Source organism: Pyrus communis, chromosome 3, assembly GCF_041283825.1.
Source record: "Pyrus communis isolate YQ-2024b chromosome 3, ASM4128382v1, whole genome shotgun sequence".
Taxonomy (NCBI): domain Eukaryota; kingdom Viridiplantae; phylum Streptophyta; class Magnoliopsida; order Rosales; family Rosaceae; genus Pyrus; species Pyrus communis.
In genome coordinates, this window is record NC_142567.1 from 25,603,141 (window position 1) to 25,672,315 (window position 69,175).

At 37.0% G+C, this 69,175-nt stretch overlaps 9 protein-coding genes and 2 pseudogenes across 17 annotated transcripts in view; 4 read left to right on the top strand and 7 right to left on the bottom strand.

Annotated features, from left to right (window-relative positions):
- Positions 1 to 693: 693 nt before the first annotated feature.
- LOC137716106 (uncharacterized) lies at positions 694 to 5,923 on the bottom strand. Of its 3 annotated transcripts, none has more exons than XM_088691475.1 (3): positions 5,637 to 5,923; positions 2,592 to 2,732; positions 694 to 1,002 (listed from the first exon to the last, which is right to left on the bottom strand). In XM_088691475.1, the coding sequence occupies exons 1-3, from the start codon at positions 5,823 to 5,825 to the stop codon at positions 829 to 831; spliced, it is 504 nt and encodes a 167-aa protein (XP_088547601.1). In that variant the 5' UTR covers positions 5,826 to 5,923; the 3' UTR covers positions 694 to 828. The 3 variants fall into 3 exon arrangements, with proteins under 3 accessions (XP_088547601.1, XP_068311602.1, XP_068311601.1); XM_068455501.2 differs by lacking the exon at positions 694 to 1,002 and adding an exon at positions 1,387 to 1,857 and having other exon boundaries at positions 5,655 to 5,922; XM_068455500.2 differs by lacking the exon at positions 694 to 1,002 and adding an exon at positions 1,387 to 1,857 and having other exon boundaries at positions 5,637 to 5,921.
- A 1,636-nt stretch (positions 5,924 to 7,559) lies between these two features.
- On the bottom strand, positions 7,560 to 8,977 carry LOC148698215 (uncharacterized). The gene is made up of 3 exons (XM_088691479.1): positions 8,759 to 8,977; positions 8,353 to 8,490; positions 7,560 to 7,919 (listed from the first exon to the last, which is right to left on the bottom strand). The coding sequence occupies exons 1-3, from the start codon at positions 8,942 to 8,944 to the stop codon at positions 7,776 to 7,778; spliced, it is 468 nt and encodes a 155-aa protein (XP_088547605.1). The 5' UTR covers positions 8,945 to 8,977; the 3' UTR covers positions 7,560 to 7,775.
- A 2,068-nt stretch (positions 8,978 to 11,045) lies between these two features.
- Positions 11,046 to 12,823, bottom strand: LOC137715131 (uncharacterized). Of its 5 annotated transcripts, none has more exons than XM_068454365.2 (4): positions 12,631 to 12,815; positions 12,161 to 12,354; positions 11,827 to 11,964; positions 11,046 to 11,374 (listed from the first exon to the last, which is right to left on the bottom strand). In XM_068454365.2, the coding sequence occupies exons 1-4, from the start codon at positions 12,788 to 12,790 to the stop codon at positions 11,231 to 11,233; spliced, it is 636 nt and encodes a 211-aa protein (XP_068310466.1). In that variant the 5' UTR covers positions 12,791 to 12,815; the 3' UTR covers positions 11,046 to 11,230. The 5 variants fall into 5 exon arrangements, with proteins under 5 accessions (XP_068310466.1, XP_088547604.1, XP_088547603.1 ...); XM_088691478.1 differs by having other exon boundaries at positions 12,648 to 12,785; XM_088691477.1 differs by having other exon boundaries at positions 12,161 to 12,361; positions 12,648 to 12,784.
- Positions 12,824 to 17,183: 4,360 nt separating this feature from the next.
- LOC137716414 (protein OCTOPUS-like) lies at positions 17,184 to 19,067 on the top strand. Its single transcript, XM_068455865.2, has one exon. The coding sequence runs from the start codon at positions 17,357 to 17,359 to the stop codon at positions 18,881 to 18,883; it is 1,527 nt and encodes a 508-aa protein (XP_068311966.1). The 5' UTR covers positions 17,184 to 17,356; the 3' UTR covers positions 18,884 to 19,067.
- Positions 19,068 to 19,250: 183 nt separating this feature from the next.
- LOC137715340 (uncharacterized) lies at positions 19,251 to 20,179 on the bottom strand (annotated as a pseudogene). Its single transcript, XR_015960973.1, has 2 exons — positions 19,998 to 20,179; positions 19,251 to 19,864 (listed from the first exon to the last, which is right to left on the bottom strand). The product of XR_015960973.1 is annotated as an uncharacterized LOC137715340 (transcript).
- Positions 20,180 to 20,560: 381 nt separating this feature from the next.
- Positions 20,561 to 23,819, bottom strand: LOC137715338 (protein NRT1/ PTR FAMILY 8.2). The gene is made up of 5 exons (XM_068454630.2): positions 23,564 to 23,819; positions 23,275 to 23,480; positions 22,910 to 23,127; positions 21,815 to 22,368; positions 20,561 to 21,620 (listed from the first exon to the last, which is right to left on the bottom strand). The coding sequence occupies exons 2-5, from the start codon at positions 23,414 to 23,416 to the stop codon at positions 20,786 to 20,788; spliced, it is 1,749 nt and encodes a 582-aa protein (XP_068310731.1). The 5' UTR covers positions 23,417 to 23,480; positions 23,564 to 23,819; the 3' UTR covers positions 20,561 to 20,785.
- A 4,546-nt stretch (positions 23,820 to 28,365) lies between these two features.
- On the top strand, positions 28,366 to 29,499 carry LOC137714246 (uncharacterized). The gene is made up of 2 exons (XM_068453503.2): positions 28,366 to 28,919; positions 29,060 to 29,499. Exons 1-2 carry the CDS (start codon positions 28,489 to 28,491, stop codon positions 29,220 to 29,222), a joined length of 594 nt encoding a protein of 197 aa, XP_068309604.1. The 5' UTR covers positions 28,366 to 28,488; the 3' UTR covers positions 29,223 to 29,499.
- A 4,776-nt stretch (positions 29,500 to 34,275) lies between these two features.
- LOC137716221 (laccase-4) lies at positions 34,276 to 38,928 on the top strand. The gene is made up of 6 exons (XM_068455647.2): positions 34,276 to 34,481; positions 36,251 to 36,402; positions 36,509 to 36,753; positions 36,886 to 37,014; positions 37,110 to 38,033; positions 38,402 to 38,928. Exons 1-6 carry the CDS (start codon positions 34,386 to 34,388, stop codon positions 38,530 to 38,532), a joined length of 1,677 nt encoding a protein of 558 aa, XP_068311748.1. The 5' UTR covers positions 34,276 to 34,385; the 3' UTR covers positions 38,533 to 38,928.
- Positions 38,929 to 55,683: 16,755 nt separating this feature from the next.
- LOC137715685 (transcription factor DIVARICATA) lies at positions 55,684 to 57,950 on the top strand. The gene is made up of 2 exons (XM_068455017.2): positions 55,684 to 57,003; positions 57,231 to 57,950. Exons 1-2 carry the CDS (start codon positions 56,573 to 56,575, stop codon positions 57,718 to 57,720), a joined length of 921 nt encoding a protein of 306 aa, XP_068311118.1. The 5' UTR covers positions 55,684 to 56,572; the 3' UTR covers positions 57,721 to 57,950.
- Positions 57,951 to 61,873: 3,923 nt separating this feature from the next.
- On the bottom strand, positions 61,874 to 64,887 carry LOC137714245 (uncharacterized; annotated as a pseudogene). The gene is made up of 7 exons (XR_015960395.1): positions 64,865 to 64,887; positions 64,024 to 64,124; positions 63,306 to 63,394; positions 63,059 to 63,204; positions 62,750 to 63,003; positions 62,533 to 62,634; positions 61,874 to 62,451 (listed from the first exon to the last, which is right to left on the bottom strand). The product of XR_015960395.1 is annotated as an uncharacterized LOC137714245 (transcript).
- LOC137714722 (uncharacterized) overlaps positions 64,207 to 69,175 on the bottom strand; it is a 6,949-nt gene continuing 1,980 nt past the window's right edge. The window contains exons 2-5 of the mRNA XM_068453865.2: positions 68,486 to 69,175; positions 67,549 to 68,262; positions 64,865 to 67,397; positions 64,207 to 64,638 (exon numbers count right to left, since the gene is read on the bottom strand). The exon at positions 68,486 to 69,175 is cut by the window's right edge and continues 353 nt beyond it. Coding sequence (XP_068309966.2) covers positions 64,914 to 67,397; positions 67,549 to 68,262; positions 68,486 to 69,175 — 3,888 coding nt within the window. The 3' untranslated portion in view covers positions 64,207 to 64,638; positions 64,865 to 64,913. The remainder of the gene's footprint in view (positions 64,639 to 64,864; positions 67,398 to 67,548; positions 68,263 to 68,485) is intronic.

The following is a 69,175-nucleotide window of genomic DNA, read 5'->3' on the forward strand; positions in this document are numbered from 1 at the left end:
TAATTTTATGAATTTAAATTTTATGAAAATATTATAAATTTTAATTCTCATTATAGTAGGCATCTTATGTAAGAAAATATTTTCGTAGAGATTTTTCGGTACACTTATGTTTTTGCATATTTTCTTATCTGCCACTAATTCATAAAAATATATTTAGGTACGAACATTTCAATACAATGGGTTAGTATAATATATTTAGGTACAGACATTTCGGTATACTAGTTTAGTATAATATATTTAGGTACCGACGTTTCGATACACTAATTTAGTATCATATAGTTAGGTACGGAATTTTGGTACACTTATGTTTTTACATATTTTCTTATGTGTCACTAATTCACGATAATATATTTAGGTACATACATTTCGGTACACTAATTTAGTAAAATATATTATGATATGGATGTTTAGGTACACTAATTGGAGAAAGTTAAATAAAACTGTATAATAATAAATTTAAAATTTAATGTAATAACATTAAATAAGTTATCTATTAAACATAAAAACTTTGACAAAAAAAATTCTATTAAATATAAAAATAAAAATATAATATGAATTTGAATCAAGTAGACATTAAGGGTCTAGAATCAATAATCAATTCAACACCAGGTTTTTTTTTTTTTTTTTTTTAATTTTAATCTTCTTGAAGGATTAAAATTCAAAAACCCAAAAAAAATATTCAGGTGCTCGGGAGAAAAGCACCAATTTGGGTATTGGTCTACGTCCTTTTAAGATTATGATCTTTACTACATAAAAAGGAAAAGAATAATTACAAGGGAAAACAACCATACATGGAGATTTCCCTCCATGTACAGCTCTGGGAATGACTCAGAGTTTGCTAGCAGCAGAACGAAACAATGAATGTCGACCTTCAGCAATCATCTCCCGATTTGCTTTGTTTTTCATAAGTACTGATACTCCAGAATAACGACCCCGTTGTCCTAAACTTTTTGAGGTGATCTCTAACGCATCCTGCAATTTGAGACCAAGAGCAATCAGCTGCTACATGTCCCTTCAAGAAATGCGATGAAACCAGAACGAAACAGGAATAAGATGTTACAGCCAAATATACACAAACGCGAATCATATATCACGCGCATTTACATGGCGAGCGAGGAAAATCTCGCCACTAGGAACCCAAGAAACTAGCCAAAAAAGAGCAATCAGATTGTTTCGAACTGGTAACCATTCCCCTTTGACAAGCAATACTCAACAAGGGACAACGAACCGATATCAAACTCACATTCATTCTTTAAATTATGGTTCAGAGCGGTGAGTGTTATCTTGAATGTTCAGAGCATCAATGGAATCCACCAGGATTTGTACCTATTTGTTTGCTGCCGCACCTCAAGACCATCACCATACAAAGATTCAAGGGGCGGGAAGTTGAGATGGAACTTGCAAAGTATTTGCTAAAGAACGGTAGAGTTTTAGACAAGATGATAACTGATACAAGTTTGCAGACGAAAGAAGAGTTATGCAAGAAATTTGCAATGTTTCAAAGGGGTTCCATGACCTGTGAAGTTGAATGTATCAAGATGTAATTTCAGGTTTTACAATGATCCTGTTATCACAACTACAAAACGATCCTTTTCGTTGGCTAGAAGCACGCGAACGGAACAACAAAAGTCGACCTTCGGCAATAATCTCCCCTCCTGTTGTTTTGTTTCTCAAAACTACATATATGAATGTGTAAAGGACTCCTCAGAGTTTGGGAACGGGACCAGCATTTGAACGAAACAATGAATGTCGACCTTCAGCTATTATCTCTCCCGTTGATTTATTTCTGAATGTTACTATTGTTCCACAGTAACCTCCTGTTCGTCCTAAAACCCTCGAAGTTATCTCTAGTTCGTCCTGCAATTTGACATCAAAATGTTAGAGGTATCTTCGGGACATCCGATGATTAAGATTGAAACAATATAACGATCATTTGCATTTGTGCATGTTAACCAACTAGCTCTTAATCTCATGCTACTTCGAACGCTTTTTAATGTTGGAACTCGGAAGAGGTTCAAGTTTGAATCTCATCCCTTGTTAATAAAAAAAAAGAACAAAATATTGACACGATCATATGCTATATCTATGCATGGGAAAGGATACCAAAATTAAAGAAAGTTGGGGTTCAACCATAAAATCAATTGACAATATGAGGAGTGGCCCAATCTCTTATAAGCCCCTGCAAGTAAGGTTTCTCCTTTCACCGATTTGTGCGACTCTTTTTCCTTCATATCCTCACACGACCCCTCACATGTGACGAATTCAAGCCAAATACGTGAACAACACGAATTGGGTGACGTGGAGCACTTGTGGCCGTTAGGCTTCACAGGTGGGTCAACCTATTCTGATACTATGAAGAAAGTTTGGTTTCACCATAAAACAAATTGACAATATGGGTAAGGGCCAACCTCTTATAAACCCTACAAAGTTTATCCTTTTACCGATATGAGACTCTTTCACCTCTGGATCCTCACAAAAAGAACAAACTTTTGAAATAAAATGAAAGTTAGAAAGATTTGAAGTGACTTTTGGACTACTTATATATAAAGATCAAGAAGAAATGAGGATTGGAGTGGGAAAGATTTGCTTACATGAACCTTGGCAGTTGAGACATAAGAGACGGATATGTCGACAGAAACATTCATAGGGAGGCCCGGAATAAAAGCTAAGGAACCACCAACTATATCAACGAGGTTTGCAATTGCACCATTTGCCAAATTTCCATCTCTATCCTGCAAACAAAATAATTAAGAAAAACATTCAAAATCTCTCACATGAAACTAAATCTTTTTAATTTCTTGCTAAAAACTAAAAAAGTGAACTAATTTTTCCAATAAATATTCCCAGTCCCACAAATTGTGTCGAAATCTCCAACAAAAATTAAAGTTGCTTGAGTAGAGAGGTTATACTAATTAAGTGCTTTCAAATAAGCTCACAATAGTTATTCTAGAATGGCTAAAAGCACTTATGAGCATATGTGTTTTCAGGAAACATTTTCAAACAAGCGCATAAGCGATCAGCAAGACGGAAAGTACCACCCCCATCCAAAGCACAGAGTCCTTCCAAATTCCTTTTAGGATCATGGCTCGTTCATTCACTTGCTCATGAACTTGCAGCTTGACCGACAAAGGAGGGAAGCTATCTACGAAGTGATAGGTGCATTATTTATCATATTTTCATATTAATTATCCCTAAGTTTTGTTAAGGAATTGATTATAAAAGAGCCTTATTACTTTCCTTTTCTTAGTTTCAGCCAATCTGTGCACTTAGGACGTTTTTGGTGTGATAATTCGACTTTCTGGTGGAGTTTTGATGCAAGGCTAATTGGAGAAGGAAGCTAAGAGGCTGAAGATCGTTGTATCCGAATTTCATAATTTTCCATGGAGCCATTCATTCCAGTTTCACAAATGAATCCCGCAGAAGTTGTATTCCCGTCAGAATTGCGCAGCTGTAAGAGAATGAAGATTTGAAGGCTTTCCCGATTTTTCCTAGTGACTTGCGATATATGCCTGGAAAGATAAAAGATAAAGCTACATTTCCCATATTTTTACAGAATTTTCCAGAAGATAAAGCGACCCAAAAACTGGCGTGCAAGACAGATGACGTGTTTCCCAAGTCAAGAATGATTCTTTCCTAGTTTGTGTCATTAATTGTTTAGGAGTTTGTTTTATTTTAGGAGAGTTTCTCCCAAACCTTTTAGGATTTTTCAAGTATAAATAAATGCCCTAAGCTCTCTCTAAGATATCCATCCATCCATCCATCCCCAACCCCCGCATCCCTCATATCACCCACATCATACTACCATTCACCGTCTCTGCAATTTGTGAAGAAGAGCTTAGGGACATGTTTTGCTATGGATTCCGAGTTCTGTCTTTCTTTTATTTTTATTTTTATGTGTAACTAAGTTATTTTCTAAGGTTTATGATGAAACCATGACATGAATATTTCCGAAATACTTTGTTAATTATTATCCGATTATATGCCATGATATATTCTTAATCTTTGTGGGTAATTTATTCTAGATTCGGGTTTTTAATAACTGATCACCTTTAGGAATTTTTCATCTAGATAGTTAGATAAATCTATGAGGATGACCAATATAAATTAAGTTTATTGGAACTAAGATTAAGAAGAGTAGACAAACTAGTGAGGATGACCAATATCAAGCTAGTCCTACTTGGTTGACATGATTCTTCTACACTTAATGGGTTTTTATGTGTTTAATTGTACGCATAACTAATAGGATATAATTATTATGTAGAGATACAAGAGTTGATGCCTGACCACGGATTAATTCATACCTTAGAAAGAATAACCTTTAACATTGGCATGGTAATTGGATAGTAATCGGCTCTCGGAAAAGTAAATAGGATTGTTATTGGTGGATTCATAACCTTAGGCTTTCTTGTGTCGTGTGTTTATTTTAATTAATTGTCTTTTCTTTTTCTTGTTAATTATAGTTTTAATCAATTATTCAATTCAATATATCCTTTGTTTGTTTAATTAAGTCTAGCGTGATTAATCGCTTAAATTGGTGTTAAAGCAATCCCAGTGGGATCGACCTCGTATTTGTATATATTACTATAATTGATTCGTGCGCTTGCGAGTTTAATTTGGTTTAAATTAATCTATCATTTATGTTAGTTTAAATATACATCACAAAGCTTTGCCCCTTGCTTTACAGAGACTGTTATGAACTGACTAAATGACTAGATTGTCCCGGAACGCAAGCTAAGCTAATAAATAGTATTAGCTTTTCCCCTTCTTTGGGAAGTATTATTAGCACTCCAAAAATCTCATTCTACACTCCTCACAAGTGCATTTTTCTTTCTAAATATAGAAATTTTGGAGTGTAGAATGAGAAATTTGGAGTGTCAATAACAATTCCATTTCTTTTTGTATTTAATTTCAAAAGAATTGGGTTAAAAAGACTATTTCATGGATACAGTTTCACACTGGCAACACTTTCGGGTAGCCGGGCCCTCTCGGCTGTATTAATAAAGATGGGCTGCCCAGGAAGTGTTTGTTTTATTTGTTTTTGGGCACCAATTTTAGTCGACCCGGAAAAAAGTAGCAAAGGGAGTTTCCACAACATCTAGTGGATCAACATCAAAGCGGATTGAATCATATCCAATTGCCCCAGTGCAAATGCGAAACCAGGATCTTTCAGAAAATGAATTCCTATTCGAAGAGTGCATAACCGCATATTAGAGACCCCTTTTATTTGGGAAAATGGCATTTGTTTAGGTGATGAGGTTATCTCTAAATGTGCATAATTATCACTAATATCCAAAGCGAAAGTTTAATTAAGGTTTTCAATGTACTCAGACTAAAAAAACAAAATGTTAAAATGTTTCGTGAAACAAGCCACATATGAAATTTCCTAAATTACTAAAAAACCTTAAAGAATCTACTTGTTTAATCGACAAAATATTGAAACGTTCTCTTAGTCGCCTAATGATCAAGAAATGTGCGGTCACTTACCGTTACATTCTTTAAAGAGTGTTATATGAAAATTATGAAATGAATGTGTTTTTTTTTTCTAAACTAAATAAAAGAAGATCCAGTTAATTAATTTCAACAATTTAAGCATTAAATAACAAAAGCTAAACATACAGATTAATTAGATGACTCACGATAAGGCGGGGAGGGACCTTGAAAGAACAGATGACGACACCGGGTTCGACTCGCTCGACTCGGATACCTCTCAGAGCGAAGGCATCGTAGAAGCTGGACTTTCCGATTTGGAGAGCTGGGATGGCGACTCGCGACACGGTCTCTGACTCGTCCGAGTTCAGCTCCAGACGCTTCTTCGCCTTCTCCATCTTGACCTCCCTTTCCCCAAATCTATAACCTTCATTCCATTGGATCGGAAACCAACTCAGTGCGACTTGACCGTTGACACGTAAAGAGCAACTGGGTGAATTAAAAACTGTCAAACTTGCTTTGTTGTATTAGTGGGCTTTTTCTAAGGCCACAAAACTACTTGTAATGGCCCATGGGCTCTCGTTTACGATTACGCAGACACATAATATTATTAATCCAGACCTGATAATTTGTATGAAACACAATGAAATGATTAATATTTAACGGATGTATGGTATAGTATTAATAATTGAATACATCCAAGCTCAATGGTGGAGCCAGGAATTTACAACAATGGGGTCAAAAAATAGCTTTAAAAAATTGATCATACTTTCATTTAAAAATAGATTTCAAACTCAAATCCCAAATCCCATATACACCCATAACTCTCACTCAAACAAATAACAAGTAGATATGAAAATACATAACAAAAATTCTCTAGCACTAATACGAGTGATTGTTCAAAGGAGAGCAAAAAATGAAGCAATATGTTGTTGCCTTCTCTAAATAGTGCCCCATGTTTTTCTCACTCTCTGCATCTGCTTCTCTCTCAAAATGGTAGACCCGTGCACTCTTTTTCAAATGGAATAGCCGAATGCTCATCCTGGTGTGGCTCTCATCTCTCTCCTCTGCTCACAAATTGGAGCTGTCAATAGACAGCTCTTCTCTCTTCTGCTGCTGCTCAAAACCAAAGGGCATTACAAATGCCTTAAATATATATTGGATGCTGCCAAAACAAAAGGCTCTGCCTCCTCTCCCATTATAAAACCAAAGTCACCAGCCTTTCTTTTTCTCTATTCTTCAAAAAACCAAAGCAATGCCTCCTCCCATTTTTTCTCTTCTTTGCACCAAAAGAAAATTAGTGGCCCAACAAACTTATTGGGGTCAATGAATCCCATTGCACCCACCTTGGCTCGGCTAGTGCCCAAGTCAATGGGGTTAGTTTAATGATGAGGGTGGGTAGGGAGATGGGTAGTACTCCTATCGTAGGAATAGTGTCAGATTCATGATTCGGATCTTGGGGGTGGTCCCAGTATTAAAGATTCAAGTTTTTTTTAGACACAAACAGAGTGTGAAGCTTGCAAATTTTTTTTCTTTTTCCCTTTATTCACTACGGCATTTCGTTTAACACTTGTTGAGTGATATCGAGATGATTTATTGAGTGTTGTCCATGCAATCTATCTAGATATGTCTAGTAGGTATTTCATTAAACACTTAGTAGGTATAAAAGGACCAATACAAAACATTCATAGGGTCCTCAAAAGACTTTCACATGTATATTTTTTTGAATTGGGTGGTCCGGAGACCATCTAGGTCCCAATGTGCATCCGCCTCTGCATAGGATAGGAGTAAGCTAGCTAGGTTCAAGGTATGAAACATCCAATGTAACCAATAAATAAATACAAAAGTAATAACATATATAAATTTATAATATTACGTGACCATGCAATAAGTACACCATATATTTACTCAAAAATCATAATAAAATGTAATAGGGAAGTATATATTGCCAAGAATCTGAGTCTTTATTTTACTTTTCTTTTAATAAACATATAACTAGGAAATAATTGGACACATGACCTTAGGTGCAGAAGAAAATGCTTTTAATCGCTTTAAATTATAAGCATTTTTCTTTTCAATCTCTAATCCAGTACTTGAAGATAGAAAATAAAATAAAAAGAGGAAGCAACTCATAAATAAGCGAAGTTATTTATGTCCATCATTGTTCATAAGGAGAATCAAGAGACAGAAATAAAGATTCGGGTGCTCCGGGAGAAAAGCACCAATTTGGGTATTGGCCTACGTCCTTTTAAGATTATGATCTCTACTACATAAAAAGGAAAAGAATAATTACAAGGGAAAACAACCATAAATGGAGATTTCCCTTCATGTACAGCTCTGGTAATGACTCAGAGTTTGCTAGCAGCAGAACGAAACAATGAATGTCGACCTTCAGCAATCATCTCCCCAGTTGCTTTGTTTCTCATAAGTACCGATACTCCGGAATAACGACCTCGTTGTCCTAAACTTTTTGAGGTGATCTCTAACTCATCCTGCAATTTGAGATCAAGAGCAATCAGCTGCAACAGGTCCCTTCAAGAAATGCGATGAAACCAGAACGAAACAGGAATAAGATGTTACAGCCAAATATACACGAACGCGAATCATATATCGTGCGCACGTGACAAGGCGAGCGAGGAAAATCTCGCCACTAGAAACCCAAGAAAATGGCCAAATAAGAGCAATCGGATTGTTTCGAACTGGTAACCATTCCCCTTTGACGAGTAGTACTCAACAAGGGAGAACGTCCGATATCAAACTCACATTCATGAGTGTTAAAACCTGCTACCAACTCCAGAAAAGTTTAAGCATTCGCAATATTGATTACATAGTCTATGAGATTGACATGTAAATGTATAGCGAATTCAGAGACTGCTTAATCTGAACGAAAAACGAAGATTTTATATGAGCGGAAAGTTTGCTTACACCAAGCTTCGCCTTTGACAGATACGAGATGGAAACGTCCACCGAAACGTTCATGGGGAGACCCCTAAAATAAACAGAAGCACCAACTAGATCAACAAGGTTTGCAATTGCACCATTAGCCAGATTTCCAGCTCTATCCTGCGAACACAAGAAACACAATTCCAAAACCCGCGTTAAACTCGTGTTTTTAATTAACATAACCACTACTAATTCTACGCTAAATTCATCTAAGCCACGGTGAGGGGGATTCGAACTCGCGTGCAGATGGAAGACCACACTGTTCTAGCTAAATTGATTGAATTCTTCTAAGCTACGGGAGGGGGATTCGAACTTGTGTGCAGATGGAAGATCAAACTGCTCTAGTCAAATTACTAAATCCAGATCTGCTGGTGGTTAGAAGACTTACAGTGAGGCGGGGAGGGACCTTGAGAGTACAGACAACGAATCCGGGTTCGACTCGGTCGACTCGGATGCCTGTGATGGCGAAATGATTGTATATGCACTCCCCTGTTTTGGGTTCCGGAAGAACGAGTCGCGAGAAGGCCTCTAACTCGTCCTCCGTCAACTCCACAGACTTCTTCGCATTCTCCATTTTGTTGGCGGCGTTCCCCACTTTTCTATCCGCTTTGGCTGAACCGTAAAAACGTCAAGAGAGTGGGATTGGGTCCCACTTACCTTTGTGAATTAAATGTTTGGACGTTGTGAGGGAGATCAATTTTTTAAATTATATTTTCTAAACCACATAATGTGATGGTTGAATTTTTTTTATTAAGATTAATAGCATATGGGCACACACAAAATGTGTGCGAATTTTTTTTTTTTAAAATTTTAATTTTAATTAGAGATATGTTAGGATTACATGTAAGTGAGGATTTGAACAAAAAAAAAGCAAAATTTGGTTGTGTGAAATTACATTTCTACCATATATTTCTTATTCATGTTCTGTTTTAATTAAAGGGTTAAACTAGTAATTTTATAGAGTTTGGGTTGACAATGAATGTTTTATTAATTAGTAGAGATTAACAAAGAGATTGTCCCCTTAGCATTTTCCTAATTGTTTTGATTCTTAAGCGTCAATGCTTAAATACGGAGCCTACTAAGTAGTTCAACTTTTTAAACAATTTTTATTGTTTCTTACAATCAACTATTCAATTTATTATAGTCATCTTCACCGTTTATTTCTTAGACTACAATCTTCATCGAAAGTTTTCATAATTTGATCTCCTGAATGCATCCATAAATGTTTTTTTTGGACAAAAGTAAAATTCAGTACTAGCAGCACTTAATAGGACCTATTCAAACTCGTCGGCAATAGGTTTGATCGCGGATGGTGTTGCACTTGCAGCTGGCATCCTCCTTCTCTATGTTGAGTTTTGTTTATGTTTCTGGTTTATGTGATGGGGTTGGCCACCGTCTTGCAAAGTTTGCTTTGTCTAGTAGCAATAATTTAGTTTGGATTGAGGAGTCTTCTACTCTCAATCAGGATCTTCTCCTCCAAGACATATGTAGCTCTTCATGGTTGATACAACGCTTTCCTTTCAAAAAAAAAAAAATAATAAATAAAAAATCAGGGCAAGCTTACAGTAAGAAAGGCCTAGTTACAAATAAAGCACAAGACTAAAAGTTGGACCCCCAAAGCAGTAAAAACCCAACCCAAAGGTTGAGCACAAACCCACAGAAAGCAGAAACCTTTGCAGCTCTGTTGCCACCATAGCCGCCGTTGATTGTCGCCCCCCACGAGCACCAGAGATCACACCAGCAAGAACCCCATAATTAAGGAAGAAAAAGGCCACATCATCCTCCAAGGACCACCACAACAATCTCCACCATGAAACCAAGTAAGCACGCAGGAAGACATACCCCATGAGCAACATCGTCGACAAGAACAACGGGAAGGACCGACAAGGGTCAACAAAGGTGGTGGTGCGAACACCCGAACCAAAACTCTATGCACCCGCCCATAAACCCGTGACAAATCGCAGTGAACACTGGCGGTAACTAAATGGAATTGGGTATGGGCAAAGAAACGATGCAGCCAAATGACGAAGATGATGGAGAGGAAAGGCTTGAGAAGGATGTCGGACACGAATGATTGGGGAACAGGGCTCAAAGTGGTGAGATAAGGCAAGGAGATAAAAAGGAGGAGATCGTTATGGACAGGCAAACATGAAGAGCAAGGAAAAGATGAAAACAAAGGAAAAGCATGGAACTGCCACCAACTCTAGCCACAACTAGAGCCAGCTGCGACGTGGATCGACAAAGTCAAAGACCACTCACATGACCGCGAGAAAGACTCTCACAGGAGGAGGGAAAAAAAATTTAAAAGGACTTGGGCTTGCATGCGATGCATACAAAAACATAGTTGCATTATAACTCACAGAAGTGTCTGATATGAAAATTTGATTCATAGAAAGAAGCCTTTTACTACCAGGCACTGTGGAGTGAAATTTACTACCTGCTAGTCTACACATTTGAATCTTACATAAGAATTCCGAGGAAAAAAAAAAGTTGAAGAAGCATCAAGTCATGAAGAGCATCCGCACTAATTACTAATCGATCTTAATCGTCCTATTATGAGGAAAGACAGACTTCAACGGAAAATGCAACACCGGCAACCAGAGTGAAGATTCGGGTTATGTTTGATTGTGTACAAACAAATCAGCAAAAGAGATGAAGTGAAAAACAAGTAACAATAGCAGTTGAAAACAGTTCACTAAATCTGAGGCCAGAATCTGGACCATGTATGTTAAACATAATTCTCAATCCTTATTCAATGACAAACACTTATTTCCCAGAAGTGAAACTACGAAAAGATTCAACCTATGCCCCCAAAGACTCCCTTCATTCCACCTATATACATGGTGAAGTGAAAAAGGACTCAGAGTTTGCTAGTATGTATAGCAAACAATGAATGCCGACCTTCAGCAATAACCTCACCAGTTGCTTTGTTTCTCACAAGTATCGACGTTCCACAATAACGATCTCGTTGTCCTAACACCCTTGACGTGATCTCTAACTCATCCTACAATTTGAGATCAAGAGCAATCAGATGCCATAGGTCCCTTCAAGAAATGCGATGAAATCAGAATGGTACAGGTATAAGATGTTAGAGCTAAATATACACAAACGTGAATCATATATCGCACGCACACGACATGGCGAGCAATGAAAATCCCACCACTAGAAACACAAATGACTAGCCAAATATGAGCAATCAGATTCTTTCAAATTCCTAATCATTCCCCTTTGACAAGCAATACTCAACAAGGGAAAACAACCGATATCAGACTCACATTACAACAGCCAAATTCTGCTAATCAAAATGCCAACGGAGCTTTTCAGCACAGAAGTTTAAGTATGCGCAATATTGATTGTCTAGTCTATTAGATTGAACATGTACATGTATGCCCAATTCAGAGGTTGCTAAATCCGACAGAAAAACGGAGATTTTATATGAGTGGAAAGTTTGCTTACACCAAGCTTCGCCTTTGACATGAACGAGATGGAAATGTCCACCGAAACGTTCACGGGGAGACCCCTAACATGAACAGCAGCACCAACTTGATCAACAAGGTTTGCAATTGCACCATTAGCCAAATTTCCAGCTCTATCCTGCAAACAGAAGAAACACAATTCCAAAACCGCGCACAAGCGTTAAACTCCTTGTTTGCAATTAACATAACCACTGCTAATTCAACACTAAATTCATCTAGGGAGATTCGAACTCGCGTGCAAATGGGAGACCACACTCCACACTCCTCTAGCCAAATTGACTAAATCCAGATCTGCCGGTGATTAGAAGACTCACAGTGAGGCGGGGAGGGACCTTGAGAGTACAGACAACGAGTCCGGGTTCGACTCGGTCGACTCGGATGCCTCTGGTGGCGAAATGATTGTATATACATACCCCTGGTTGGGGTTCCGGAAGGACGACTCGCGAGAAGGCTTCTGACTCGTCCTGCGTCAACTCCACAGACTTCTTCGCATTCTCCATGTTGTTGGCTACAAACTTTAAGCCAAATCAATTTAGGATCACGCCTCAAATTAGCTAAATTAGTTAAATACGCTAAAATTTAAATTAAATTAGCTAAATTTCAGATTAAATAAGCTAAAATTCAAGTCAAATTAGCTAAGTTTCAAGTAAAATCAGCTAAATTTTGAGTTAAATTAGCCTAATTTGATGCTCCTAATAATCCCAATTAGTAGCAGAAGTTCATTTCGATAAAATTACGGAAAATTTGACTTGTGATCAAACGAGTGAGGGGCTCTGTAGCTTACGCTGAGGAGAGAGAGACCTTGAAAAATCAGACGACGAGTCCGGATTCGACTCGGTCGACTCGGAAGCCACGAAGAGCGTAAGGCTCGTAGAAGCTCGGCCCGGCGCCGGCGCCTCTAACTCGTCGTGGGTCAGTTCCAAGGATTTGTTCGCCTTCTCCATGCTGACTTTTGCACCACTTTGACTCGGATCCATCTTTGCAGAAGTTGAGCGGGCCGGGTTCGGATGGGCTTATATTCATTTTCAAAGTTGGTTTATTTTTCAACCCACATAGGCTTATGAGTGTGACGAGGGGGAAAAGGATCCGGCAAGGATGCTTTTCTGGGGATCTTAAGAATTTTGCAATCGTGTTCGTTCATCATACATCGTACGGTCAGAAATCATTTAAAATTTAAAATTCAAATATAAATATTACCTAATTTAAACTGATTGCACGATGTATGATGAACGGACACAATTGTTGAATTCTTAGGATCCCTATGAATCCTGACGAGGGAAGCTTCTACAATGAGGGGTTTTTAGGGCATTTTAATCAAATGATTGAAATATCTGTGTGAGTTCCGGCCCCTAAAAAGATAGGCTGACATGGTAAAACCAACAGCTGGTCCTTATTTAAAAAAAAAAAAATTTTAGATGGTCTATAATACACAAACGAAAAAAATGACGTAAACGATGATATAACAATCGAATCTTTACAACATTATATTGACGTATTGATGCTAAATACAAACGTCGTATCAATAATAACTACCAAATATTAATGATATATCAACGGTATGTATTATGTCCGAATGCGCATTTCTTGCAGGGGTTTGAGTGGCGAATGGTGAGACGAAGTGGTTGCCTTCATCAGCTGCACATTGCATGCATGCAGATAGAAATGTACCCTTAAGGCTAGCCATTGTGCATACGCTCTGCAGTCAGTCACAATCAAAATGCATATCCAATAATATATATAAAGCAAAAGACATCAGAACACATGTTTCTCATTAGTAACAATCATTGTTACGCCAATAGCAGCAACCAAATAGCTACTAATCTTGGTAATCGTTGCGCGCTTTTCATGTAATGGCAAAGAGAGACTTAACTACGTAAAAATGGAAGAGAGGAAAGTCTAGCATGAAAGATAAGAGCCAGTCAAAATAGCCCAAGGACGACTGCCTAGCTACAAACCACAACATAAATACATAAACATATATATATATATATGTATATATATATGTGATGTTTGATTAGGCAAGTCATCCTTGGCTACCAAACATGGCTCTTCACCTTCATACAAGACTTCTCTTCCTCTGAATTCTGCTGCACAGCTAGCTATGTTCTCCACAGTTGAACTATGCATCTATTTATAGCCATTGAAAAGTGAGTAAATAGATTCAGACTGTCACCAAATTGTAGTTCCCACGTCGGAGGCTGCTTGAATACTCAAACTATTTCAGTGCACAAGATGTCAAGATATATGGAATATATTCATTCCCCCAATTAGAGAGGGCACCAAATTATATCCACATTGGTCGTTGGTGGTCAAGCAATTTGCACTGAATCTGTTCTCTGTTGTCGTTTGACATTTCAATACTTTTAACATGAATGCTTTTTAGCCAAAATTGTCGATAAGATTAGCGTAATTTCTCAATTTAGTCTTTGAAATTGAAAATTGCTAGAAGTGGTTCTTGAGTTTAACCACCGTAAAATATTTTGGTCTTTCTGGGAAAAATTTGTAATATCCTCATTAAGTGAAAGGGTTGGTTTGACAAAAATATCATTTAAAAGGTTGTCACATCGTCGTCCACATGACAATTAATGAAGATATTGACAGATTTTTCACGAAATGACCAAAATAATTTACGATAGACATCAGAGATAAATTTTATCGATTTTCATTGTCAGAAATTGAAATGAGAAATTACGTCAATCTCATAGACTATTTTAACTAAAAAACCTTAACAAGAATTATAATTTTTTTTTTGAAAAGAAGTCACATTGTCACAAGTACCAAATCAACTAAGTAAATAATAAATATGAGGTTGATATTTGTAAATTTCTCATTGGCATTCTCATAGGTGCAACATGGCTTTGAAAACGAAATAATTTTGACCTTGATTGATCACTCAAAACATCTGTGGTGTGTGATCCGAAATGGTCTTAGAAGATTAATGGTGAATACGACTTATGGGTTGACTTTATGAGGTGACATGGCTCCTGACTACTAGACTTCAGTCATGTTCTCCTAGTCCCAGTGGTGCAAGAAAGATTCTTGGGTGAGGAATCTTGGAGGCTAAGGTCGTTATGGGGTAGTGGCGGATCTCAAAATTAGAAGTGATGAGTTATGAGGGGTTTGTATCTAAGGTCTGGACAATCACGTAGTTCGGATGCTGGACCTAAGACTTTCTGGTGGCACAGGAAAATTCTTCTCCAACTGTGCAGAAAAATAAGTAGTATTTAAAATTATTTTAAAAGAAGCTGCTCCAAGATATATATGTGCGCGTGTGAAGTTGTGAACTATATAATGTATAGAAGGAGCTCGAGCATGCTTTTTAGGGCCTCAAGAAGGAAATCCAGCATGCTTGAAGTGGCCTAGGGTGATTATATCTAAAGAAATATCATTAGATATTCATAAACTCTTTAGGCTGGTCCACCGTCAATATCATCGATATTATCCCAACTTAACTACATATTACTATGTGTTAAGTTTTATTACGAAGGACATAAGTGATATTAGGGGTAAAAATTCCTATATATTAAGGGAATTGTTATTGGCACTTCAAAAATCTCATTCTACACTCCAAACTTTCTATATTTGGAAATAAAAATACATTTGTGAAGAGTTTAAAATAAGATTTTGGAGTGCCAATAACACTTCCCATAATTGTATATTATTTTGTCACATGACTAATGTGAAATCCTATCTCCAACACACCTCCTCACGGGTGGCCCGTACGGGGTCACAAGGGAAACTAATTCCCACAACAGAAATTGGTCAAGTCATTATATAGAGGTAATGCAACTGTTCGTGAGGTCAGTCATTCATTTAGGAACTAGAGCTTGACCAATTATATAGAGGTAACGCAACTGTTCGTGAGGTCAGTCATTCATTTAGGAACTAGAGCCAATGCAACTTTTCAAGAGGTCGGTCATTCATTCAGGGACTAAAGCTAACACAACTTTTCGAGGCCTCAGTCATTCAATATCCTTAAACTAAAGCTAGCCCAACTTTTCAAAAACCCAACATAAGGAGGCACATTCAAGCCTAGTAAATCGGATCAAGAATACGATAAAAGAATAGTTTGCTCTAATATCATGATAAACTTTTCAGACCCAGCAGGTCCACCATTAATATCAATATCGTTTCAACTTAATCACCTATTATTAGGTGTTGGGTTTTTGTTACAAAATACCTTGGTGATGTTAGAGTGGAAACTCTCAAATATCAATTGTATATTATCTTGTCATATGACTAATATGAGATTCTATTCTCCGACAGATACAAGTAACTCTTTTTTTGGAAGATGAAATGTGAAAAGACAAACATTGAGCAAGTATTTCGAGAACGCATATATTAATAAATCAAAGATTCTAAGGCTCCCATTTCCCTAGATCAATTTTGTATTCTTAAACAATACATCGGTTTGGGAATGCTACATTATTTGTTGATTTCTATGTGAATGGTGGTGTCCTTAGTGCAGTTGACCTACAAATTTTGTGCACGTCCGAATGGAAGTGGTTGGTTTCTGCTTCTGTTTCCGTTTGCAAACCCAAAATCCAAGAAAAGTGTGGGACTAGTGTCTTGGGCTTTCTGTGGCCCGAAAAGCTGTTGGTTTCCTTCTCCTTCACTCTAATATTTGCTTGCTCAGCCTTCTGTTGCAAGCAAAGTACTCTAGATTCTTGAACAAGTTTCAAGTGAGGCACTCATGAACGGAAAGAGATCTTTTTCGGATCTTTTCGACTAAGGTCACCGGATTAAATGATCTGAATCTTTGAAATTTAATCTAACGGTTAAAAATCATGGCTCTTTTTAAAAATTATAATAACTTTTGCTGGTGGCCCGAATCTCTTTCCCTCATGAACTAGCTAATCCTTTTACTTCTAACAAATTCATTTGTCATATACCAAATAATTTGATAATTATTGTTTGATTTAATCCCAAAAAAAAAAATAGGAAGTTGATATTACAAAAAATGAAAACACTTTTCGCACTCTTGTTTATGCTTCTACACTTCTCTCTTTGTTTTTATATGTTGATTATTCAATTCAAACAACTAGAACAAAAACGACAAGCATTGTAACTACCTGAATGTTTTTAGAAAGATAAAAATTCTATCCGAATCTCTCCATGCGAACTCTCAGGATCAACTAATACTGACTGTTGATATAAGATCGTCCGACTAGAATTGGATTTTAAGAGTTTAGGTTTTATGACCATGATTAAGAGTTGTTTGATCATCTTTGCATAGGATTCTTTTCTCTGTGAAAATTAGATCATGCATCTCCATGCTAACTGCTTAGAAAAAATAAAATAAAATAAAATAAAGAAAAGAGCTTCATGGATACCATAAAATCCCAAAAAGGGGTTTATCCGGGGTTTCCATTTTTTGCAATTTCCCATTCCTTTCTCAACCTCACCGCCTCTCTCACTGACACCCCACTCCCTTCTTCTGCCATGCACGCTCTCTCAACCGCCGCCGCTGCCGCCGCCGCCGCCCTCCTCCTCCAGTCCTAGGAAAAGCCATGAAGGCGCAAACTCACCGCCTCTCCACCTGTCACCGCCACCCTACCAAACCCATAACCGGTTTCTGCGCCCCATGCCTCACCGAACGCCTCGCCGGCCTCGACTCCGCCGCCGCTCACCAAGAACCCTCGACCCAGAACCCCCATTCTGGGTCTGAGCTCCGGAGAAGCAAGTCGTGTTCCGGAACGAGACCCGAATCGTCGTCGGCCAGCGCCCCGGATCCGACCCGGCGCAAGTCGTGCAATGCCAGGGCCCGGAACACTCTGTCCGAGCTCTTTAACATCGACGACGGCCGCAAAGGAGTGCCGAGAAAGTTCCATGTCGAATTGAGAGATGGGGATAAGGACGATGGTGGAGACGAAGCTAGGGTTTTGGATTTGGATACGGGTGCAGATTCGGAGTTCAAGACGATGAAAGAGTTGATAGATCTCGAGTGGGAGAAGAAGAAGGGCGAGGGTAGGGATTCGAAGGAAATTGCAGGGACATTTTGGGGAACGACGTCGGTTTTGGGCAAAAAGGTGAAGCAATGGCGGCGGAAGCAGAAGACGAAGAAGGCTGAGAACGAGGGTTTCGTGGCGGAGAAGAGGAGGGAGACCCAGTCCGAAGTGGGAGAGTACGCATTGGGGAGAAAATCGTGCGATACGGATCCCGATCCGGGTCGGATGTCATTGGACGAGCCTCGGGCTTCTTGGGACGGGTATTTGGGTCCGAGAGCCCCTCACCCGAGGCTGACCCCGATGGTTTCGGTTGTGGAAGAGAGCTGGGAGAGGAGTCCAGGCGGCTCAGCTCAGACCAAAGACTATTACAATTCGCAGCGGCGGCGGAGCTTCGAACGGCCGAGTTTCGATCGGTCCGCAACGGCGGAGGTTGATGAGCTGAAGTTGGGATCAAATGCTAGAGTCTCCCCTGCCACTTCAGAGTTGTTCTATGGGGCCAAGCTGCTGATTACAGAGAAAGAATTGATGAGTTCGATGGGTTCGAATTCGAAGTTGAAATCTGCTGAAGATGATGAGCGTGTGGAGGAGGGCAGCGGCGTTGGGATTGTCTCTGGACATGTTTGCAAAAATGCGGCTTCGGAATCAACCAATGGGGTTGATGTTGATCATCAAAAGTCGAATAGGAGGCACAAGAAGTGGAGCTTTTGGGGTTTGATGCAGAGGAGAAGCGAGAAGAAATGCGTAGACGAAGAATCCGCGGATTCTTGGCAGAAGCTAAGGAGGGTGGCCAACGGAGAAGAAGCCAACGCCTCCGTGAGTCAGAAGCTGATTCGAAGTTACAGTGTCAGCTGCCGGAACCAGTGCAGAATGGTTGGCTTGTTAAGCAATGTGAATGGTGTTGGTGCGGAAACTAAAAGCAATGAAGTGAAGACTCTGCAGAGGAACAAGAGTGCTCGGTATTCGCCGAGCAACCTCGATCACGGGTTGCTGCGGTTCTACTTGACGCCGTTGAGGAGCTATCGGAGGAGTGAATCGGGAAAGAGCAGGCCAGGCAGCAACTCACAATATCTGTCCAAGAATGTCTTGTAGATGTTGTCTTGTAGATGTCTTTGTTATGTAGTAAAGCCAAATATAAGTGGATTTTCTTGTTTTCTGAGGAACGCAAACACTTCCCCTAAAGGTTTTTTCCTGACAATGCCAAAATTGCCAATAAGGCAATAATCTGAATTTGAGGAGTTTGTAATAATACAATTTAGTTTGTTTATCTTTGAAATCATTGGTACACTTTAGTCTGTAGCTTTTGTTGAATTATTATTAAATGAAACGAATTACGAATCCGATTAAAGAACGGGAGGTGAATTCGGGTTAGGTCTGTTGGCTAGGGTAGTCTATCTGCCACTTATTTCTTTGCAACGCGCTTATGCAAAGTAGGGTTTTGTTAAAAGCATAGTGAGAATTCCATAAAAATATCCAAGGTCTTGTGCATTTATCTCACAGCAATTCTTAAGCAAGTACTCACAAAGTGCATTTATCCAAAAGCAATGCAAAGGCCAATCACTTTTACACACAAACGCATAAACTATCACATAACCATGCAAATTTTTACACATTTCACTCAGCGTCAACGACGTAACCCTTCTCTTGAAGCTCGGAGACGACCTCATTCTTCATCCGCACCCACAGCTTCTGAGCTTCCTGCTCCAGCTTCTTCTTCTGCAGCTCTTTCTGATAATTAAACGCATCTTTGTCCGTCTCGACAAACCCTTTTCGAGCCAATTGTCGTGCCGATCATTCCCCCCTTGGCAACAACTCTTCCATGGCTTCTTCATCCCCAGGGTATGGGAACTCACGACGCTCGTACAGGTGCGCTAGCTCTCTCTTCCTTGGGCCTAGGCTTGAGCGTCTACCACCCGAGTGGCGATTTCTCGTTGTAGAGCCAGGCCACGCCGAAGAGAGTGTACGTGCATACCAATGCCTTGCCTATTTGCTTCCAGAAGTAGTAGTCTTCTTTGCCCAATCCCACTTTTTTCAAGTACTTCTCGGCATTGAACGATTTGGCCAATTGGTATCCTGAAACGATCGCATTGAAAAAGGAGGAAAAGGTTTGGGCATTTCACTGAGGCATTTCGTCAAACACTTGGAGGGTTGTAAGAGAACCCAGACAGATTTACGGGCCGTTGAAATGCAACACATTAGGTATTACCTGCTTTAGCATCCTGATAGCGTTTGAGAACCATTTTTGCGATCGGATATTTGTGAGGACAAATCTTTCAGTCTTCTGCAATCTTGCTCAGAAAGGAATCAAAACTAAATTTTTAGGGTCTTCAAATGGCTACTGTCGGCATTGATTTAGGGTAAAGAGAAGAAATGGGGTATATAGTTATGACAACTGAGCCAAGCAAGAAACCCAAAATCGAAAAAGACCATACAAGGCCTATCTTCCCATCAATTTTTATCTAATACACATCTTAAGGGGTAAAACGTCGTTTGATCCCTTAAATTATTACCTACGAGTAAATCACATGCTGGTGATATACTAGTATTTGACGGTAAAGTGGATGATATTTTATCGAATCTTACAATGAGGGTCAATTTTAATTTGTTGTTCATTTGTGGCTAAAAGGTCTTATATTAGAATCGTAAAAACAATTTTTTTGTAAAACAAGAGTAAGACTATGTAAGATAGACAGTTCCGCTTCAACCCTCGCAAAGCAGGGCGCCTTTTGGCTTGGGTCGCCCTAGTAGTGTTGTACAAGGCAAATAGAATGGGCGCAAACACAATGATTGACTTTTAATTAACTTGTAGTCTCTCCAACAGACTTGCATACACAAGACAAACTATATACAAGTAATTGAAGGGCAAAGTAAAACCTAAAAATCACCACAGTACAGAAACAACGCGGAGTCCCCGATGGTCTTTTTGCGATCAACGCAGAGTAAGATACTCACTTATCATCTTTATCATTCTTATGGTACAGCTTCTTTTGGCAATCAACGCAGAGTCCCGACGGTCTTCTTGTAGGTGTACCACTTGGAAATGAAGAGGTATACTACTAGGTTAAGAACACTCAGCATTGCTAATAGCCAGAAGAAATAATCAAGGTGTCCGTAGTTCAAATTGTCCGGTATCCATCCAGGGTTGCCGTCCTTTGTAGTCGTTTTTGTAACGATGGAGACAAGAATAGAGTTGAAGTAGTTTCCTAGTGCAACGGTGGAGAGTGAGAGAGCAGAACACAAGCTCCTCATGGCGTCTGGGGCTTGATCATAGAAAAACTCCAGCTGTCCTATGAATGTGAAAACTTCTGCAGCTCCTATGAGGAAATACTGAGGTACCTGCCAAAAGACTGACATGGGCATGTGCTCGTATTTGTAATAGTTGTTCTGTCGAACACTTCGGAGTCTGATGAGTTCCAAAACTGCTGCACAGACCATGGAGAATATGGAGATGAAGAGGCCAATGCCCATCCTCTGTAGTGTAGTTAGGCCATTCTTGTGACCGGTGTATTTTCTAGCTGCCGGGACAATGATTCGATCGTATATTGGGACCCAAAATATGACACTTAGGGTGTCAAAGACGGAAAGAGATGCTGCTGGGATTTCGAAGCTAGAGTGGCCAACACGAACATCCATGAGGGTGCCTTGCAACACAAAGAAGTTGCTCATCTGATTGTAGGCTGCAGCAAAGATGATACCAGTGGCCCATATGGGAAGCAGCCTTATGATTGATTTTAGCTCCTCAACTTGAGTAACTGTAGTGAGTCTCCATGGGCTTTTCGAGTCCTTTATATTGTCATCTTGTACCTCCACCGCTGCTTTGTCAAAGAACCTGAGCAGTAAAATTTCAGGTCAACAGAACAGCAACAACAACGGAAGTAAAACTACGAAACCACCATTCGCTCTAATGCTAGAGAAAAAGAATTCTCAATCTTATAGTTTGATTACTGAACTGAAGTGAGCCTTAATCCCATCTTAGCAATATAACTTTAGAAGTAAAGAAGATTTTTGGGTTTAAAAACTAACCTGAATTCATTTGTGTGATCAAGCTTGCGGCTTCCTTGGATGGAAGATTCTGCATCTGCAGTCTCATACAAAAGGGACTTGTCTTCCGGTACTTTCACCTTGTATTTTCTCACGGACGCCACAACCACCTGAATTATGCGTGTCACAGGACTACCTCCAGGCTTCTGATTCCTATACAACCGAGTCCCCGAAAAGAAACTCAGCACAGCAATTGCCATTGCCACTGCTGGAACACCAAAACCCCATCCCCAACCCACGTTGTCTTGTATCCACACCAGCACAGAACTAGCAATCAAAGCACCAACATTGATGGAAAAATAAAACCAATTGAAGAAAGAAGCCTTGTGCTTCTTTTCAACCTCATCATCGTCGTCAAACTGGTCTGCACCGTAGGACGAGACACACGGCTTAATCCCTCCTGTCCCCAATGCTATTAGGTAAAGCGCTATGAAAGTTGCTGCAGTTTGTCCACCATTTGCATGGCAATCATCTTTGCTAACACAGGTTGGTTTCATGCCCGGGACCGATGCTGACATTGTCAAAAGTGTCATCCCCTATGCAAACAATTACAGAATCCATAAGTTTCTATTGAGTGAGAACATAAAAACCAAACAAATCAAATTCCAACAACAACCAGCAGGGTCATGTATTACAAAAATTAAGGCAAGGTATGATTGTTGGCCTGCAGTAAGCTATTTTATGAATTAAAGGGACATTTGCAAATCCGTTGGGATAAGCAAATAGAACCCCCCGTCTGATAACCATTTCGTTTGTAGTATTTAGGTTTTCGTTTTCACTTTTTATCTCTCGTGTGACCCATATATTTTCCTTATATCTCTAACGAAAAACTAAGAACTCAAAACAAAATGATTATCATTCAACAGTGTTTTAGTGCAGTAGCGGAGAGTAATGATGTTTATGCACCCTGGTGTGGTTCGATCCCACCGATCCCCCTCCCTCCTAACAACTAACAATTTAATCCACTAACGCTATCGTTTGTAAAAAAAAAAAAAAAAACGAAATGGTTATCAAACTGGCTAGTGACTTTCCCAAATTGAGATAAACTAGTAAGAATTTGAAGGCAAAAGAACTTACAATGACATAAATGATTGAGAAAGAGGCAATAGTCTTGTATCTTCCCAAATAGGCATCAGCCAGAAAAGCTCCAAGCAATGGAGTAAGGTAGCAAGTTCCACTCCAATTCGAGTTATTTTTCGCAGCAACAGCACTCGTCTGGTTCAATTGAGTCTTGAAATAAATCACCAGATTTGAGCTCATTCCATAATATGCCAACCTCTCACAGCATTCATTCCCTACTCACAAATCAAACCCAAAAACATTAATTAATTAGAAAACCAAAGAAAATTAGCATCATTAAAATAAAAATAAAAACCCAATCTTTGATTCAACTTCCCGGACCAAAATTCATTGCATGCATGTTGGAAATCTTCAAAAAGTACCTAGAATAAAAGGGCAGGCTTTCCAGGTTCCGGTTGCATTTCTCTTCGCTGGGTTTCCACGGAAATCCACTGTGCCATCTTTTGTGTACACATCTTTTTCTTCTGGTGGTGCTGCTTTGGCGAGCATATCATCTTCTGCCATGGCTTCTGGACTCTATTTTGCTCTTGCCCTTTCGGGGTGTACCCAAAATTTACAAAAAACCAAGCTGCAAACCCAGCAACTGGATTAAGCGAAAGGGTTAATCTTTTTCACCAATTTTTGCCCAAATTTCAACAGAAAATTACAAACCAGAGGCAGAGTGCAGGCTGGCAGAGATGCAGATGGAATATGGAACTTTTTAAATGTAATTATCTGTTATTCGGCAAGAGAAAGCGAACCAGAATACTGATAAGCGTGGTGCTCAATTATGTAGGCCCCCATTGCGAAAAAGATTTGGCAAATGGCCGGTTTATTTGCATTGACTTGTTTCCAGAGGATAATGAGCAAAGTCATCGGTGTCGACGGTGTGGGTCTTACGGTATGTGGATACATGGGACCCGGATTCTCTGCTCCCAAACACTCCCATCCCCTTTTATTCTTTTTTCTATTTTGTGTTTTCACGATTAAACTACGTCAATATTTTATATTGATTTTTTTATAGAGATAATAAGACAAAAAGTAATAGTGATATAAAATGTTGACATGATTTAACCGTGACCGCACAAATATAAAAATAAAAAAAAAAGTATGGAAACTGTGAGGCAAAGAAACCAGGTCTGGGTGCATGTGGCCGGGGAAGTGTAAAATATTATTATTTCTTGCAATTGCCGTGGGGATCCGGATTCTAGGGTGAAGATTCTAAGTTTTCGATTGCCGTTTGAAATCTGAAATATAGTGTGTGAATATGCATACTTGATAGCCGTATGAGCTTATTATACTAAAATCATGAATCAATAACGTGACACGTTCTATGTCACATGAATTTTTGTTAATAATTATTAATTTAACTTTTACTTAAATTGGGGTACAAATTTGATCCTAACAAATCTGGTGCACAAATTCAGTATACCTAAATTTGTTAGAGTAGAATTCTTTCAGCTTCAAATTCTCCTTTTCTTCACTCTCCTCATGTTTGAACGATTACAATTAAACCACGTTTAATATCTTATGTTGACTTGTTTATAAAAAAAAAAAAGAAATAGAAGAAAGCAAGAGAGAAAGAGACTGAAAGAAAAGAGATTTGAAGGGGATAAAAAAAATCTTATTGTTTTTTTGTAAAGAGTAAATGAAGTTTCCTTAATCAATCAAACATGTTCCCATGAATACATAGCAAACACATATCTAGTCATGATTGATTAATGACTTCTCAAAATAGAATATATTCCAAATACATATGTCATGGTTTCTTACTTGGACATGATACAAATATTTAAATTTAATATTTTTAGATACTTTTTCATAAGCCAAGAGGCAAATCTTGTGCCACTTCAACTGGTCATATGAAACTACCACGCATCTTAGCTCTGAAGTCTTTTCCATAGAATTATAACAATTTGTCCCACTCCTCAAAAGCCCATAGGAATGGAGTTGATGCTCCCACATTCATAGCTAGACCTCACAATTTTTTACAAGACTTGTTAGCTTGATACGACATGATATGAAATTAACAAGTTTTCGGATTGACACGATAACGAATCGCGTTCTTATTGAGTAACCCGATAAGCACTTGATAAGATAACGGGTTAATCCAGGTATACAGATGAGTAAGCCATTACACGAAAAAAAAAAAATATCAATTGAAAAAATTTATACTACTAAAAAATTTATAATTGACAGCTGTAGGATTTGATTCTGGTATAAATCCTCGATGGTAAAGTATGCATTTTAATATTGTGCCCCCTGATTCCGTTAGACAAGAGGAGAGTGGAGGAATGAAGCATTGAAGTCAATGTAAACTCTTCCTTCTTGTTCTTCATGGCTATAAACAGTTTTAATATTATTTATTTTATGGAAGCATAGTTTCTCACTCACAAAATATATGGTTCTCTCTGACGACGTTGTGTTCACAAATATAGTAGTTAACAATATATGGGAAGAAACGGTCACATGAGAGATTTTTCAATGTCTGTAACAAACGAAACAGTACGTGACATGTTATTTAAGAATAATGAAAAGTTTTTTTTTAATATTCTTTAATTTATATAATTACATGTGGTGTACAAGTTCATATATGAACATATTGAAGCATCTCTTCGCCATTGAAGACATTTCAAATGAAAAATCTTACTTTAAAGCCGATCTTTCAACCTAAAAAAATTGATGGGTTATAATTTTAGGGTTTGGATCTCATCCGGATATAAGTTATGGGAATTCTATGAATTCTTACATTTTAGTCATTTATCATGTATTGTGCAGTTAGAAATTATTGATTTTTTTATTTAAAATTAAACACAAAAAAGTACCTGACAAAAACTAACTGCATAATATGTGATGAACGATTAAGATGTTGGAATCCCTAAGATTCCCAACAAATGAATCCGGAGAAGATCTTCTTTCATAATTTTATATAAAACCAAGTATACACAAAAAAAATTGCAGACGTAATCTAGATTCTAAGATATCAACATTGAACCGAGGAAAAATAATAAAATAGTGTAACAAATAATTAGATTAATATCGTACTCCAAGTCAAGTGTGAACAAAAATAAATGGCCAACTTTTGTACGTTGAAATTTAGTCCAAGATGACATAATACAGATAGGTCAGAGAGGCCAAAAGTGTTTTCAATTGTACAAGAGATTGCGTGGTTGATGGTTTGCATTATTCCTAGTTTCAAGAATATTATTTGAAAATATTATTCAGTACTATGATTTTGATAATATATATTTTTTTTTCATTTAGAAGTAAGATATATTAAATTTGAATCTCATAGATGATGAATTCGTTATCAAATTAAGTTGCTCATGTGTAACTTAGCCGAACTTCACCTCTTAGCCTAACTCCTCATCTCCTTAGTGTAAAAAATATCGATGTACTAAAAAAAAAAGACATTATTTGAAAATAAATATGCAAAGTTCTAAAAGACTTTAAACATTAGTCGGGTAGCGGGCTGGAGCTTAGTGCTTAGACAGATTTAAGAAGGTTTATTATATATTGTATAAGTAAGTGTCTATTTATACGTTAAAAAACACATATTTGTATTTTGATACAATAATTGCAAAATAAAAGGACATATTGATTGTCAAGTATTAGAACATATTGAAAACATGGGAAATAAGCATATAATGAGTGTTTGTCCAAGTATTAATAAGTCCCTTACATTTTACTAACAAAATAAAATGCAAAATGATATTATCGATTTTTTGTCTAAGTGAAAGTTGCAACCTAGGCGGGTTTAGACAAACGCTTAAACGGGCTAGCCGGATGCCTAAGAAGGTCTAGGTGTACTTTCTTAATTTTCAGAAGTTTAAAAACTACTCGAAACGATAACCAGCCGATTAACCCACCTAGGTAGCTCTAGACGAAAATTTTTAGGATAGTGTATACATAAGTAAACAAAGAGACAAGTAAACAAAGAGACGTGTCTTGGTGCAGGATTATTTTGGAAGGGCATAGCTTGACTCATTCCCGCCCTTCTCTTTCAGCGCCAGCTTGCAGACTCTTCAATTAGCCCACCTTCAATTATTTTATAGAAAAGGTGGAAGATTTTGGTTAAGTTTCACAATTGATTAATTATAATAATTACATTAAATTCATTATTTATAGATATCAAAATTAAAATCTCTTACCTTATAGGTAGAGATAATATCATTAAACGGTAATTTTACTGGAAAATCAACGCAATCAATCAAAATTTTAGCCAAAAATGATTTTTGAGATTGACATAATTTCTCACTTTGATCCTTGATATTTGAAATTGATAGAAGTGATCCATGGGTTTGTCCATCGTAAATCATTTTGGTCCTTATATGAAAAATCTTTGTTAAATAAAAACCAAAATGATAATACTTTAAATTTAATAATTAATGGGTCAAAATGTATGAAGTTAGACAAACTCAATAACCATTTCTATCGATTTAAATCTCGAAAACCAAAATGAGAAGTTATGCCAATTTCAAAAACTATTTTAGCTAAAAAGATTTTAGCCCTATCAGTCTAATAGTAATTATCTTCCCACTATATATTAAAAGAAGTTTCAAGTTTGCATCCCAACCCCTCCGACAAAAGGATAAAAAAGTTTCATTAAGCCGGCCAAAACATATGGTGTCAATTTTTTGTGATAACATTTGGGTAGGAGTTGTGCCGGCTGCCCTTCAATGACCGCCGCACATGAGCCACGGAAAGTAAAGCTACTACACCTCCACCGCCGGTAATGGAGGTGGGGAATCAACGGGTGCACTCCAATATTGATTTTTCTTCTTCATGATATAACATATGTATTTATTTATTAATACTCTATTTTAATTATTTCATAACGTAATAATGTTGTCCACCCATATTATAACATATAAATTAATAACACTATGTAACCACCACGGGATGGTCAACAGTTGTGGACAAATTTCAGGCCGATATCTCCCACTATATGTCCTAAGTTTGATTTAGGGTGGTTAGTGATTGTGGACGAATTTCAAGCCAATATTCCGCATTGTACTTCCTCAGTTTGATTCATGATACTGGTGATCACCACATAGTTGTCAGGGAAAAGATGAAATGCATAGTCTTCCCAACTTCCAAAAAGATAGATTGGAGTAATAATTCTACTAGCTCGTCCTTTTTTTTTTTTTTGAAAAAAAAAATACTAATAATAACATCAAGTGTGATATATTATACTCATAAATTTCTCTGGGTCAACCCCAAGGTTTTGAAGCCAACTCGTCTTTCTTGGTTCGAGTTGTGGACAACCTGGAATTTGGACATGTTAAAATCTAGTGTTTTGCTGACATTTGACCGCGTCCTAAGGAATAGTAGTCTGCAAATTTACCTAAAAATGGCATGCCCAAAATCCCTAGCTAATTTGTGAATCTCTGTTCTAAAATGATAAAACTTTGTGAATCACTAAAAGTTGTCAATGCAGTATCCCTTCTTAATAAACACAAAAAAATGATCCCTCCAAATTTACGTCACTTCCTCAATACCTTATATTGCGCAATCCTTTTCGAATTTTCTGTAACAACATTTGCGTAGGAGTTGTGGCAGCTACCCCGTCAATCACCGGCATTTATATATATTCCATGGAACGTAAACCAACTGCACCTCCGCGGCGAGTAATGGTGGTGGCCGATCCAACCCGGGAATCAGCGGGTGCACTCCAATATGCGCTTTCTCATGCAGTACTCGAACACGATGAATTGATCCTTTTCTTTGTTGAGAACCAAAATACATGGAGGAATGCATTTATGACGTTACTCAAAATACCTAGCATCGCCTCTGTGGCTTTTGCTACCATGTCCTTCGAAGGAACCGTAGGGGAGGACGTGGATTTTCTTAAGGAAATGAAGAAAGTTTGCGAATGCGTACAACCAAAACTACGTGTGCGTGTAGAGAGGTTGGCAATGGAGGAAGGCAGAGACAAAGCACACACCATTCTACATCAAAGCGACGTTCTTGGGGTTGATACCATAGTTGTAGGGCAACGACGGAAAATTTCAATGGATATTTTAGGGTGGGTTTTCTTTATCGACATTTGTTTTTTGGGGTAAGGAGTTACGAAAAAACTAATTAAAATCGAATAAGTTGCAGGTTTAATTCCTTCCAATGTAATTGTTGGCTAAATACTTTTGTTTTTGTATACGTGTGGAACAGATCACATACGTGGCCTGGAGGGCGAGGGGTGAAGGCGATAGACACAGCGGACTACTTGATCGAAAATAGCAAGCGGACTTGTGTTGCAGTACAGAAAAAGGGGTTAGACGGAGGCTACCTTCTCAACTCAAGAACCCACAAAAATTTCTGGCTTCTGGCTTAACCTCGCTCGCTTGATCAAATCACCACCTTAACCTGGCCAGGATCGTGGTTAGTAATTCATCATGTTTAATTTCTCTCGGTAAAGGAGTGAATTCCATATGTACAAAAGGAGATTGCACATATTTGGAAATGCTGCTGGCTCTGAGAAACCCTTGGACATATTTGACAATGCTAGGTCACAGCAATTACAAACTGTACAAAGTAATCTCCTCATTGGTTTGAAACACACATTTCAGAGTTCTTTCTGCATGTATTAATCTTTCTACTGGTTCCCCTCCACTTCATGAACATTATAAATTGTCATATATTAGGGCATGATATGCCATTTGTAGATAACAACTAAGTTGTCCGGTCGGCTGGGTACGTTTATCTATGATTTCTACAACATACATCACGTGACCAACATCTGCTACTTTAATAGATCGTGCATTGCAACAAATCATGAGCGTAACAAAATCTAAAAAAATAGAAACCCATACAAATTGTGGTACCAATTTCTAAGGTCGAAGGTCATTATTGACTCAGCTTATGTATCATAAAAGGAAAATTTGACCTGGGCTGGTCTAAAAAATGTTAGATTTTAAAGGTTTCGATACAAACCCTGGCCTTCAGCAACTGGGTTGGTCCATTTGTTCCTTTTTATGATCCGGGTCAGTCCATAATATTTTAAAAAAGAGTTTTATCACAAATGGTCCTTAGTATTTACCTTTACTATCAAGATGGTCCTTGAAATTGAAAATCAATCAATGTAGTCCCTCAAAATAGATGTCGCAAATCAACATGGTCTGTTAAAATTTCCATTAAGTGCGGATGTGACACCTAAATGGGTCTCACAAAATTTACAGGTTTTTATCACAAATGATCTTTGAAATTAACTCACACCATCAAGATAGTCCCTGAAATTGACCCATACCATCAAGATGGTCCCTAAAATTAAAATCGATGAATGTAGTCCTTCAAAATAGGTGTTGCAAATCAATACGATCTTTTGGCCACAATTCTGTAAAAATAATAATAATAAAATAAAAAATTATGTGCTAATGTGAGTTTAATAATTAATTAAAAAAGTTGTCTAATACCATTTTGCACATGAGAATTTTTCTTTCTTATAGTAGGACCTACTCCGAAGAGAGATCCCTTCCATAAATTCTCAAAGGCACAAGGCAAAACCAAAGCCTAAGATAGGGTTTGGAAATAGTTTTCAACCAACAATAAACGCACTTCGGTTATAACCTCATTATCTCACAGCAGACCTTGCCTTTCTTTGAATCACTAGACCACCAGGGAAGGGTCGAACAAGCTTTCCAAGATTATGATTGTGAGGATGTTGATCACTTAAATGTTAATGGTGATGCCCCAGAAGTCGTTGCCAATCAGCCAAGCCGTCACCAAAGGTGATATCGATCCATGTTCAATTTGGTGAAGGGTATCAAAGTGTGTAAATATGGGTGTATTGAGATTTTTTTTTTTTTTAGAGAGTAGATAGAGGTAGAGGAATATGGATTGGGATAAAAGGTGATTGCAGGACTGAGTTTTTGGCTTGAGAACTTTTTATTAACTATTGAATTATTAAACCTATTTGTAATTTTTTTAATTTAATTAGACTTGTGTGATCCATTTATCTATCACATCAGCACATTACAAAATTGTGATGGAAGGACTACATTAATTTGGGGCACTTACTTGCAAGGCTACATTGTTTAATTTTCAATTTCAGAGACCCTTTTGATGTCATAAGTCAATTTCAGGGACCATTTTGATGTCTCGGGGTCAATTTCAAGGATCATTTGTGAGGAAAAAAAGACTTATGGGACCCATTTATGTGCCACATCAGCACTTAACAAATTTTTTAACAAAATTGTGATGGAAGGATCACATTGATTTGCGACACCTATGTTCAGGGACTACATTGATTGATTTTCAATTTCAAGAATCACCTTGATGATGAGGGTCAATTTCAGGGATAATTTGTGATAAAAACCCTTAAAAAAATGATAACGATCGTTAGTTGTTTAGCCAACTAACACAAAGATTTTGTTGTTATTTCACAAGGATAGTTGAACTGTGGAAGACGATTGTATGCATCTTTTAGAACATTTAATTCCATATTCTATTTCTTCTTCTTAAGATGAGGATCCTCTCTGGATCTTTTTTGTGAAAATCTAGAAGGTCAATTTATTGTGTCCGTTCATAATATATCGTGCAATCGGTTTTCATTAGGTACTGTTTATATAAACAAACATAATTGATTGATCTTCCGGATCCCCACAAAGAGGATCCGGCTAGATCCTAATCCGTTCTTCTCAACCAATCAAAACAGGCTTTCACATACTTTAACGAAATTTATATCCAGGGAAGTAGGAATATTTAAACGGCCGATCCAAATAGGTGGGCTGTAAGGGAAGAACAGATAATGGGGACAACACAAAGATAATTATACCACCTAGGACAGAAGAAACTCTTATGCTTTGATGGCAGAAGAATTAGGGGTTTTTTTTGTGTATGTGTGTGTGTGTGTGTGTGTGAGGAAAGATTAACATATATATTTTAGGGTTTTGATTTCCATTATCGATATTGGTCATCAGATGGCATAACAAACTAATAATGAAATGGCAGATAATTGTTAGCATATCACTTACATCAGCTAAAGTGTAACCGAGTTAACAAATCATTTTAGCTATCCATTTTTTAAGTTGTTTCAATTTTCTTTTTGGGTTATTTTTAAGTTCTTTAATCAGCCATTTTTTAGCTTGGATGGTGCTTGGTTCTTTATGTAAAAAGTTATTTCTCCTTTATGACATCATTTTATATTACAATTTTCATAATCCGAACCATCTATTCTTTTACCATCATCTAAAGATTCATAGAAAACTTCATTTAATTTGGAAACTATATATGTCGAACAAATAGACAACTATGCTAACATGCAATTAATATCTTCTTGACTAACCATCAACTTATTAACCAGTTCAGACTATCACATTTATTCAGTAGTTTGGTAAAATAATGTTAGATTGTCACGTAAGGAGAAATAATAGTGTTCTTCTACGATAGAATAGTGTTCCTTTTTTCCTCTTTTCTTTTTGGTCAAAATACAGCTAGTGTGTTGAAAAACCATTTTGTAAAAATGAGAAATGACAAGGATTCATTAAATTTGTTCTTTTCCTTGTAATGTTTAGTGCAGAGAGAGTTCATAGGTAGGGCGTGGAGTCAACAAATTGTCTGATTAATTTCATGTGTCAAATTAACTCAGCTGATCATGCAAAGGTTAGTTGAGCTGTTACTCAAACAGAGAAAACTTAAGCTTTCAGGAAACAGATTTTTCTGATCGATCGATTTTTCAGTCCAATGAAAACTATTGCTCAACTACAGGATACTCGTTTCTGTTAACATCCCTTTATATATATATATATATATGTTTCTATCGTTTACCCACCACATTCAACTTTCACGTTCACACTTTCTTCCCCGATGATCAAATGCATGGACTATCATCCATTAACCATATATTAATTAAGTACTCTCATAAAGACAGCAATCCTAATTGATTAATCTGTTTGAATACATCATTCAGAAATATAAAAAGCCATTAAAGCCATCAATTTGTTAATTTAAAAAGACTTAGTATGCTAAGGGGCAAGGAGGATACCAAACAGCTCCTAAGAATTCAAAAACCATTTTTTATTTATCAATTGTCTTTTGCTCATAGATCTGTACGCATATGTCCTTCAACAAAAAGGAGACTAAATACAGCTAGACGAAAAATGGCATGAGCTCAAACCTGTTGGAGCATGTCTCATATTGGGAACCTGATGAAGTTAAACCCTTTTATATTGAATGGTTGCACTACTAATTGCATTGAGGCCTTCTTGTGTAAAATCCAACACTTACAAGTTTGCCTAGACCAAAAAAAATATGGTTTGCACAACAATTGAACCCGAGTTGGGACACCAAGATAGGATCCCCATAATCTAAATAAAAGGGGCTACCATTGCGGAGTTGTCTTTATATGTGACTCACTAAAGAGTGGATTCACATGAGAGGATGAGTGACCCACTAAAGAGCAATCCCACTTGAGGGGGCGTGTTAAGCATGTCCCCATACTAGATATTCTAGGCCGAATTGAACCTTGCATCCATACCCTTTTGTATAAAACCACAATTTTTAAGTTTACAAATGTGATTAAGTTAAAAACTATATTGATGATGATTAATTAGTAATTAGCCACTGGACCGTTTTGAAACTTTGATGAAACATACTTTGATTTCTTTTGCATTTGATTTATGTGAAACTTTTTCTCCAAGAATGGAGACTAGCATGCTGGGATACAAATTAATTTAGTATAGAAATTTTGAAGTTCTCCTTAGATCGTGAACATATGTGATCTATAGTAATTTTTATGGAAGTTTTTTCTGTTATGTTTTGGTACCAACTTAATTACTGTAACTGTATATCTAATGTATAGATCTCATTTTGTAAATTAGTCAATAACAATATAAAATTAAGTGTTATAAAGCGAAAATATCATGAAGATAGAAGAAATCAAGTGGATAATCTCTGTTGATTTTGATTGTGGCTTGCTCTATGTCATTTCCTTGACCTTTGAGATATTCCCATGGTTGGAGAAGCAAATCCATCCACTTTTTGGTTTGTTAGCTGGGGTTTGGGTGTACTTTACCCAATACGGGTTCACCAAACCGACCATTTCAAAAAATTGACATCGTGGGGAGAGAGAGAGAGAGAGAGAGAGAGAGAGAGAGAGAGAGAGAGAGAGCTCCATCAACTTACATGGCTTCAAATAAAGCTAGTGTTTTAGTTGACATGTATAAGATATAACTACTTTGTGTAATACAAAAGATATAATTTATTTCAGGAAGTTTCTTGGCCTTCAGCTGGCTCTACGTATACGCACATTCTGATATATTTATACGTATAGAGAGCTTCATGCTTAAGTATTCATTCATCTACACCTACCAAACTATAAGCAAAAACGACATGGCAACAGAGACTAACATTTTCTCTCTTTATAAGTACGGCTTCGTCGTATAACTTTTAGTTGTGAGAGAGAGAACTAAAGATCAAGAGCAATAATTAAAGTCTGTTAGAGAGAGAGAGAGAGAGAGAGAGAGAGAGAGAGAGAGAGAGAAGTAAAGCTCCAGAGAAAATGGCAATGGTGCCGTGGATTCGAGTCGTACTTCTGGTGGCGTGTTTGTGTTTTCCGGTATCCGTGGAATGCATGGTTCGACATTACAAGTTTAATGTAAGTACACAGTTTCAGTTCATATATACCCTTTAAGTGTTTTGCATCCTGCAGCTAGGGTTCAGTAGTTGCCACCCCATGCTAGCCATACGATTAATAGTTTTCGACAGTTTGGTGTCTAGAGTTGGGGAAGGGGAGTGCTGGCAATTGTCCAACGGGGCCGATAAAGATGGTAAAATTACAACCGTAAAAGAACACAAACTATTTAACGTGGTTCACCCAAAATCAAACTACGTCTAGAGAGTGTTTGTTGATTTGTACACAGCTAAAATTAACCATGCAGTGCTAGTACTTTTGGTTATTGGGACTTTGCAAGACATTGAACAACATTGCCAAATTTGCAGCGCAGTGCATGCATATAGTATATTTGGTTGTTTGGTTGTTATTTTCTCATTCAAATGATTAGGGGAGGCAATTAATTTATATTAATTGGTGTCTTTCTTGTAAGTTTAACATGATTAATTGCTAATAAATGATTGTATGTGTTGATCACAAATTCAGAAGAATAATGCTAGGGACTATCCATTTAAATCATATTTTGTAAATTATGTGATATGGTTGTTGATGATTGAATTATTATTTAAATGTTGATTAAATTGCTTATTTTCTATCAGTGACATATCACAAGATTTGCAAATTTAATCTAAAAAATTGGCCTGCCTAGCATTACTCAAATGTAGCATAATATTTTATATGCATATATAGAGGGTGTAATAATCCACATATAAGGTACATGCAAAAATAAAATTAATAGTGACTTCTATTAGGAGCAACAAGGTTGACCTCTCTTAATTCATCTATGCTTATGGCATGCTCTTGTCACCCTCTTAACTTTTTGCTAAATTAATCCTAGTTTAATGAATTGATTATATATTGAGGTGACCAGCCAACTTACAAAATGGAAGAACTCTAATTTGTGACAATGCATGGTTAATCATTTTTCTCTTTCTTGTTCCGTTGTTCGTGACACACACACACACACATAAATATATTGTGCAATTGTCTCTCACAAAATAGTGTGGGACTTACAAACTTGTAGGTCTGACTCTTATGAAGGAAAAATAATATAAGTCCGGATAATCTTTAAAGGGAATAAATCTTTATTTATTTTTTAAATTAGAGATTAGTTACGGGATCTACATCACATTGAACTTCAGTAATTCGAATCTTCTATATTTCAAATTACACATCATAGATCATCTTTGCAAAATATTAGTTAAATAGAAAATATTTGATGCATTTAATTAAGTTCAAAAAAATTGACAAACACTACGTTATAAGAAACATAGAAATTCCATCATGATTATTAAATGGGCAGATGATTTCGAATTGAATTGAATTTTTGTTAGGATAATCAATGAATCGATACTTACAAAATAGAAGGTTCGGAATGTTGAAGTTTGATGTGGAGTGGATTCCACAACTAATTCTTTTTTTCTTTTTTTAAATGAGGATCTCTTCCCTTAAATGACATGTATAAGTCCGTGCTATATAGATTAAAAAACATCAAACAATTTTTAAAAAATGTGACAGATAAATAAAAACGGCTAATGTTTTTGTTTAACGTAGTATGTGATATAAACAAGATTAATCAAAACCCCAACATTTAATCAGAAAATCTAAACTCTGTTCGCCAATTGCCACGCAACACTTTATGAAACAGCAAAGTAGGCGGTGCAGTTGAGAAAAAGCCACCAAACTTGCGGGAGCGTGATCCTACAGTTTTACTAACGACTTCCACTATGAACTGCTACGTGTCGTTTGTGTAGGTGGTGCAGAAGAATATCTCAAGATTGTGTTCAAGCAAGCCCATTGTCACTGTCAATGGAAGGTATCCTGGTCCCACCATTTATGCTAGGGAAGATGATACTGTGCTAATCAAGGTGGTCAACCATGTCAAGTACAATGTTAGCATCCACTGGTAATGTCTCAAATTTGTCCCGTCAAAATTTATAGAGATACGATGAGTAATATGGTTAATAAGTACATAATTATGTCGTAATAATGTTTTTGGTTTTTATCAAAAGGCACGGGATTCGACAACTCCGGACTGGCTGGGCCGATGGGCCAGCATACATAACCCAGTGTCCAATTCAACCGGGCCAGCAATATGTATACAACTTCACCATCACTGGGCAAAGGGGCACACTTTGGTGGCATGCGCACATTCTGTGGCTCAGGGCCACTGTCCATGGTGCCTTGGTCATCTTACCCAAGCTTGGTGTCCCATACCCATTTCCTGCTCCCCAAAAGGAATTGGTTGTAATTTTAGGTGAGCCCAAGACCACTGCCCTCATATTTTCTATATTCAATTTCCGATGTTCTAATCCTACTCCCCTACTATCGCTTGTATCAAAAGAAATTTATTTTAAAAGATTATTTTTTTGCTTAATTTAACTTGCAGGTGAATGGTGGAAATTAGATACGGAAGCTGTCATCAATGAGGCTTTGAGATCTGGCTTAGCCCCAAATGTCTCTGATGCTCACACAATCAATGGTCACCCAGGGCCACTCTCAACTTGTCAACCACAAGGTAAATATTAGTGCAGCTAATTAGCTGATCACATGATGTGACGATTGATGCGTATTTATTATATAGATTCTAAGTTATATGTGATGTATATACAGGAGGGTTAAAATTACCGGTAAGACCTGGGAAGACATACATGCTAAGAATCATCAATGCTGCACTGAATGAAGAGCTCTTCTTTAAGATTGCTAACCACAAATTAACGGTAGTCGAAGTTGATGCTGTGTACACAAAACCCTTCAAAATTGACACCATTCTCATAGCCCCGGGGCAAACAACAAATGTTCTTGTAACAACAAACCTTGGCTCAGGCAAGTTCTTGGTTGCAGCCTCACCATTCATGGACAATCCGACCATCGTTGTGGACAACAAGACCGCCACCGCTACTTTGCACTATATAGGCACCCTTCAAAGCACGAAGACCATTCTCACAGCCCCACCTCCTCAAAATGCCACAATTGTGGCAACAAACTTTACAAACTCCCTCAAAAGTCTAAACTCAATCCGATTTCCAGCTAGGGTTCCGTTGAAAGTTGACCACTCCCTTTTGTTCACTGTTGGTTTAGGGCTTCACACTTGCGCTTCATGTACCAATGGTAACAGGGTGGTGGCAGATATCAACAATGTCACATTTGTGATGCCTAAAATTGCACTTCTTCAAGCACATTTCTTCAACACAAGTGGAGTTTTTACTGATGATTTTCCCGGAAACCCTCTGAATCCTTATAATTACACCGGGACACAGCCGACGAATTTGCAGACCAGGAAGGGGACTAGGCTTTATAGACTTGCTTACGACTCCACAGTGCAACTTGTGTTGCAAGGCACTGGGATGATTGCCCCTGAAACCCATCCGGTGCATCTTCATGGGTTTAATTTCTTTGAGGTTGGGAGGGGACTGGGAAATTTCAACCCAAAGAAGGATCCAAAAAAATTCAACCTCGTTGATCCTGTTGAGAGGAACACAATTGGAGTGCCATCAAATGGATGGACTGCTATCAGATTCAAGGCTGATAATCCAGGTATAAACCCATATCTCCTCCTTAATTATGTGTTTAGTTTGTGCTAGAAACAAACATGCAAGAGGTTTGTAGCTTAAGTGGCTAAAAGCATGTATCCTTCTTAGGTCCAATTCCCCATTTCGATATCGTAAAAGCACATATAAATTATAATTAACGTTAAAAATTAAGGAATGAAAAAAAGCTGATGGAGGTAAGTAGTAAATGAGTGAAATAAGCATGATTAGAAGACAATATTTAGAAAGAAGAAAAACATATATGCATATAGTACTCAGACAATATCAGTTGTATAAATTGACAGTCTAATAACGTAACATGTATGACTCTTATACAGTATAAGATTTTCAATAAAACGATATTTACATATGCAGGGGTTTGGTTTATGCATTGCCATCTTGAAGTGCACACAACATGGGGGCTGAAGATGGCATTTGTGGTGGACAATGGCAAAGGCCCAAATGAATCTGTTCTTCCACCTCCAAGTGACCTTCCCAAGTGCTAGTTAATTGCATCTCATAAATATTTCCACCACAAATTGTTGCCAATTCAATTCTCGATACTCAAAGCAATAACAAATAACAAGCAAAGAGGGCCAAAGTTATGAACAAATCATGTCACAGACTCACAGCTGAGATAGAAAGAATTCTTTTGAGCAAGCTAAAGGAAGCTGCTACTGCATGTTGAATAAAATGAACTTATACTTGTTTTAAGACTTAAGTTTTTTTTAATAAAAATTTTGTTCTGTTGAGTCTGTGGCATTCTAAGATTTGTACAGCCGACCCTACTTAGTGGAATAAAGCTTGGTCGTTGTTGTTGTTGTTGTTTATTTTGTTCTATTGAGTGTCTTTATAAATGTTCATATGTTGGTAATGGAAACAAAGAAGGATTTTTGTTATGAGTTTTGATGTTGTCCGTCTTAAGTCTCTGTGTGAACTTCATTTATCATAAGGCAAATCTTTGGTGTAATCAGAGATGTAACACTTTCTCTCAATTTCATTTATCACGTGATATGATAAAGGCACGCGATGAAAGAGAGATATAGATAAAATAATATATGGCGACTGCATAACAAAATCTCTCATACTAAAGTGTTTGTGAATTGTGATACGCCCATTAAAATCCATTCTTACTCAAAAGAAAAAGGGGGAAAAAAACTCTCTTAAAAATGCATATTTAAGTTACACATTTGAACAAAAGTCGGTAGATCCGATTAAGTAAATCATCTAATGGTTATTATTCAGATATGTAATTCTTGGCCCAAATCGTCACTCACAAAAAAACCCAGCAATCAATAAGTTCTTGTATGGGCTTCACTGGCAAATGGCTAAAATTGAAAGCATTTCACAAAATGGTTGTGATTTCAGGCAAAAGAAATAAAAAAAAAATGTTATATTCTAAAAGATGCAGCCACTTAGTATTACATTTTATTGGTATTTCTTATCATTTATAAGTGAAAAATATTTTATTCAATTTTCGTCAAAAACAAATTTAAACTACATTATTATGACTAATTTATTATAAAATTTAACTGATCCTTCATCTCTTTAATGTAAATACTATCGCTCACGAAGTTGATGCAGACGCAAACCGGAGGAGTTGCCTCCTCAAATCTCAATAGTAATATGTCTGACTTTTTGACTTCACGGAAAGTGGGGAGCACTTTGAAAAGGGAATCTTTTCCTTAATGGTAAAAAATTGGTGGTGTGGTGGTGGTGGTGCCCCTATTCAATACAATTATTGGGATGCAATTTTCATTTATTTTTCATGCACATGCAATTTTCATTTATTTTTCATGCACATGCAATTTTCCATCATTTTCAAGTTCCCCAACGACTCTTCTTATCCAACTAGGAGGGCTCCAAATTTCCCGGGTGTTAAGGGCAAATTAGAAATAGTTGAATTTAGGTAAATCTAAATAGTTTAATTTTTGTCACTTAATACTATAGTTTAGTAATATTTATCTTTATTTGTAAATGAGAGGTTTTATGTTCAATTTTCATCAAAGACGAATTTGAACCACATTATTGTTAGCGCATTGTGAGTTTAAGCCTACCCCCTTCTCCTTATTATCTAGTATAGATAATATCGTTTGTTAAAAAAAAAAAAAAAAAATTTAATTTCTTTTTTTCCATTCAATCTACTTGACTTATATCAAAACTCTAATTCAATTGAAATTCAATCTAATGACGCATTTTTATATTAAGATAGAAGTAGTGTGATTTTTTTTTCGATCTAATGACAAACAATACTATTTTTATAAAAAAAATCAAAGGAGCATGTTGAATGCTCTACATTTTTTTTTTTTTTTTTTTTTTGAAAACTAAAAGTATCTCATTATCAGGGCTGAAGCCGAGAAAAACATAGAAAGCCAACCGCGGGTGTTGAGATAAAAAAAAATCCACCAGAAAAATTAAATTGGGTTTCGTTCCCAGAAAAACCCATTGATGCCTAAACCCCAAAGATCAAGTAGCTTAAGTCCAAATATGGATTAAAGCCCTTTTCTGATAAAATAAATAAATAAGTGGATAAAAAAAGGGAGCAGTTGCTCCACGCTGGAAAGAAAACTGAAATGGGAGTTTTCTCTTTCTATCTCTAAAAATTGCAACAGATAGTGGAGGTGGTTCCACTACCCACGTCCACTTTTGTTCATCCAAACTATCAAGAAAAAGTCTATAAAAAACTTGTCTGATGACAAAAATCAACACAACAAAAAAAAGAGACGGGAAAAGATAGCAAAGGAGGAAAGTGACAAGAAAACGCTGCATGAATTGAGAAGCACACGGGGAAGAAATCGACAAAAAAAAAGAAGAAGACAAGCAGCAAAAGAAAGCGAAAAGGAACAGTAACAAAAAGCCAAAGAAAGAAAGAAAGAAAGTTTAAAAAGGTATTACATTTTCATAATGGATTCTTGATTTTTTTTTTTTTAAATTTTTTATTGGGAAGTTCCTGTTGTCTTTTGCAGGAAAAAAAAAAAAAAAGAAAGAGGCTTCCTCTTCTTCTTGTTTGACCGACACAAAGAAGGTGGCGGTGGAAAGATGCAACACCAATTCACACTGACCCCCTAAACCTGTCCTTGGGCTTGCTTATTCTTCTTCTCCACCAATGGAGACATTTGTCGTCTTCTCCATCCTTGTCACTGTCAACTCTTCCAGCCACCGAGTGCTCCTTCTTCTTCTCCACCATTAGAGACATTTGTCGTCTTCTCCGCAGAGAGCAGCAAAGAAACCATCGTCTCTGCCACCAACAGCGGCCATGAAGTTCCAATCAAATCTAAGTGATTCGTGCCACCTACCGTCGTAGCATTGTTGTTAGAAGTTTCTGTCCGCCGTAACGAGGCCATTGAAGACCCGGTCCCTATAGAAAGGCTACTAGGAAGAAGATTGTCGAGTCGTCGTCTGAGTAGCCCAATAGTGCAGGCCTTGTCCCGTAAAAAGCAACCAGGAACAACCTCAAAATTTTGTGCACCAAGTCGTAGAAGATGGTTCTCTACAAACAACAAGGCAATGGTGCAGAAATGGTGTTTCCATCGTTTCGTTGCTCCCACAAACATGCATGAACCTGCAGCGGATGAAGACAAAAAAAGAAACTCATCCCCGCTGTCCGTACTCACACATGTAGCAGCCCCTCAACTGATGCTCTCCAAAGGGCCTCTCAGAAATCACACCGATAAATAACTCAGTTTTTCCAGCCATAGTGGTTCAAAGCATGAAACAACAACTCTCGCCTGACAAGGAAGGAAGCTACAACAAACAATGATCCTGGACAAGGTCACAGCGAGCGATGGATTTGCAAAAAAACAATCTCGTCGCAGCCGTCGTCTTGGAGTTAAGAAGAAGAGAAGTTGCTAACGACAAAAGGAAGGGGAAGCAAAGTCCTATTTGAACTTGGAAATCTTAATTCATAAAATAAAAAATAAAATAAAAAAAAACAAAATAAAGCAAAGTCCTATTGACAACTTCCCTTGGGAAAGGCACTCATGGGAAACCCATTTTAAATGGGATCCTAACCCGTATCAAACTTTATTGGCCAAGACACAGTTTTAACTAGGCCTCACAAAATTGGAAATTGGGCCAAAATAATAAATGAGCAGGAGTCCAATAATGTGATAGAGGCACATCATGTGTGAAGAGATGTCGACATCGAATCCGTGGAGGATGTAAATCACTTCAAATACGGTAGATGTGAACCATCTCAAAGTACAAAACTCAAGGGACTTACAGTATGTCAAATTTAATAGATCAAATTCCTGAAGTGGTTAATGGCATGAAGCCGTATTAAATATCAAATTGCACGAAGTTATAGCAAATACCAAATGCACGAAGCCACAACAAGACTTAAATGGCAGAAAGCCGCGACAAGACTCAAATGCCACAAAGCCCATCAAATTTCAAATGGCATAAAGCCACATCAAGTCTCAAATGGCAAGAAGCCGCATTATGCTCCAATGGTTTAAAGTCCTTGCCCGCATGAGCTAAAACTGCACAAGGCATCAAACGCTCCAATAGCTCAAAGTCCTCGTCTACACGAGCTTAAACTACACAAGGCATCAAATGCTCATTGCCTACACGAGCTGAAACTGCACAAGGCATCAAACCCCAACAAATACATAAGGAATTACGAGTGACCTGATCCCTCAACGAGGGTACGTAGGCAATCTAGGGCTCGACCTAGGTGTAGTTGCAAAATCAAACAAACACCCAAACCCCCGAGTTACGATTTATTCATATTGGAATCAAAGGGTTTTCCTTTTTAACGAAGGATTGTAATTAATAGACGCATAGTCTAGAATGGGTCGAGCTCAAATTAATAAAACCCTTGTGGACATCGAAATTTCGGTGAAATGAATGTTGACCAATAATTAAAATTTCAACGCTCATGTGTCACATAAATTTTACATGTAGCGTGTGACTCAACGAAAAATCGAAATAAATTGGAAAAGTCATCAAATAGGACACGTGTCATTACCTGGCAGAAATGATTTATTTCATCTGATTATTTAAATCCAAAAATCAAGTTTTGGAATTCTATAAATAGGAAGCCAAGGCATTCATTTTGGAGGAAGAAGAAGAGAAAGAAAGAAGGGAATTTACATCACACCAAAACCTTGAAGCCTTGAAACTCTAAAGCTCTCAAGCAAAATCCCGAAGGATCAAGAAAACACTCTTCGTTCTTCGTCAAACCCTCCTTCAAGGTCAAGCCCCAACGGCCCTTGAAGAACTTCCGCCGACTCAAGATCAAGCCCCGACGGCCCCTTGAAGAAAGTGTTCATCATCCGTTCGTCCTAAGATCAAGCCCCAACGGCCCTTTGGATCAACAACCTCAACAAATCCATACACTCAGTCTTCAAGATTAGGCCCAAAAGCCCTTGAAGATCCGCTCATCCATCAACCCTCAAGATCAAGCCCCGACGGCCCCCTCTTGAAGAAATCCATACACCCAGTCTTCAAGATCAAGCCCAAAAGCCCTCGAAGATCCGTTCATCAACTGTTCATCCCTAGATCAAGCCCCGACGGCCCTTTGGATCAACAGCTCATCCACAAACCTACACCCTACGAAGATAGAATCAGAGGATCAAATTACAAAGAGATTGTAACCCCAAAATCATTAAACACAAAAAGATATTTTGTACACGGTATTCTTGTTTCTTGTTTCAGGAACTTTTCGTGTTTACAACCCTCTTCGAAAATGAACGAGGGTGAAATTGTGACGAGTGAATTATTTGTTTACATATTGTGTACAATTTTTGCTCAACAGCGGGCTAACAACAAATGAAGTAAGAAAAAGAGAATAAGGAGATAGAGAAAGACGCGGTAAAGCCCCACGTCAGTCCCTTACAACCTCCAAAAATATAAAAGTTAACTTGGAGGGCATGGAAGCCTGTCCTTGTTTAGGATTTTCACAAACAGAGATGGGGTCTCTCGACCTAGACGAAGTCGCACATCTTTACGCCAAAATGTGATGCTACATAATTTGCCGTTTCATTTTCCGCTTGGAACCCAAGACCATTTGCACGCATGAAAAGAATTATTCTTTCTCTGACGTTGAACATTTTATAACTTTTAATTCAACAACTGTGGTTTATGAATTATGATATTTGAGCTCAAGGTTTTCTCTGTTAAAATCTAGTTGTGATACAATTAGGTTAAATGCTCATTGAAAAACAACTTAGAATTTTAGATACATTTTTTCATTTGAAGGGGGAACCTAACATCTTTAAATATTAATGTATTATTTTTATTAAATTGGATAATATTTTAACCAGTAAAAAACAAGTCTCCAATTGTTTTTTGTGTTGTTTCCTGCTCTCCACGCCTTGCCTGCATGCGCACATGAGCAGCCATATGCATGTACGCGGAGAACCCAACTTGTGAAAATGATATACAAAGACAAAGACTGAATATATAAATAAAACCCTAATGGTCAGAAACAGGTGAGAAACAGTTGTCACTTTTATAATAAGGAGTTTTTGACTAGAGAGAAGTCGTAACAAGATAACCGTAATGGAAGGTGTGGCTGGATCACATCATTTTCAGGGAAAGCTAATGGTGCATGTGGCGGCGTCTCGTGAGTTGCAGTATGTTGTAGACCTACTGCTGGCAACAATGTCTCGTTATCCACGTTAAAAATCTACGGAGCATTTTCAAAGAATATACCAAAATGTACATATCAGCTATAACAGTAAAAAAAAAAAGACCACGCTAATATTTTCCAACCGAAGTGCCAAATTCTATGTGGTGATGACATGGATTGGTAGCAAAAGAGGTTGCTGTCAAATTTGACAACAGCTTCAAATGTTTTTTTTAATTAATTATTAAATGTATTTTATTAATTTTTAATTAGTTTAATCATTTATTATAATTAATGTTGAGTTGACCGATGTAATTATCCTACTTTTTTTCTTCTTTTCAATCAAAGAAGGTGAACATATTACTGATTAAAGTTAAATGTCCTTTATTAAATTTTAATTGGTTTAATAATTTATTTTATGAATTAATAATTTAATTTGACATATCGATTAAAGAACAAAACTTTAAAAGATATCAAATTGCCACATAAGCTCTCAAAATTTAAATTTTATGTTCAAAATTTGATATCTTCTTGAAGATGGTCTAAGGAGATCAATTCTATCTTGAATGATCGTCTATGTGTTATCGACTTATTAGTTTGGTTCTTTATCTTTTAAACTCATCAAAGTTGTTCTTACCATCAAATTCCATTAAAAATGTTAGCATGTTGACATGGGTCTCACAAACCCAATGATATTGTACCCTGTGGGATTAATTAAAAATTATTTTGATATTTTACTTCATAAAAGACTTATAAAAAAAAAAAAGAAAAAAAAAGACTAATTTAATTAAGAATTTGAAAAAAAAAAATTTTTGAATTTGAGGTCGACACCGACGGTGAGGTAAAGGTGGTAGGGATGGTTCGTTTTGTTGGGATGGTTCGTTTTTTACATTAATTAATTATTTTTTCTGTCTTATTTTATTATTTTCGTCAATTTATGTGGCACAATATTATTGGCTTTGTGGACCCATATGCATAAGAAGTCCACCAATCAACGGAATTGGATGGTGGGGATGAGATTGATGAGTAAGTCAACAGATAAAAGAATCAATTTGATGAGTTTTTAACATATATGACTAAACTAGTGACTTCATAATAAATAACGGACCATTGTAAAAATCCTTCTAATAACCTCATCCTTTTAGCGCAACACACTAAGCAGGTAAACTACTTTTTTTTAAAGCTTTCGTTTCAGCATTTTCTTCCACCAAGATACCCTCCTAATTTTGAAGAAATTGTCAATTAGCAAAGATCGTCTATTGGTTCAACAAATTATATGTAAGAAATTCCAAGAAAATAAATGAGACGTTAGTGAATTTGGCTTAATTACTGGTGTGTCTAAAAGTGTTTCATTCCTACTTTTCCTCCTCAAATTTATTTTGCTTCAGCTTGCCTTTTAAAACATGTAAAAGTATCTCACTTTACCCTTTATCGTTATCTTCGTTCATGTCGTTAACGTGACACCCACATAACATAAAAACACAAGACATTTTTGCTAAGAGAAAAATAAGAGATAATAAGTCCAACCCAATTTGTTTGAAATCCAAAATACTTCCCTCCATCGATACAAACACATGGCAAGTGACCCTTTATCACAGTGGTGGAAATGTGTTAAATGAATATCACAATCTTGAAAGAAATCGTAGCATCGTCACACAAAGTACAGTTATGCTATGGGAGGACAAGTGGGAGGAGAGATTTTTCAATGTGACCGACACACAAGGTGGTACATAATGTGTCACTATACAAATAGTGAGATTTGTGTGTTAAAAAGTTAATAAGTTAAAAAATAAAATTTCCCATCACTTATATAAAAACACTTGATGTACCACATGTGTTCCCGTCACAATGAAAAATTTCTCCAAATAGGAGATGGGGACCTTGGCTCATAAATGGAGTAGGATTCTCTCCTATGTTTTTTTTCCCTTCCCTTCCCTTCCCTCTCCTCCTATTTGAATGGTCACGTCAACATCTTATATTAATTTTTTATAGAAAGATAAAGACGAAATAGAAAATATGAGAGAAAATGATGGAAATGAAAGAAAAAAAGAACGAGAGAATCCTTGTCTCTCATAAATAGACACATTGTCCTATTGCATAAAAGGGCGAGATTCGAGGTGCTCTTAAAGGACGATGGTGACCCCTACACTAGTCAACAGTACAACATGTTTTCCACCAATAAGAAACATGGTGCATATGGCTACAAAGGCAACTCCATCGCTTCTCTAATTATACAAAGTAAGCCCAAACCCGAATTTTAATTACGGCCCAAATAATTAGACACTAGTAACAAATATTTTTATTAAAAAAAGCACAAATATTTTTATATAATAATTTTTTTTTTTTTGAACAAGTGATATTATATATTGAGATTAAGATTAGGTGCTAAACAGATTAGATGCTAATGAATAGAGCTAGCTAGCTTTGTCCAATTTTGTTGGGGAAAGAAGCATTTTGCGAGGTACAGTCCTTAGGTCACCTCTAATGGAGGGTACAAGGCATAATTTAGCCCTTTTTGCACTTAAATTCATCTCCAATGAAGGGCTGTACGAAATCTTATAAAAAAAAACGATTAATCCAAATTTTATCGGGATTGCCATATTTGGCCCTCAAAGTAGGAAATGGCCAAAACTGTTGATGAGGCTTAGCGTGTGAAAAGTTGTCTGGGACAACTGGGTTGATGCGATTCAGTGATGGGTGTTGCACATTCTATCATGCATCCACAACTTTTTGTACTCAGGATCAAGCGTCTGAGTACATCTAATGGTCCAGAAAAAAGGCAGGCTAACGTCAACTAGCCATTATATTTTATAAAGGCTAATTGGTTCTAGCTCAACAAAAATCTCAGTAATTAGTTCTCAATCTTACACGTGCCATATTTAAAATATTTGTCGATATCCATATTTTTTTTTTTCAAAATTGTTCCATAAAATATATTTAGATAAGTGTAAATAGTAATTTTTATTTTTTATTTTTATTTTTTTACAACAATCGATATTATCTACACTAAGAGGGAAAGGGCGGACTTAACCTCACATTGGGATAACAATAATGGTTCAAATTCGGTTTTGGCGAGAATCGAACCTAAGACCTCTTACTTACAAATGAAGAAAAATAACATTAACTCATAGTACTAAGTGGCAGTGCAAATAGTTGTTTAATTGATATAAACAATACATAATAGTTGAAGTGTGAGCGATGAACCATAGTATTTTAATATGCTAAAAAGTAATAGAATATTGAGAAGAACAAAATATAGCCCTTGCACCGTTGAGATGAAAAATTATAGCACATCACTACTCCCTTAATACTATTGTTTTGATGTGCTATATTTAAAAAGGGTGGCTAATTATAAGAACACATTGGAGATTGCCTTAATAATAGCCCACAGAAAATAAAAGGGAGTGATTGTGATTAGCGTTTCCAAGCCAAGGGGCATACTTTCATAAGAAATGTTAAGGAGATTTTTTCAAAAGTATAACTCTTTGTCACCTCATATTTTTGACACAATATTTTATGTCTTGGCACGAGAATTAGCGTTAAACTGCAAAATGGTAGAGAGTCTTTGAAGAGTTCTATTTTGAGAAAGTCTCCTTAGCACTTCTCTACTTTCATGAGAAGCGACATACTTTCATTCATTTCAAAGGCAAGGGGCTAGCTGAGTAGCGGGGCAAAATAGTTTGGTAAAAACATGTTTAAGTTTGATGATAAGTTTTTACTTCTTAAACACATGTCACCTTTTAATTACATTGCTACGCGGACGCACATTATAGTGGTGAATGTTAACAGATGATTAATGCAAAATTTACTTTAAGACTCATCTATTAATGATTAGTTACAATTTACACACCATAGACAACTTAAATGATTATTTGCACAGTTGTTGACAAGTGTTAGTTATTGGTTGATCATTATTTGTGGATCAGGATCCTCTCCTGATCTAAGAATGAGGATCCTCCTGACCAAGGAGTGTGGGCCGTTGGATGAAAATCCAACGGTTATAAATAGGGGGTCCCTTTAAAATTATAATAATTATAACCGTTGGATTTTCATCCAACGACCCACATTCCTTGGTCAGGAAGATCCTCATCCTTAGATCAGGAGATGATCCTGATCCATTATTTGTCACCTATGAATAATCAGTCATATATTTATAATCAAGAAATATGGTCCGAAGAATCTCGATAGTAGTTCCATTAACAATCCTTTGTGGGATTGAATTTTTTTATAGTGGAAATGCCATAAAGCACAAACTTCTAACACCAATCATTTACGAGTGAGTATTACACCAAGAATTAATTGACAAGCGGATGAGTTTTCTAGTTGGCTATTTCTTTTGGGGGAACCGTTTATTGTACATTATGCGGTCAGAAATCATTTTTAATTTTTTTATTTAAAATTAAACACAAATAGTACCTAACGAAAACTGACCGCACAATGTACGATGAACAGCCATAATGTAAGGATCCCTAGAATCTCCACAAAGAGGATTTGGAGAAGATCCTCATCCTGCTAACAATGGTCTAAAATAAAAACTAATAATATTTCATGTTCGAAAGTCTAGATGTCGAGATGTGAATAGTCGAAAAGTACAATTTGAAAAACATCTTATGTTGTCAAACGATATGCATGAAAACATAATAGATCTTTATAACATAACATTTCTAGTAAGATCAACCACATATATTATAATTTAATGATATTTTTTTACTTATAAGTGAGAAGTTTGGGGGACTTTTAGGTCGAGGTGGACTTGGGTTTTAAGAAAGTCCTCTTGTCTCCCTTTGTGCGGATTCACAACAAGTCCCAAGATATCTCAAAAGAGATAGCTTGTCTTAAAAAATGCCCCGATAACATCAACGGCTCGAAGATAGTGTGAAAGATCAAGATAATGACTTGCTCAAGTGAAGAGTAGTGTGGAAGCTAGAAGATTATCAGTTTACATGAAAGAGAAGGGATTTGCATGGTTTCATGGCATTCTTTGCTGGATAATCTGGACTTTCCTAGAGTGATAGTAAGGCTCCTAATGACTGGGATGTTTGATGCAAAGATATGGAAATTACTAAGGTTGCATGGATGATGATGCTTGGGGCTTGGAGTATACTTCTGGGCTAAGTGGAACTTTCTAGGCTTCTTCCTGGGTGGTTCTTTCTCACTACGTTTTCTCTATTTGCTCCTCTCTGTTAATCTAAATCCCCTCTTAATGGCTTATCTCCCTCCTTATGTAAGTGAATGCTTATTCTCTAGGTTTCAAGGGAATATCCCTTTGTTGCTTGGTCTTCCCCTCCTTTCTCCCTAGCTATCCTATTATTCCCCTTTTAGTGTAAACTAGATGCACTGTTGATACTTGCAGATTGTTTCTTCCTAAGGCGTGGCTTTCCTATGGCGCTAAATCTGGTAGTGCGCTTGATGGCTTTTGCCCGTTGGCTGTTTGTGCAGGCTGGGAAGGGAAAGTCAACATTAAATGCCTGACTTGCTGGGCTTAACATGCATTTAATGCAAGAATTTAGTTTAATCCTAACTAAGGGGGTTGCCTTGCTAGGGAAAGGGATAAACTAGGCTAGTTCTCTCTCAATGATGCCTGCGTGAAATACAAAGGATATGGGCTTAGATCTTTGGGCTCCCAAGCAGCCTAAAGTCTTCCATGACCTCAATTCCATGTAAGTCGGATAACCTTCTATAACATCCACACTACAATTCACTTGGCAAGCCCTGAATATGTGACTTGAGCTTAGCATGATTTGTGGCTAAGGAAGCATGGTGTGATGAATAAGCGTGAACATGACGTGACATGATATGTTTGTAAATATATTTCTCATCGATCTCGTGCCTTAGCGTGTGTTTGGACTTGAATGCAAGCTTTGCATAACAATTGAGCATTAAGACTAGGTTGGATTGATTTGTGACATTATTAAGCCCCAACATAAACTCATAAATAACGAGGTTAAACGATTTATTTCTCATATTTTTTTATTAATATAAAAAAATATAGATACATCAACTGTCCATAATTATGTAGATAATACTCTCGTCTCCATCTCGAGAGGGAGAGAGGAGAGAAGTGGAGCAGTTGGTCACATATGAAGGGGACCGCCTAATTGAATTGGTTGTATTCCAGAGCAACCGCAAAGAACCAACTGCATACATAACGCGTGTTTACACGCTCCAACAGTTTATTCGTGTTTCCTTGCGAAAACCGAGGTCAAAGATCAATACATGAGAGTGAAAGACACGCGCGTACGAGAGAGTAGATATCTCATCAGTTTTTCTACACAATTCCACTAGCCAACATTTTGAGAGGCGAAGGAAAGAATAATGAGCCTGAGAGGACGGTGGTTGGCATATACCAAGGAAATCAGCTACAGTCGGGTCCACGATGTGTAATCCTACGTGGCTCCACATCATTGGCACGTCATACCAGTAAGCTCCATGTCATGGGACCATCGACGGAGTGGAGCTTCTGCTCCGCCAATGGAATTGGTACACGTGTGGGAATGGCTCCTCATGGCCGACGCAGCTCCTTGAGAACATAACCTTCGCAATCATATAGGAGGCTGGCTAATCAGGAGCCCTGTAAAAAACCACATGAGGGTCCCACCTCCCTCAAGTTGCAACAGTAAAACGAATTTGACAAGGATTTCTTATTTAGAAAACTTCATTTTAATCATTGATAAAAATGATTTTTAAATTATGAATAAGATTAAAATCTAATTTTAGTTCTTTGACATATTAATAACCTCATTTATTAATTATATTTTAATTTTCAATTATTTCTCTTTTTCTTCTTACTTTTTAATGTATTAATTCTATTTTATTATAATTATAATTTTCATTTCATTTATAGTAATATATTTTGTTGTATTAATTTAGATAAATTAATTTTTGTTATATAATATATTTCGATGTATTTTGTCTTCTTCACTTAGGTACATTAAATTCATTATAATACATTTCGTTGCATACATTTAGGTACACACATTTCAGTACATACATTTCGGTACACACATTTAGGTACATTAATTCAATATAATACATTTCGGTACACACATTTAGGTACATTAATTTAATATAATACATTTCGGTACTAACTGTGACATCCCACATCGCCCAGGGGAGTGATCCTTAAATGTATATTCTCATCCCTACCTAGCACGATACCTTTTGGGAGCTCACTGGCTTCAGGTTCTGTAGGAACTCTGAAGTTAAGCGAGAAGGGGGCTAGAGCAATCCCATGATGGGTGACCCACTGGGAAGTTGCTCATGAATTCTCAAAAACAAAACCGTGAGGGAATGGTAAGCCCAAAGCGGACAATATCGTGCTACGGTGGTGGAGCGGGCCCGGGAAGTGATCCGCCCCAGGCGGGGATGTGACACTAACATTTAAATACATTACTTCAATATAATATATTCGGTACTAACATTTAGGTACATTAATTGAGTTTTTCAAGTTTGAAGAATGTTAAATAAAATTAATAAATTAAAAAAAAAACTCTTTTTTGATCAAAAAATTAATTAAAATTTGTATATTAATAAATTTAAATATTTAATGGGAGACATTAAATAAAATGCACAATAATTATTTCGAATTAAGGACACATTAAGGGATTATAATCAATATGTAATCTAACATTAGCTTTATTTTAAATTTCAATCTTCTTAAAGGATTAAAGTTAAAAAATCCCTTTCTTATTTCACCAATAAAGGAAAAATACAAAATAATACTAATAAAAAAATAGTTTGATCTAAGTTTAAAATTTTTAGTGTTATTAGATTTAATCTAGTGTCATATTTTTTTACTTTAATTAAATTTCTTAATTTAGGCCCTTTTACTCATATTTTTAATTTGAAATATTTAATATGAAGATCTAACCACTTTACTGAAAAATGGTTAAAGGAAAATGTGTATATCAACATATATGATGCTTACATCATAGGTTGATTAAATACGTTCAACCTATAATGAGGTAGAATAGACGAAACTGAATAAAACTTACTCTACCTATCATTCATGAAAATAGTTTACAAAAATTTCATCTTCATACAATTATAAATCCATACTAATATATATGTTCATATCATATTATCGTAATTAACTTGTGATGGAAGTAGAAGAAAAAAGTTGAGAAATAGTTAACATAATTAACTTGTGATGAAGGTAAAAGAAAGAATTGAGATATAGATCTGGAGCAGGAAGAATGAGATACAATATTTAATTCTAAAATTAAGTAAAAGATAATCCTATAAATAAGAGGAGAAGAGATAACATTTATAACAATTTAACAAGGGAATTGTTATTGACATTCTAAAAATCTCATTTTGCATTCCAAACTTTCTATAATTAAAAAAGAAAATACGCGAATGAGATTTTTGGATTGTTAATAATAGTTCATTTTAATTAAAAAGATAATAAAAATAAGGTGACGTCAATAATTAGTGAATGAACTAACCTAACAAAGTGAACTAAACTTAGTAAGAACTTATATCAAGTTTACTCTAATAAAAAAAATCATGTTGTTTATTTTGATTTTAAACAAACGATTGGATTTAGATTGGATTTTCTTGTTGAGACCCAATATATGATGAAGTTTTTTTGTAGGGCTTTCAAATTAGAGTTAATTTTTTACACTATGCGCATGGTTAGTATGGTATCGGATAAGACTAAAATACAAAAGTCTTATGCTTTTTTAGGACCTACCTCCAACCCTTGTACGCCAGCGTGACATTTCAAATCAATAATGTAGTTTAATTTGATTTTAATTTCTATGGATGCGATAGTAGCTTACATGGGAGTGAAGGAAAGTCTCTCTTCATAGCTTTGTAAGAGGTATTCAACGGATGAAGAATATCTTGTATACAAAGCTTATCAAGAGAGCATGCAAAAGGGTAGGCAAACATGGTTTTCCTAGCCAGATAGGCAAAAACTTGCACAAAGTGAATAAGCAAAGGAGTTAGCAAATTATATCACTCCCCCAAAGAAGCAACATGCTACATTTCATGTAATACAATTTTGCTAACTTGATTTGCATATTCTCATAGAGATGCGTTAAACAATCGGAACAGATGTATCATTTGACTGTTCACATAAAAGCATTCTCTATATTTTGGTGGTGCCACCAATTTTACATATTCCACCCTTATTATTAGACCTGATATTCGTGTCGTATATTTTGTGTTCGTGTTATACCTGATAACTTAACGAGTTGTGTCGTGTAACATCCGTTAAAATAAACGGATAATATGGCCCAACCCATTAATATTATCAAGTAATATGACCCGACCGGTTACCCGTTAAAAAAAATATATTTAAATCAATAAATAATGAAAATGAAAAACGTAATTTGATCCAAAAAAAATGTAAAACATAATACTAAATTAGTATATACATACACATTGTTACATAAATATTACTTCAGAACATGAAAAGAAAAAAAAACATTTGTCATTCAAGTTTACATACTCCAAAATAAGAGTCTAATGAAAAAACATTAGTGCACACTATAAAATACAAATGTTCAAAGATATGCAAAATGAAGAGAGTTGTATTTCAAGGTTGAGGAACCTTGCACGTTTTTGACAATAAAACCCTTCAATTTTCATCAATCACCAAGGGAAATGGTATTGGAAATTTGGTTTGATATATTGGCTTCAAGCGTTATGCTGACGATGTATTCACTAAGGTTTTCCATAATCCATAAACTATAGATCTAAATTTAACTGTTGATTGTCGCTTATATTTACGTTCCATTCTTCTCACCAATTTTTTTTTTTTTTTGGGATTTCTTTTTTGAAAACATGATCTCTTAGAGAATGCAGGAAGATGAACGGTTTAGATCGTTGATATTATGTTCAGAGTGTTACCATTAGTGAAAATATAGCTCGAAGTTTATAAAGTCTCTAGAAACTATATAACATCAACTAATATTTTTAATTAACCGTAAATATCGAAATGTCATATTAACGATTCGGACCGTTCAATTTTCTACATCCACTAAAAGATCACTTTTCAAGAAAGAAAATTTTTAAAAATGAAATTTGGTGAGTAGAATAAAGTCTAAATAACAATGGACAGTTCAATTTAAATCTAAGGTTTATGAATTATGGTGTCAGATTTCGGAGTTGACCCCTTCACACAAGTTGTAAAACTTGTCATTATGAGTGATTGTGTGTATATATATATATATATATATTTTTTTTTATTTTATATTTTCACACTTCTACAATAATTATTATTAATTTTGCACTCAAATAAAAAACACTATTCATGAGATTTGGATGGTTTTAAAAATCTAAACAACCATGTACCCATCGCCTAAGCATAGAAGATACAACCATGTAACCATCGCCTAAGTGTAGAAGATGCAATCACGAGCCTTTATACATGCTTTCACATTTTTCAGACTTATACATTAATGATTATGAATTTTATTTATTTTGAACTTCCTTAAAAAATACTATGCATGAGGGTTTGTATGGTTTTAAAAATTCAAACGACGATGTACCCATCCTCAAAGCGTAGAGGATGCGATTACGAGTATTTGCATATTTTTTTCACATTTTTCGCACTTGTAAATTAATTATTATTTTTAATGTGTTTTATAATTTTTTTAATCTCACTCTTTGCCTATAGTATACTATAAAAATAAATAAATAAAACTTAAATTTTTTAAATTTATATAGAAATACAATAATAATTAATCAACAATATATAAATATCTATTATATCTATTGTATTTTATAGTAGTTAAAAAAATTAAAATCATCAAAATAACATTTTTCTTATTGGGTCGAAATAGGTTACCCGCGTGTCACTCTCGTGTAAACCTGTTAAGGACCCGTTATTAACATGTTCTTATCGTGTGACCTGATTAGTTATCGTGTAATAAACTGCCAAATCTACTTATAATTGTCATATTACGACAACTATACTAAAGTTTTGTTTTTAAGAATGACGTTGTCGGACAACCCTCCTAAATTTGTCGTGAAGTCATTGGAGGGGTGAGCTTCCATCAATAATCATAAGCTGCCAACCCACTGTTACCTCACAACTCAAAAATAAGAAGGAAAATTTGACCTTATTTTTATATTTGTTATGAAAAATCAAACCAATAAAAATTACCCCAAAAACATAGAGAGTTAGTATTATAATAAGAGGGAACTTTTTCATAATTTGAAGTATCTACAAACACCTTACCCTCCAATCACAGCCACCCACCTTCAAACTTCCTCCCTGTCTCTCTCTCTCTCCAAAGATATTAGCAAAAATTGAGATACATTTCTTGAAGCTTGCTATGGTTTTCTCTTTCCATTCATAGCTCAAACACTACACTTTTGTTTTTTATCTTTCTTCTCTTTTCTTTGTTGCTCAAAGGGCCTCCAGAGAGAAAAGAAAAAGAAAGAAGAAACCTTTCCCAACTTTTCCTTCTCACTCCTCTTAAATTCAGAGCCTCTCTCACTCCTCTACCCAATTGGGTTTTCCCCATTCTTTTCAGTTTCTCTCTCTTTCCAAATTGGGATGTGTTAGAATTGAAGAAGAAGAAGAACAAGAAGTTGCAGGTACAAGTGAGCTTTCTCCTCTTTTTAAATCCTACCCAAGATTCCAACTTCCATTTTCTGAAAACGTTTTCTGGTTCTCTGTCTATGATCTTTGAAGCCTCAATGGGTTCAGATGCCATTAGGGTTATTGGGGTTTTTGGATTAGGTGCAAGTTAAGCTAATTTAAGTTTCTTGATTTGGAAAGATATTTGTTTGGATTTCGAAAAGTTGGGTTCTTTTTAGATTCCTCAGAAAAAAAGTATTCTGATTCCTTTCAAAATGCCCCTTGATTTAACACTCATTTCATCCCTCTGAAACCTCCACCCTCCCCTCCATCTCTCTCTGCATTCCCTCTTAAGGTTCTCCTTCTCTTGCTCTGTTTCTTCAAATCCTTCGAGTTTTTCGGTATGCTAGCGTGAATTGGAGCTCTTTAATTCGATAGTATGAAGTTTGAGATGGAGATTCTGTCCCCTTCGTCCTATTTTTCGACTTCGAATAGGCTTATCGAAGAGAGCAAGAGCGCGAGATGGACTCCGGCGGAGAACAAAATGTTCGAAAACGCCCTGGCGGTGTACGACAAGGACGCGCCGGACCGATGGCACAAGGTGGCGGAGTTGATACCAGGGAAGACGGTGAGGGACGTGATGAAGCAGTACGAGGAATTGGAACTTGATGTTGGCAAGATAGAAGCAGGGCTTATTCCGATTCCGGGATACGGCCCCTCTCCATTCACATTGGAGTGGGTGAACAGACACGGCGGCTATGATGGGTTCAAACAGCAGTCTTATGGGATTGGCGGCAAGAGATCTTCGTCAAATCGCCCTTCGGATCACGAAAGAAAGAAAGGGGTTCCGTGGACAGAAGAAGAACACAAGTAAGTTTCCCCAATGAAAATTTCAGAACGTAATGTCATTCGGTAAACATTTAAGTTTCTAACTTTTTCTGAGGACATGATCTAATTGAAGTTTTATGTTTTTCGAGCTCGAAATCTAGATATAACCTTGGTATTGCGTATGAAAATCATATTGGTTAAGAATTTTTTGCAGTGATTTATTTGTCAGACATTGTTTTGACATGATATTTTGATGATTGTTTGCATAGGCTGTTCCTAATGGGACTGAAGAAGTATGGCAAGGGGGACTGGAGGAACATCTCGAGGAATTTTGTGGTGACACGAACACCGACTCAGGTGGCTAGTCATGCACAGAAGTACTTCATCAGGCAGCTTTCCGGGGGGAAGGATAAGCGAAGAGCCAGCATCCATGACATAACTGTCAATCTCAACGACATGAGAACTCCGTCTCCAGACAACAAAAGTCCTCTCTCTCCAGAGCTGCCTCAGCATCCGAATTCTGCTGCCACCGCTAGGGCTCCGTTTCAGTGGCATCAGCCGCAAGGCGGTGGAGTAAACTTGGGTTTTAATCAAGGGCATGGAAATATGTTCATGTCCTCCCATCCTTATGGGATTAGTTCATACGGACAAAAAATGCAGGGGCAGGATCTGCACAAAGGTGCTGCTAATAACTTGTACTATGGACCGCAAAATTTGGGTTTTCAGATGCAATCCTCGCAGCACTACCCGCACGGATGATCTATCAGTGGCAGCTCTCCTGTCCTCAATCCTCTGCAGCTTCATATGCCATTATGGTCTTTTAGTTCATTAGTGTAGCTTGATCCAAGCTTCCTTTTTTTTTCATGGTTTAATGTAAATATGTTGTTCACAACTTTGAGTTAGCCAAGCAGTATTTGAGGGGAACAGGATCCAAGTTTTTCTTGGAATTTCAAATTATGAAATATGAAACTGAGTTGAAGCATCTCAAACCCTAGGGATTTCATGTTCTGCCCCTCTCTGGATTTCATATTCTGTTATGTGATAAGGTAGTGGTGAATTATTGTAGAAGACATCTAAAAGATGAACAAGAGCATGGATGAGAGAGATAATGATTTTACTTTCTAGAGTCCGGTTAGCGAAAAAAAACTTGAGTACGACAGTCCAATCAGCTAGATGAGTAAGATGCTTTCTTAAAGGAACGGGCCCAACATCCGACCCCACATAGGTTATACTTCCAATGCACACCAGCCTTTTGTGAGAGTGGCTAATCAACTTGTCAATTAGGCTGCCTTACTGAATATTTTCTCTCGACTTAAGAATCTTAAAGCAAGATGCTAAGCTGATCGGTTGACTGTTCTCTATCTCATACCTTAAGAATGATTCCTCTAGTGAAGAATGGAACCTGGAAGGCGATAATACACCAGATCAGATGGCAGACATAGAAATTCCAAGTTCTAATGGTAATGAAATAACAGGCACAATCAAGATAAGCATCTTTTGTCAAATTGTGAAAGCATAATTAGTATGAATCCTGTGACCAGGATTAGTACTAATTATGATTAACTTAATACGCACGGGGATCTTCCAAGCTTTAATTTTTCTTTACTCTTTGAATTTTAGTCAAATGTATATGACTTCTAATTTTGCCACTTAATAGAATTAGGGAAAAAATTAAAATTATAGAAAAGTCTATGAGCATCTTACATTGTGCTTTGACTGCTTGGAATAATCTAAAGAGAATGATTCATGCATACTCATTTTCTCCTTTTGCACAATTTCGTTTATTTTTGCCATTAATTCTCTTTTGTGACCGATATGTTAAGGGGTTGAGTCGCAAAAACAATCTATTTGCAAATCAAGGGTAATGGTGCTTATGATAGACGTTCCCCCAGACCCTTACAAAATAAGGAGTCTTATTGGCTTGAAGTCGGTCTTATCATTTGATTTATTCAATCATAAATAAATAGAAGTTTATCGAGGGAGAAAAGACATTTACGGAAATCACTTCCCTAATCTTAATCTTCCCTAACTAGCCTTTAGACTGTGCAGTTAAACTGGTTGGTTACCACCACAAAAATCAAGACCGTGAATGCTGGGTTTTCAATTCAAAGAGGCCAAGTCATAGAGCACTTATGTTTGGAATTCGATGGTAATTGGCAAGTAAAACGGCCTACTTTTAGCCCTTTTTAGACTGTCGCACTGAACTTTGGTTCAAAAAATGGGCAAGTTGACTAGGCAAGACTTTCAAAGTCCAAAACTTTGATCAAATGCTGACCACATGCTGACTCTTCCCTGCACTAACTCAAGCATCTTATGCTTCTTCAGTCACTTTTCTGGCTTTGTTTCTATGAGATCCTCTTCTAATTAGGTAAGAAGATCCCTACTAGGGATGTTGATTAATGATTTCATTACACTATAAATTACTCGGCTTGTTACATGTGAGAAGTATTATTTCCTTACCGAAAACACAGTTTGATGCATGAAAATAAAGTTTGTTTTTTCGTGGTTATGATTTTCACACACCTTCATTTTCCTTCCACACTCCTCTAATTTATATCTTTTGATTTGTTCAACCCATTAGACATAAACAATGTGAGGATTGTGGAAATCATTAACTTTTGTGATTTTAATACTCACTTCAGTATATGTGTCAACCCATTATTTACTGTTAGTGACAAATGATTCGTTAACTTTAAGAAGTCAAACAGTCTTCATTATGAATTTATAATAATATATAGCACTAAACAGGATATAGAACAGATTTGTAATTTTCGGTTCATGTTTTCTGTGCTGGATTTGGTTTTGATCATGGTGGTTTTGTGATTCTAAGTGTACGGCACCTACCAACTAAATAAATGTTAAAAGAGTTTTGATTGTTCTCTGTTCAGATTTAGACTAATTAAGTAGCTTTTTATTAGCAGAAAGACTACTTTACCCTTTTCTCTCAGTCAGTGTATTATATATATAGGATTTGAGATTCTCTTTTATTGGAATTAACGAAAGATTTAGAGTAAAACTGAGTATAGTAACGTTTTAACATTCATACAGTCGGTCCTACTAAGCTTGGTCGTTGTTGTTTGTATTTAAGATTCTCTTTTGGTGGGAATATGATTGACTTGTATGTATTTCCTTTAGCCTTCCTTCTTTTATTTATTTGGAAGAAGAATCTTGCTTCTAATTAAGTGCTACTTTGAACTAGTTATATGCAATGCCATCAAGTAAGACAAGCTAACAATTATTACCTACTATTTAGCTCCATAAAGTTCAATGACACTACAAGCATACTTTTGGAAGTTGAGTTTTCCATCTCTATCCTTAGAAAGAGGGAGTATTCAGTAAGGCTACCGCACTACTGTGGTACAACAACGGATTCAAATGGTGAGGGACACGTGCATTGGGTGAGGGTTAGAATATAGGAGACGAGTCACGTGGTCTGGATGCTCACTTTGAAGTTTTTTCTCCCTCGTAGCAAGGTTTTTGTGGAACTAATTGCGGAGTTGGACTAATGATCTATAACCATACACAGGTTTTGTTAGGTGATGCTATTTTCCTACCCTTATAAACCCATGAATTGATCAAACTCATTCATGTCCGGTGTAAGGTTTCTGTCCATGACATTCACCCCTAATCGAACATGAAATCTCTCGTCATCATTGTTGAACACCTTGCCTATCCATCCATCTTATGTGTAACCCCTCGGCGGATTCAATCCACCCCTAATAATATCGATGTGCACGTCATATAGTAGACATTCCGATGTGTTACTTTTCTCCAACAGATGGTTAAAGAAAAAGGATGAGAGAATTGAGGGAGAGAAAAAAAAAATGAAAAACTAAAAACAACTTCACGTGATTTACTACTTGAAACTTCAACTTTATACAAAAGGAAACTCGTTATTTCAGAGCACACCAGTTAAACAAAATGGCAAAACAATGAACACAATGCTCTAGTTGCACTGTGGTGTTTTTCATTTTGTTCCAATTTCGAGATAGGCATATAGAGTTATACCCCCAAGTCAGGCAAAATCTTGGGTGAAATAGGGAATATACCCTTTCTATCCGTCTCACTTATTGTGTAACCGTGCCAAATATAATTTTCTCGGTCAATGAGATGCTGTTTTATTCAACCCTGCATATGGAGTAAAGAATCTCGACCAGCATGGGCAATATAGTCATTTTAGGGTTTTTCACAGTAAAATGACAAAACTAATCACCATTTTTTTCCAACCCTTTATGCAACTTGGAGAGGAAGGCATCCTGTACCACTTTATTCCTAGTTTGATTAACATCTCAAAAACTAATTCTAACCACATACATATAGTATCTCACTATCCCACTACTTTCGGCCATCTTGTTTTCTCACCATTTTCTCAACTCATATTCTGATTCTTCTCTCTCAAATTGCCAAATGCACAGCAGAATTCCCTATGGGGGCCTAAGTCCCCCTTTTTGCTACAGTTACACGGGATCCCTGCTAAGAAAGGGCTCCATAGTCTCTAATTACTGGTTATATCAAAAGCAAAGATATGAGTGGACTTTGCAGTAGGGTTTGATTCTACGATGCTCTTCAGTGGCCCAATGGAGATATCTGGGAATAGTCTCTCGGGGGGGGGGGGGGACCTATTTCTACATCTCAAGGTAAAGAATATGGAAGGTCGGAAAGCAGAAGATACATCATATGTGAATAACATTAGTTAATGTAATCACAGATTAAACGATTTCATTTCTGTGTGAGTAATAAGAATCGGATAAACAGTTCAACAAATTAAAAAGTATAAGTTAAGTACTGGTTTAGTACTGATGTGCTTTTATAAAAAATGGCTATAAAAAAAAAATTGAGCTCAAAAAGGTGTTTGGTAAACACTTAAAAGTAGCTTATTTTCACAGTTTTGGATGAAAAAAAACTGAAAACGTGAAGCAGCAAAAATGAACTTATTCTCACAGCACAGCAGAAGCGGTTTTTTTTCAAAGTACAGTAATACCAAACCAGCTCTAAGACATACCATTGTCAATAATATCAGTTGGGATACAAAGCTGCAGTCGGGATATATGTGACTGGAAACCTTGTTCTTCTCTCTCTTTATTGTAATGAAACCGAATTGCAAACTGACACTGTACATTGATCTGATTCTGACCGTATGATTTGTATCCGCTCTAAGAAAACATCCCATAGTCCACCCTTCGTGCCAGGTGACTATAATGACAAGGAGCCAGCAGCACGGTATAAGGTAACATAAGAAAAGAATAGGATGAATTCAGACATGCAATTAAGAAAAAAAATACGAAACATGCTGGCTCTATGAACTTCCCTTGCAACCAACTATGTCTAGCAGGATCTAACGGACAACGGATGCTCAAAAAGATCCGCAACAAACTTCACTCTCAGTATTCTTTCAACAGCATCATCTATCCTGGACATTGGTATCTCCCCATGTTCCACCAGACATACCAAATCGTCCACAAACTGTTCATATCTGAAAGGCACCATCACCTGCATACCTTGGCATTTAGGCAAAAGAAGTGCAAATCAAGGATTGAAACAAAAAATTTAGTCTTGGAGTTCAATATCTACCATGTCAACTCCTGCATCAACGGCAGATGAAATACAGAAACGATAGTCCGAACCTCGAGGTGTGCAAAGTCAGTCAAGTGATTCCCCAGAAATAACAAAACCCTGCAGCATAAAAAACCCTGTTATTTATCTGACATAGAGAAGCTACTTTTAAAAAAACCATGATATATCTGAAAGTCACATCTAAGACCAATAAAATTGTGCTTAATTAATTAACTTGAATTTCACTATATGATTCTAATGTTAGCAAGTTGCATCAAACGGATCAGTAGGAAGTATGTAATTTACTTCCATTCCAGCTGGAATAGGATGCCATAACAGTAGAAACTCCCTGAGAAATACAGTCCCGAAATGGTGCCATATGAATCCTCTCTTAAGTCTTCGTAAGATGATATGGTATTCCCCTCATTTATACCTTTATGTGTACCTCCATCTCCGACAAAATGCTTGGCACATGCAATAGTTTTGTTTCTGGAATAAAACGAACATGGAATTTATGAAATTATTTCTAACAGCTTCTACTTACCTTCCCATAACAAAAGGGTATCCCTTTGGACGTCCTTTGCGTGGCTGCCCCTGCAAGCCTGTAACAACGGTCATCATCTTTCTAACAATTTCAGTGTCTTCCCTGAAACTCTCATAGCATCTTCCCCATCTGGGATCTCTGCACACCTGTCGAAAGACTCGAAACTCATTCAAGTGAATTGCTTTACTAATCCATTCAATTTCATCAGTCTCATTGTAATCTCAAACATATGTCCCTAGTGACTTACAGCAACACAAGGAGAAAAAGTATATTGAATGCCACTAGCCCTGACTTCAAGAGCGGTTGCAGCACCAATCCTTTCAGCCAAATCAGCATCTCTGTCACACAGTTCACAAAATGTTAAGGGAAATGCAGGACTGAAACGGAACTCGTATCTATAAATTAGTAATTTAACTCCACCTTTTTCTTCTTTTTTCCTTTTTTTCCCTTCTTTATATCATTCGGTTTAACTCAATGCCAACACGAATCAACCAATATGGTAGTTACACTCTGCGAGCTATTAGAATGTGAGCATCCCACTCAAAACCAATTGGCAAGTAATTCTCCGATGTGGAATTCGTAGTCTCAACACTCCCCCTCATATGTAGCGTCACTCCATCCAAACACCTACCATGTAATTAGCCTGATCTAATCCCATATGAGCATCCAACGCAAAACCAATTGGCAGGTGGAGAGACTCAAGATCTTTTAAACTGTTATGTAAGGATTATAGACGTATAAGACTAAATTACTGTTCCAGAAAAAAGATGAAATCCTTGATCCATTGTGATTCAGTTACCAGTAACGTAACTGTATCCTTTTGAGTCATCAGTAGGGATTCTAAACTTAAAATTTCAATTCTTTTCCAACATTTTCTTAGTAACCAAACAAGGCATCAACAAAAACAAGTGAAAAAGGGGATCATTCACATCTTTGAACTTAAAAACCAAAAGAAGGAAGCTAACCTGGATGCCCAAGACCAATATTGTGAGGGAATATGGTGGCACCATACACACTGTTTCCATGAACCGCATCAAATTTACTAGAATACTTCAGAGTTGCATACCTGAATCTGTTCATGATCTTATTCAACTGAGTTGAATTCCTTCAGTTGTAGTACTTTATAGAAAATATAAGGTATAAACATATCCGAGTCCAACAAAGTAGATATATCCACATTTAATTCCCAAAAAAAAGGGAAATACAAAAGAATTTTGATTTGTTACAAATATTAAAAACACACAAAGGTTTCTTACTCTAATCCTCCGGAGAGCCAAATGAATCTGGTAAATTGTTATTGAACACCATATTATCTATTATTCTACAGTGGTTACGCGGATCATTATACTACTTTTTACTATTTCGGCTTGATGGATCAATAGCCTGTTCATATTTTAGAAGTTTTTGACTCACAATCTACATCTTGGATGGCTTCTAATTTGCCTCTGGCATCAGCTGGCTTAGAAGTCCACCTGCACCTCCTTCTACAGATTAACGTCTTCTAACTTATTCTGGAATTCCTTGTCACCAACTACTCGATCACCATCTTCAAGAGTCTTTCTTGGAGAATCTTCTAGTACCTGTTCAATTTAACAAGTTTTGCGTTTGTTAGTCTTAAAAACTCAATGTAAATAAGATTCCACTCTTCCAGCTTCTAAAGAGAGAACAAAATTAATTTTGTGAGTACTTGATTTATATAAAATGTTTTCTTATATATGAGGTTTGTAGACAACGAGGTCTGTAAAATGTTTGCTTATTCACCAAGAAGAAAAAACACACTTTTCGTGGAATGTATACTTTGCTTACCTTGCTTGCTGTTCGTGATACATTTCCCCTATCTTCACTAGAGTCTCTGTCAAGTTTTAATCTCTTCAACTTGGTTTTTCAATTCTGCAGTAGCCTCAGTAGTTGGTTTTTTCAATTCGGGAGCAACCTCCGTTGCTTTTGTTGACACATTTACAATTTCTTCAATTGGCTTTTTCACCTCAATAGCTCCATCAGTAGTGTTATGTGCATTATCAGTTTTTCCACCTGAAGAAACCCCAGTTGCTTTCTGCGACACATTTCCACTTTCTTCAGTTGTTTTTTTTAAAACTGCACCAGGCTCTGATGCTTTTTGTGATGTGTCTTCACTCCCTTTAGCCTGTTTGTTTAAATTTGTAGCAGGATCTGATGTTTTTTGTGATGCATCTTTGGTTTCTTTAGCTGGTTTTTTCAATTCTGTTGCAGACTCAATTGATTTTTCCGATCCCATTCCTATTTCTTCAGCTGGCCTTTTCAGTTCTCTCGAAATCTCTGCTGTTTTTTGTGACGCTGCTTCGCTTTCTTTAGCTGGTTTTTTCAATTCTGCTGCAGACTCTATTGATTTTTGTGATCCAATTTCCTTTTCTTCAGTTGGCCTTTTCAGTTCTCTCAGAATCTCTACTGCTTTTTGTGAGGTTGCTTCGCTTTCTTTAGCTGATTTTTTCAATTCTGCTGCAGACCCCATTGATTTTTCTGAGCCAATTCCTTTTTCTTCAGCTGGCCTTTTCAGTTGTCTCGGAATCTCTACTACTTTTTGTGGCGCTGCTTCATTTTCTTTAGCTGGTTTTTTCAATTCTGGTGCAGACTCTATTGATTTTTCTGATCCAATTCTTATTTCTTCAGCCGGCCTTTTCAATTCTCCCGGAATCTCTGCTGCTTTTTGTGACGCACCTGCAATTTCTTCAGTTTGCCTTTTTAATTCTACTGGGACCTTAGTTGCTTTTGTCGATACACTCCCAGTTTCTTCAGCAGGTTTTTTCATTTCTGCAGCAGCCTCAGTTGCTTTCAATGGTACACTTCCGGTTTCTTCGGCTGTTTCTTTCATTTTTGTGGATGCGTCTGTTTCTGTTTGAGAAACACTTCGAACTTCTTCAGGTGGTTTTTTCAACTCTGTACTATCCTCTGTTGTTTTCCCCAACATATTTTCAACATTTTCGGCTGATTTTTTTGATTCTGCAGCAACCATTGATGTTTTTTGTGGTAGATTTCCAGTTTCTTTAGTTGGTAGTATCAATTCTAGGCCAGTCATTGTTGCTTGTTGTAACACATTACCTATTTCTTCAATTGGATTTTTTATTTTTTCTAGAGCCTCTGTCATTTTCTGTGATCCACTTTGAATTTCTTCAGATGATTTGTTCGATATTGCACGATCCTTTGTCTCTTTTTGTGATGCACTTCCAACTTCTTCCCCAAAAATTTTCAGTTCTGCAGTACCCTCAGTTGCTCTTTGTGATTCACTCCTAACTTTTTCAACCGGCTTTTCCAATTCTGCAGTTGCTCCCATTGAAATGTTTCCAATTTCCTCTGCTGGTTTTTTCAACTCTGCTACTGCCTCTATTTTTTTTCCTTGTACGTTTTCAATTTGTTCAGCTAGTTCTTTTGATTCTTTGGTGGTCTGTGATGATTTTTGCGATACACTTCCAATTTCTTCAGCCGGTTTTTTCAGTTCTGAAGGAACCTCGCTTGCTTTTTGTGAGACACTTATAATTTCATCGGTTGAATGTTTTAATTTTGCAGGAGCATCACTTGCTTTCTGAGATATACTTCCAACTTCTTCAGGTGGTATTTTCAGTTGCACCGGAACCTCTGTTGCTTTTTGTGACGCACTTCCAATTTCTTGAGCCGGTTTTTTCACCTCTGCGGTAGCCCTGGCTTCTTTTGTTGATACACTTCCAATTTCATCACTCAGTTTTTTCAATTCTAAAGCAGCTTCTGTTGTTTTTTGTGATATATTTCCTATTTGTTCAACAGGTTTGTTTATGTCTGCATCAACCTTTATTGGTTTTGCCAATACATCTTCAACTTCCTCAACAGGTATTTTCGACTGTGTAGCAGCTTTTGTTGCTTTTTGTGATACATTGGATGTTACTTCAACTGGTTGCTTCAAATCTGCATCAACCTTTGTAGCTTTTTCCGAAATATCTTTGATTGCTTCAGCTGGTTTTATCAATTCTGCAGCAGCTTCTGTTGCCTTTTGTGACACATTTACAATTTCTTCAGTAGGCTTTTTCATCTCAGCAACAACCTCTCTCGCCTTTTGTGACGCGCTCCCAGTTTCTTCGGCTGATTTTTTCAAGTCTAAAGTAGCCTCCTCCGTTGCCTTTTGTGACAAAATTCCTGTTTCTTCAGCTGGTTTTTTAAGTTCTGCAGCAGCTTCTTTTGCTTTTTCCGATACTTTTCCAATTTCCGCAGCTTGTTTTTTCAATTCCGAAGTTGCTTCTCTCACTTTTTGTGATAAATCTCCAATTTCTTCAGCTTGCTCAGTCAGTACGATGTTGGCTTCCTCGGTGGACTTCTCTGGAGGCATACATTGTTTCTGTTATATGAAATGCAAACATCAGTCAAATCGTTTTAATTTTAATTACCATTTTGATTCCACAAATCACGAGAGAAGATGTTACTAGAGAAACAAAAAATCATAAAATTTGATTGAAAGCATGTATCTTTAGTTTCTAACAGTTACAAACCTGCAACTTCTTTGAATCACTTGTATTTGATCGGTCACTAGTTGATTCCTGAACAGGTTGCATTGCAGTTTCAGGCGTCAACAATATGCTGTCGTGTGGCTTCACTGTGGATAAATCACTTTTCACGTTGCCTCCCACCTCAGATTCTGGGGCACCCATTTGTCTTTCAGGATTGTAATTTGACGAGGACGCTTGATCCCTTGAGGTATCTTCCAGTAACACAGATGTCGGAGATGACGATGATGATGAAGAAGAAGTGGATGCAACGGCAACATCTTCAATCACCAGATCTTTCTGCATAGCTGATGCTATAGGATCACCAGAAACTCCACGTTCTATGGTACTATGCTCATCCTTTCTGCCTTGAGTTGGGTTCGAGTTTATTTTCACATCAAGTTCTTTTTTGTCGTCATTTTCAGTTTTCTGTTGATCTCCCTCAATACAATTTGAATTCTTATTGTCCTTGGTAGGATGCTTAGCGTACAAGGAAGCATCACGTTCGGCAGTATTCGCAGAATTTCCCTCCAAATGCCTGCTAGATACTGAAATAGTCCCCTCCTTTGCCTTTGACGGCTCTCCCACAATGTCTTGCTTAACCAATATCTGGTCTCCACCGTCTCTGCCTACATTCATCTTCTCATCTTTCAAACTATCAGTCGCATTGGCTGCTGGCGTGTTCACCTTCTTTGTCGTCTCATCAGGAGGATTCGATTCCTGTTCAATATCCAAACTGGTCAGAGAGAGAGAGAGAGGTTTTTGCATGTAAAAGATTAATTGGAAGTCTTTTAGCAGACAGAAAGATATTTACTTGAGTCTACGAGAATTGGGGCTCAAGCTTGGGTGATTTACTTTGGTTGGAATTTGAACTACTCATTTCTTAAATTCTATTAGAATTTTTTTCAGCCACATTACTCTATCACAACATAAAAGCACTGACCTCTAGTTTTGCAGAAGGATGAGCCACCCGCTGTTCATTCGATTTCATTGCTTCGTCTTGATTTTCGAGTGAAAGTACATTGCATGAGCTAGAAGCCTTTAGCTTTCCAACTTTTTCGACTGCTTGCCTGACATCATCGTAACTCTTTCCATTATAACTCAACGAATGGGCTTGCCCGTCTCCATATATTTCTGTTATCGAAGATGACAACGAGCACACATCATCCAGTTCATCTGGTTGCATGGATGATGATTCAGCAGCATCCTTGCTGTTCTTATTGTTTCCCGAAAATCTGATGCTTGCAAGGTCTTTCTCGCTGAGTCCTCGCACGTCCCTTGGTTTTGATTCACTTTCTTCTGTTTTTGATGATTGAGACGACGCTGCCCACATGTACTCTTTTTCAAAGTCGCCATCCAATGTCACAGATTCTCTATCCGTGGGTGAATTGGCCCCGTCTGTCAGTGGAGGTGAACCAACCTCCGAAACCTCCACCTGTAGGTCAGAAGCTATAGAGTATGTAGGAGTATGACAAGTACCCCTTTCAGAATAAAACAAGCGTTCTTCCAACCTGCTTCTTTCGTGCGCAGACGGGCTAGAATCATGCAACGGCTCCTTTGCAGATTTGCTCTTCGGAATCGAACAATCTAGGGGTTTTGGTGGAATACGCCTCAATTTTGATCCTGCATTTTG

Excerpts from the sequence above, each read along its gene's own strand:
- LOC137715338 (XM_068454630.2), bottom strand. The coding sequence starts at position 23,416 with ATGGCAGAAGATGATATGCTCGCCAAAGCAGCACCACCAGAAGAAAAA. Across the intron at positions 22,369-22,909 it reads TCTCAATCATTTATGTCATT|GGGATGACACTTTTGACAAT; the intron begins GTAAGTTCTTTT and ends TTGTTTGCATAG. Across the intron at positions 21,621-21,814 it reads GATCACACAAATGAATTCAG|GTTCTTTGACAAAGCAGCGG; the intron begins GTTAGTTTTTAA and ends TTTACTGCTCAG.
- LOC137716221 (XM_068455647.2), top strand. The coding sequence starts at position 34,386 with ATGGCAATGGTGCCGTGGATTCGAGTCGTACTTCTGGTGGCGTGTTTG. Across the intron at positions 34,482-36,250 it reads TTCGACATTACAAGTTTAAT|GTGGTGCAGAAGAATATCTC; the intron begins GTAAGTACACAG and ends TCGTTTGTGTAG. Across the intron at positions 37,015-37,109 it reads CTCAACTTGTCAACCACAAG|GAGGGTTAAAATTACCGGTA; the intron begins GTAAATATTAGT and ends ATGTATATACAG.
- LOC137715685 (XM_068455017.2), top strand. The coding sequence starts at position 56,573 with ATGAAGTTTGAGATGGAGATTCTGTCCCCTTCGTCCTATTTTTCGACT. Across the intron at positions 57,004-57,230 it reads TGGACAGAAGAAGAACACAA|GCTGTTCCTAATGGGACTGA; the intron begins GTAAGTTTCCCC and ends TTGTTTGCATAG.
- LOC137716414 (XM_068455865.2), top strand. The coding sequence starts at position 17,357 with ATGAAGGCGCAAACTCACCGCCTCTCCACCTGTCACCGCCACCCTACC.
- LOC137715131 (XM_068454365.2), bottom strand. The coding sequence starts at position 12,790 with ATGGAGAAGGCGAACAAATCCTTGGAACTGACCCACGACGAGTTAGAG. Across the intron at positions 12,355-12,630 it reads AAGGTCTCTCTCTCCTCAGC|CCAACAACATGGAGAATGCG; the intron begins GTAAGCTACAGA and ends TAAAGTTTGTAG. Across the intron at positions 11,375-11,826 it reads TGTCAAAGGCGAAGCTTGGT|GATGAGTTAGAGATCACGTC; the intron begins GTAAGCAAACTT and ends CTCAAATTGTAG.
- LOC137714246 (XM_068453503.2), top strand. The coding sequence starts at position 28,489 with ATGGAACGTAAACCAACTGCACCTCCGCGGCGAGTAATGGTGGTGGCC. Across the intron at positions 28,920-29,059 it reads ATTTCAATGGATATTTTAGG|ATCACATACGTGGCCTGGAG; the intron begins GTGGGTTTTCTT and ends CGTGTGGAACAG.
- LOC148698215 (XM_088691479.1), bottom strand. The coding sequence starts at position 8,944 with ATGGAGAATGCGAAGAAGTCTGTGGAGTTGACGGAGGACGAGTTAGAG. Across the intron at positions 8,491-8,758 it reads AGGTCCCTCCCCGCCTCACT|GATAGAGCTGGAAATCTGGC; the intron begins GTAAGTCTTCTA and ends TTGTGTTCGCAG. Across the intron at positions 7,920-8,352 it reads TGTCAAAGGCGAAGCTTGGT|GATGAGTTAGAGATCACCTC; the intron begins GTAAGCAAACTT and ends CTCAAATTGCAG.
- LOC137716106 (XM_088691475.1), bottom strand. The coding sequence starts at position 5,825 with ATGGAGAAGGCGAAGAAGCGTCTGGAGCTGAACTCGGACGAGTCAGAG. Across the intron at positions 2,733-5,636 it reads AGGTCCCTCCCCGCCTTATC|GATAGAGATGGAAATTTGGC; the intron begins GTGAGTCATCTA and ends TTTTGTTTGCAG. Across the intron at positions 1,003-2,591 it reads TCTCAACTGCCAAGGTTCAT|CAGCTGATTGCTCTTGGTCT; the intron begins GTAAGCAAATCT and ends AGGGACATGTAG.